At 38.7% G+C, this 72,089-nt stretch overlaps 2 protein-coding genes and 1 long non-coding RNA gene across 4 annotated transcripts in view; 2 read left to right on the forward strand and 1 right to left on the reverse strand.

Annotated features, from left to right (window-relative positions):
• Window positions 1-20,042: 20,042 nt before the first annotated feature.
• Window positions 20,043-32,015, reverse strand: LOC137078347 (peptidase inhibitor 15). Of its 2 annotated transcripts, none has more exons than XM_067445541.1 (7): window positions 31,528-32,015; window positions 31,076-31,379; window positions 26,757-26,905; window positions 26,539-26,614; window positions 26,353-26,462; window positions 20,937-21,028; window positions 20,043-20,828 (listed from the first exon to the last, which is right to left on the reverse strand). In XM_067445541.1, exons 2-7 carry the CDS (start codon window positions 31,229-31,231, stop codon window positions 20,506-20,508), a joined length of 906 nt encoding a protein of 301 aa, XP_067301642.1. In that variant the 5' UTR covers window positions 31,232-31,379; window positions 31,528-32,015; the 3' UTR covers window positions 20,043-20,505. The 2 variants fall into 2 exon arrangements, with proteins under 2 accessions (XP_067301642.1, XP_067301643.1); XM_067445542.1 differs by having other exon boundaries at window positions 31,523-32,015.
• Window positions 20,646-31,193, forward strand: LOC137078348 (uncharacterized). The gene is made up of 3 exons (XR_010905290.1): window positions 20,646-20,765; window positions 30,750-30,951; window positions 31,059-31,193. It is a non-coding gene; the product is annotated as an uncharacterized lncRNA (long non-coding RNA).
• Window positions 32,016-59,826: 27,811 nt separating the features above from the next.
• LOC137078350 (specifically androgen-regulated gene protein) overlaps window positions 59,827-72,089 on the forward strand; it is a 13,931-nt gene continuing 1,668 nt past the window's right edge. The window contains exons 1-4 of the mRNA XM_067445547.1: window positions 59,827-59,907; window positions 69,300-69,467; window positions 70,693-70,879; window positions 70,958-72,089. The exon at window positions 70,958-72,089 is cut by the window's right edge and continues 1,668 nt beyond it. Of these exons, the coding sequence (XP_067301648.1) occupies window positions 69,363-69,467; window positions 70,693-70,879; window positions 70,958-72,089 (1,424 nt within the window). The 5' untranslated portion in view covers window positions 59,827-59,907; window positions 69,300-69,362. The remainder of the gene's footprint in view (window positions 59,908-69,299; window positions 69,468-70,692; window positions 70,880-70,957) is intronic.

The following is a 72,089-nucleotide window of genomic DNA, read 5'->3' on the forward strand; positions in this document are numbered from 1 at the left end:
CTGTCATCCATTAGTTTTATCTTTTCAGCTCTCCACTCTTCTCGCGCCCCTCAAAGCATCAGCTCTTTTGTGATTGTCACGGTGACTCAACATGAAACTGATGTCTGTCGTCCTAGAAGCTTATTAAAAGGGAAGGTGGACTGATGTTTATTCGGATGTTTTTTGTGCATTTCAAGCCACGTCGGTTTTTAAGCGAGATCAATGCTGGCCCCTTACTCTCTTCCAGACTCTATGTTCTTAATGTGTTGATGGAGTCTTTTGTGAAGGTGACATGAAAGGCTATACGAAAGTCTCTTTCGCTCCCAAATCATCCACCTTTCCCATCTCTTTCTCCCTGTATTTCTTAACTCACAATGCAAAGCAAAAGAGAGACTGAACACAAAGGCTCTCCCCGAGGTTTCCTGGCAGAATGTGTTGAACTCATTGAGATGAATTACATTCAGAGTCCGATTCTCCCGCTTCTTCGTGAGGCGTATAGAGAGCGAGAACTAATGATTCACGCGAACCTTCACAATCATGACTGAGCTCTAATTAATTTGACATTTAGCCAGATAATGAAGACCGTGGAGGATCTCAGAGATGAAGAACACAACGCTCATCAACATGAGGCATGTGGGGATTCATCTTATTCTGATGAAACTCATCTAATATGATCGTTTCATCTTCTGTTTTACTCACTCACAGAAATGTGTTCCTTTTAACTCAGACATTAGACTCATTTATTATTTAGCATTATCTTTAATAGTTATGCAATAAAGTTTTAATGTAGAAAACTATGAAGGCCTGTTTATGTCTCCAGACTAAAACAATAAACATAGTTGTGAAAGTTTAAATAAACTTTGTTGTGAATAAATAGGCCACTATTTTTATTAGTAGTAAGCAGCTGCTTATATACTCTGGCTGTTGCAAGATTATATGGGGTCACTCCTCCCTACATTATGTTTAGGAACTTATAGGCCTATATCTAAAGTGTGTCTAGAGGTATGATGATGTAAATAATATTCAAAGCCGTATTTTGGTTAATAACAAGAAGTTCAGTTTGAGTGACACAGAGGAGAGCCAGTGATGGTCATTTAGAGACGAGCAGGACACGATGTCCCAGGACAGTGTGTGTCGGCTGACAGATCTGACCCACTTCTAAAATCCCAGCTAGTCTGTCTCAGCTGGCACATGGCACAGCGCCGCCTGACCGCCAGACACCCACGTGAGCGGAGCGTCTTCGGCTGAAAGCTTTTAGAAAGCACACTTTATATATTCTCACGCCAGACTGTTACTGTAAGTCATGGCTGTGGGACATTACACTTCATGTAAGCATAAACTCAGCATTTAGACCTGAAAGAATTCCCAGTAATGCTGTACACACACACACACACACACACACACACACACACACACACACACACACACACACACACACACACACACACACACACACACACACACACACACGCGCGTCTGGTTCACTTTCTTTGTGGGGACTCTCCAAAGACGTAATGGTTTTTATACTGTACAAACTGTACATTCTATCCCCTTACACTTCCCCTGCCCCTAAACCTACCCATCACAGGAAACATTTTTACAGCATTTTAGCATTTTTACTTTCTCAAAAAAAACTCATCCTGTATGATTTATAAGACTTTTAAAAAGTGGAGACCGCTGGCTGGTGATCTCAGGTTTTACTATACTTACTATACTTACTTTTGGTCCCCACAATGTAATATAAACAAAGACACACATGTAACAGAGGCTAGCTAGTAGTAGTTGCTGTGCCAGTAAACCTCACTAGAGGTTGCAGCCTTTAGCCTCCTTGTTAGAGCGTCTGACTCTCATGCCGGTGGACCCGGGTTCGAGTCCCGGTCCGAACAGTAGGGGTTACACACACACACACACAGAGAGAGAGACTCATACACTAACACACACAAACACTTAAGTTACACACACACATACAAACAGACACACACACACGTTTGTTTTTGTGACATATTTGTGACATTTCATAGGTGTAATGGTTTTTGTACCGTACAAACCATATTTTCTATCCCCCTACACTGCCCCTGCCCCTAAACCTACCCATCACACACACACACACACACACACACACACACACACACACACACACACACACACACACACACACACACACACACACACACACACACACTGCCCCTACCCATCACACACACACACACACACACACACACACACACACACACACACACAGCCCCTGCCCCTAAACCTACCCATCACAGGACACATTCTGCATTTTTGCTTTCTAAAAAAAAACTCATTCTGTATGATTTATAAGCATTTTGAAAAGTGGGGACATGGGTAATGTCCTCATATTTCACCCTCTCCTGTAATACCCATGTCATGTCATTATAAACATTTGTGTCCTCATATATCACAAAAACATGCCCACACACACACACACACACACCTCATGTCTTTAGTGACCTGGGACATCATTCACTTCCCAAAACTCATTCTTTTTTTTTTTTACTTAGACATTAACCTTCTTAATATTCCTCAATTAATTCATTATAAACAATATAATGATAACAGTGATTGAATCTTTGATGACTGAATACGTGCACTTCACCTTTATTCCACAAGGTGGCAATATCTGATACACAATGATGACTGTGTATGATGACGTTTCACTCATAGTTACCGCAGGCAGAAAACAAAAGGACAGGAGAATAATCAGCAAAACTCCAAACGGCTCTGATTTACTGAATCAGTCAAATATTACTGTCACTGTCACCTGATGCAGGATCTGCTGAAGCGGTCAGAGATCAAAATACTGATTGTGAAGATGATAATAATAGTTTTGAGGATATGTTTGAGATGGTGAATAAGAGTCAGATGCTGAATGAGCTCTGATGAGGACAGTGATGATGGGATAAAACGTCTGCTCAAACTGAACCCTTCCAAGCTCCAAAAGGTCACAAAATATGCTTCATTTTATTCTTCTGTATTTGTTACTCTAATATCAGGAGAATTTATATTATCGCAAAAGGTAGAGATCCATCTGTGTTAGATAAAGATATGGATCACTAAATACACAAAAAATACACATGTGTGATTGGCCAAACATTCATGCATTTAAGTGTTAACCATTTTTAAAAAAAAACACCCATAAAATATTTTGGATCATCACATAATTATCTTTTGTATAAAATACACAGCAGTTTGTCCCAGTCCCACTAAAGGGGGTTGACTAAATATTCAAGGAACTTATGGAAATGAATGATCCGTGTCCTTACACCTCCTGGATGGGGTTAATCCCAATCTGAGTTGCTGTTTTCTGGGAATAGAACAGCTAATCTGTTCTTGGCTCAGAAGAAAGTGACGCAGCACAAAGTCAAAGGCTCACAAATACTTGACTACACAATATATACATGCAGCTGGAAATACCATGTGTCCTGCATGAAAAAGTCGCTCTATTTGGACATGATAATATACATCCAGCTGGATGTATATTATCCCGCTTATTACACAGCTACTTGTCTCAAATAAATTAGACATTATTGTTTTGAGTTTAAAGGGTTAGTTCACCCAAAAAGGAAAATTCTCTCAATAATTACTCCCCCTTATGTCGTTGGACACGCGTAAGACCTCCGTTCATCTTCAGACATGATGATATTAGTTTTGAAATCTGATGTCTCATAAAGGCCTTCATTGACACCAATGTCATTTCCTCTCTCAAGACCCATAAAGACACTAAAGACGTCGTTACAACGCCCATCTCACTACAGCAGCTCTACAATCATTTTATGAAGCCACGAGAATAGTTTTTGTGTGCAAAAAAACAACAACTAAATAACGACTTATATAGTGATGGGCCGATTTCAGAACAAAGATTCGAACTGTGTGTGTGTGTGTGTCCTTGTTTATATTACATTGTGGGGACCAAATGTCCCCATAAGGATAGTAAAACCTTAGATCACCAGCCACAGTTATGAATCAGCGTATTGATTCATGATTCGGATCGCCAATGTCACATGATTTCAGCAGTTTGACATGCGATCTGAATCATGAATCGATTCACTGATTCATAACGGTTCGAAACTTTGTTTTGAAATCGGCCCATCACTATATAAGTCGTTATTTAGGGGTTTTTTGGGCACAAAAACTATTCTATTATGGAAAACCAACTAGCCTAACAGGTGTTAAATGATATTACGGTAAGTAATTAATGAAAGAACTTTCTTAATTTTTGGGTGAACTAACCCTTTAAATGGACTGCATGGACTGCATTTATATAGCGCTTTTATCCAAAGCGCTTTACATTTTTGCCTCACATTCACCCATTCATACACCGACGGCGATGTCAGCCATGTAAGGCGCCATCCAGCTCGTCGGGAGCAGCTGGGGTTAGGTGTCTTGCTCATGGACACTTCGACACTTGGTCAGGTGGAACCGGGGATCGAACCACCAACCTTCTGGTTTGTAGACAACCTACATGAACCACTGAGCCACTGCCGCCCCGGCAGTAAATATTTTTTTCGCTCTTAAGCAAAGCTTTCGTGAACAAAAAAACAGTCCCAAACTGCTTTAAACCTTTATCTATTCCTGAAAAGATTTGTTTTGACCATATATGTTGAAATTAATGCTGAAAGGGATAATAAAGCGAATCGAAGCAATTGTGTAAGCGATACAACCAACCAGACCAACGAAGGTGAAGCAGAGCTCGTTGACAGATTAAACTTTCGCCCTATCCGGTCGGCAAAAATCAGAACACATCTTCCCTTTTTAAGAATGACTTCAGTGACGTTCTTTGTTCTTTTCTCAGAGAAAAGCTTAACTCCAAGTCTTCCAGAGTCGAAGCTGGTCAAAGCTGATTCGAAAGACCGCCGTTCGCCAGTTTCTGTGTTTACTAGAAGCACACAAACGCAACTCGGCGGTCGTCATTATGGCCCCGCCCGCCGACTCTATACACGATGTGATTGGCCCGGCAAGAGTTAGGCGATTACAGCTCAGAAGAGTATTGAGAGTTGCTAGACGACACTCGCGGCAAATTAGATTTGCTGCCGCTGGGGTGCGTCTAGATATCTAGGCTAAGAATCTATATCTGTGCTTAAATGTAGATTAAGGATCGAATGCAATGACATTCACTTAGGCATGGCTGAAAACTACTGCTTTAGACTACACACATGTGCTGATACTCGAAAACAACAGATGGAAATGAGGTCAACACAGCTGTATTTCCCCTCATGTGGGAGAAACGGACAAACAAACCGTGATAAAGGTGATTATATATGACTCTGATATATTTATATCTCATAAAACTGCCTTTGCATGCTGACTAATGTTTGTTTTTGCCTGGATTGATTCATGTAATTTACTTAATTCCTGTTTTTTATAGAGCATTTTAACCCAGAGGATTCTTACGTGGGTAAACAGAAGGTGGCACACACTGAAATATCTGATGTGGACAGATGATGCACGATGACAGAGCGCCTTCGAGGTGTTGCGGACGGATCATGTGGGAGTCGTTCCCACTCTGCGCAGGTTTTGGTGCCGGTGGCACGAACACACAGCGCCGTGAACCCACAGCCGCCCACCAAGAGTCATGGCAGAGGCCAGATCTCCATCTCTCAGTGTTCAGCGCTGCGAGGGACGAGTGAACGCGGTGACTAATGTTATAACCTCTGACGGCCAGCGATGCATTGTTGAGCACTGCAGTCGGCATGTGTTTCTTTTTGCTAACATGGACTGTTTGTTTCCAGAACTGCTGTAGTTAATGAGGAGGATATCTCGGGTGATTTTGGCATTTGTCATATCAAATGATACACTAATAAACACCGAATGACCATCACTGTTATCACCTGAAGCCTACTCAAACTGTCCTGGGACATCGTGTCCGGCTCGTCTCCAAATGACCATCACTGGCTCTCCTCTGTGTCACTCAAACTGAACTTCTTGTTATTAACCAAAATACTGTGCTGATATATTGCTTTAATATAGTACTTAATGCATTTAAAATATAAAGCATTGTAGGTCTGGTTACGTCTTCCTCGAGGGTTACAGCGTTAGTTCACCCAAAAATGAAATTGATGTCATTAATGACTCACCCTAATGTCGTTCCACACCCGTAAGACCTCCGTTCATCTTCAGAACACAGTTTAAGATATTTTAGATTTAGTCCGAGAGCTTTTCTGTTCCTTCAATGAAAGTGTATGCACACTATACTGTATAAAAACATCATCACAGTAGTCCATATGTGGCATCAGTTGGTTAGTTAGAATCTCTTGAAGCATCGGAAATACATTTTGGTCCAAAAATAACAAAAACTACGACTTTATTCAGCATTGTCTTCTCTTCCGGGTGTGTTTTCAATCCTAAAATAAAGATACGAATGGTTATGAATCAGCGAATTGATTCATGATTCGGATAGCGTGTCAAACTTCTAAACTGCTGAAATCACATGACACGGGCGATCCGATTCATGAATCAATAAGCTGATTCATTACCGTTTGAATCTATATTTGAGGATTGAAAATCAAACCCGGAAGAGAAGACATGGACAGTATAGTGTGCATACACTTAGATACGCTCTCGTATGAATCTAAAATATCTTCTCTAAAGGTCTTATGGGTGTGGAACGACATTAGGGTGAGTCATTAATGACATAATTCAAATTTTTGGGTGAACTAACCCTTTAAGTTGCATTATTGCCGCTTTGCTGTATTTCCCTCCACATTCTGCCCAACCTGACACACTAAACACTCAGTACATGATTCGTTGCCTTAGAATTATTGAAAGCAACGATCAGCAGGCCGCAATCATCATTCTTGGTGACACAAATAAGTAAAAGTCTGAAATCATTTGCAGCAGAAACAGATAGTGGCTGGAGCGATTAGAGGAAGGTTAGTCAAAGACTAAATCTTTACTAACATTTCATTCATGTATCAGCCACCAGGGCACCTGCCTCCTGCTGGCTCTTCTGACCATGGGACTATCTTGCTCAAGGCTGGAATTTGGCCTACCAAGCCTATCAAGCTAGCCTAGAAATCTAGACACACCCTAGCGGCAGCAAATCTAATCTGCCTGCGAGTGTCGTCTAGCAACTCTCAATAATTTCTGAGCTGTAATCGCCTAACTCTTGCCGGGCCAATCACATCGTGTATAGAGTCGGTGGGCGGGGCCATAATGACGACGGCCGAGTTGCGTTTGCGTGCTTCTAGTAAACACAGAAACTGGCAAACGGCGGTCTTTCGAATCAGCTTTGACCGCGACTCTGGAAGACTTGGAGTTCAGCTTTTCTCTGAGAAAAGTACAAAGAGCGGCACTGAAGTCATTCTTAAAAGGGAAGATGTGTTCTGAGTTTAGCCGATCGGATACAGCGAATGTTTAATCTGTCAACGAGCTCTGCTTGATGTGAGTCTGGCTTGTCAGGCTACTATCAAACATATTTTTTTGTCGAAAACACACTTTAGAAACAAATAGGCAACTAGGCCTTCTCATGAATACAACAGATTTTTCTCATATCCATATGGACCCTGAGACTAAGGTTAGTGCCTTCACTTCTACTATATGGTTTATTTTGGACAAAATAGTTCCATTTAAGAAAGTTTCTAACACAAACAATGATAAGCCTTGGATGACTGTACAGATTAAAGATCTGATAAAAGACAGACAGCGTGCATTTTGTTCTGGCAATAAAACCTCTTACAGGAACTTATTATAGCCAAAACAAAATTAAGGATGCGAAGTAGCAACACTATAAGGATGAGGTGGAGGACATGCGAGGCACTAAGCCTAAAGAGTGGTTTAAGTCTGTGAAGCGCTAATGGGGATGGAAGGAGATGAGATGATGTGGTGTCTCAGGATCATACAACATGAGTGTGACACCTCGGCTAAGCACTTCGCCTCTGTGTGGGATTATGCAAATCACACCTCTCTGTCTGGGGAAGAAGTTAACTGTAAATTGTCCAATTGCAGTATATCACCTCTGAGTATCGGACAGGTTAAGTCTAGACTCCGCAAAGTGAACGCAGCAAAGGCTACTGGTCCTGATGGCATCCCTCGGTGGGTTTTAAAGACCAGTCATGAGGAGCTGGCGCCCGTGATATCTTCAACTCAACCAATAGCCTGGCTGTGCCCTCCTACGTACTTATACTCTATTTTCATTTTCATTTTCAGTAGTCCGTCTGGGTTTGCAGTATATTCTCTGGTTTTCTCAGATCAAATTTGAACTGGTCCAATCAGCGAACAGAGGGAGTGGCTGAGAACGATGACGCTGATGTTGTGCGCTAGTTTGAGATGACATACATCACGACCAAACGTTAGCGATTAGTTATGGGAGATCCAGAGCGGCTCTGGACAGATCCATAACACTTTTAAACTTCAACAGAGTTCCTGCTTTCGTGGAAGTCAACGCTTGTCAATGGAGAGTGGCCAGACTCTCTGTACAAATGTAATGTATGAGAGTCTGGTAGGACCAGGCTACATAGTCAAGACTGTTCACAAAAAAGTAAAGCCTGTTTTTCCAGCAGATTTCATTACTCAGCTGTGTTGGAAAAGTGTCTAATACTCAGAGATGCCATTCTGGGGGATATACACTTGCTTATAACTGAACCGTCGCAACGTGGCTTTATGTCGAACAGATCTACTGACACTGCTCTGATTCAAATTTTGCAAAACTGGCATTAAGCAATCCTAAACTGGATATTCACGCTGTCTTTGTTGATTTTACCCGAGTGTTTGACACTATTGATCTCTGTAAATTGCTTCATGTTTTAGTTGACTTGAATGTCAGACGACCCCTTTGGCTCACTGTAAGGAGCTATCTGAGTAACAGAGCAAAAGGTGAAGTGGCCACTCAAACTCTTATTTAATTCCAGCTGGTGTTCCTCCTGCTTTTTGCCATCTGTAGAAACAGCTTGGATTCTCGTCTGCCTCCTTCGGTAATTCCTGTGAAATACGCCGATGATCTAACAATCAGCTAAAACAGTGGATATGGTCATCAGTGTTAGGAATGAGGAAAACATTCCCTGTCATGGGTGGGAGAAAAAAATGTGTGTGGGTCCTCTCTCAGATTTTTTTTTTTTACTGGAGTAGAGGCCATTTACATGATCTAATATAGCGCCTTGTTTGCTAAACGTCTGGTTGGGAAAGACAAAATGACACAATTAATCACTATTTCACTTAGAGTGGGGGTAAGATACATCGCATTCAGTTTTGACGAGCTTCGAATCTGCCTTTTGCCAAACTCCCTCTGCTCCCTTTTCCCAGCACATATCAGATCAGAAAGGCATTTATTTTCAATTAAAATTAAGAAAATATTCGAAAAGTGGAATTAAACCATCTTTGCGTTTAAAAATAAGTGTTTATCGTTTAGGGGTAGGTATACAGACATGCACTGATGAATTAGAGACGATAAAAGTAAGTGGGTCCAATATCATTGGTCCAAAAATGTGGGTGGGTCTTGTTACACCCAACACAAAATGGTTCCGACGTCCATGTTCCCTGTCCTTCTCCTGTTATATTTTAAGGACATGTAATTAGTAGAGTTTCCATCTTTAAACATGATTATGATAGTACGTCCTAGAAACTGGCTCATTCACCTGGCGCGATAATGGCAGACTTAACACGATGATGAAGAGAGAAGCGACTGGTTGATGCCCGTTGGACAGGCCTCTTGTGGTCTGATTGGTTGAAGGACTTATCACGTCTTGGAAGAGCCAGAACTTTTGAATAACTCTGACTGAATTAATCTGAAAGAAGAATGTCATATACACATAGGATAGTAAATGGGCTAATTTTCATTTTTGGGTAAAATATTCCTTTAAATTACTTTACAAATAGGTGCAATTATGTCTTTGATTATATGAAGTATTTTTCTGCTGTTTTTCTGTGTTTTTGGGCTGTACTACCTCACAGAAGTTAATTATATCACTATTATGTCAGAATTATATATATATATATATATATATATATATATATATATATATATATATATATATATATATATATATATATATATATATATATATATATATATATATATATATATATATATATATATATATATATATATATATATATATATATATTTAGCTTTAAACCGGGTAATGGTTGTTTATGAGTGTGTGTTGTTATGTTTCACACATTTCAGGGTTTTGTGTTGCAATATCCTACCATCAAACCTTAATAAACCTAAACCTATTTGATATTTTGAAATGTTTATAAGTAATTTAATATATATATATATATATATATATATATATATATATATATATATATATATATATATATATATATATAGAGAGAGAGAGAGAGAGAGAGAGAGAGAGAGAGAGAGAGAGAGAGAGAGAGAGAGAGAGAGAGAGAGAGAGAGAGAGAGTATATAATATATAGAGAGAGCTATAAAACAACATAACATTTATTTTTATTAAATTATATTAATTTTACATATATTAATACATATATTAATTTTTATTTAATTTGATATATGTTTAAATGTATCATATATATATATATATATATATATATATATATATATATATATATATATATATATATATATATATATATATATATATATATATATATATATATATATATATAATAAAACATAACACATATTAAGTAGCCTATATATAATATGAATCATTTTTGTATTTTTTAGATCAAAAAATATTAACTTGTCAATATTTTGAAAGAAGAAGATGATGAAACAAGTCAAAAATGTCGTGTTTCTGTTTTGAGCTTTGCCTTTTGGTTACAGAACAGGAGCACGACTCGCCCCTGAACGACCGAGAAACAGACGCACGCGCGCCCTCCAGCGGTGCACGCGGTAAAGAGGCGTCGTGTCCGCGGATGACCGACTGTAACGCGCAGGAAACCGCTTCAGGACAGCACGAGAGAGTTATGTATAGGCCCGTGTAGTGTCTCATTTCCTCCGCACTTCGCTCACAGCATCATAAATATGTCTCAGTGTTCATGGACGAAAGATCCGACCGTCTCAAAGCTGCTGCAATTAAACTATAAAACATTAATGAAATATGTACTCTATAAAATTATAGGTTGTTTTAACCAAATTTTCATTAAATATGGACAAACCCAAACGTTGGGTTAAAAATGTCATTTAAAACTGTAACCCAACTACAGGGTTTGTTCATATTTTACCCAAATTTGGATTGAAACAACCAATCTTTTTATAGTGTGCCATTTTCTCGAAGTTAATATTTCCTAGGATATGAATGATTTTTAAACTCAGCCTCTGTGCATAATTCTGACTAATATTTAAAATTACACCATTTAAATGTGTATAATCTTACAACATATCACTTTTATTGTTGTATGCAGGTTTTTACAGTATACAAATCATTATGTCTTTGAAAACAGGCGTGTGTGTGTGTGTGTGTGTGTGTGTGTGTGTGTGTGTGTGTGTGTGTGTGTGTGTGTGTGTGTGTGTGTGTGTGTGTGTGTGTGTGTGTGTGTGTGTGTGTGTGTGCATGTTTTTCTAGCCTATTGAGGACTTCAACCTGCATGCACAGACTCATGGGGACTCGTGTCACTGTGGAGACCTAAATTGATGGGTACAACAGCTTATAAATCATACAGAATGAGTTCTTTTGAAAATGTAAAAATGCAGAAAGTTTTGTGTGATGGGCAGGTTTAGGGACAGGGGTAGTTTAGGGGGATAGAAAATATGGTTTGTACAGTAAACCATTACGTCTATGGCGAGTCCCCAGAAAGATAGTGCGCCATAACCTTAGCAGTCGCTAAATACTTCATTTGCACATGCTGTGTGTGTTTTTGTTTTAATACATGAGTCAGAATTCTTTACAGCCATAAAATGATAATAAATCTCCAGGCCCTGCATTTTATTTGAGAAACAAACAACAATAAATAAAGAATCCCGTGGGGAGAGAGTGTTTGTCAGACTGTGAATGCTGAAGATCTCGAGGGGTGAAATATCCACACGGATATTAAATCAGGAGGTCTCGCCACACTCAAGAGCGATGTTAACAGCACTTCAGTGCAAAGCCATTCCACTGCACGCTCAACAGATGCACACAATTTACACCGTCATAAAAACTCCTGCTGTTTTATCCTCCGGACGCTTCTGCATAGATTGAACTTTAATCCCGCATCATAAACATGCCTTCAGACTCCAGTAGCCTAATGTGGCCGTTTCTTTACAGAGATCTTATTGGTTGAGAAAAGACTGTGTGCATCAAAGGTATTTATTGGCAAGGCAAGTTTATTTATATAGCACATTTGATACACAATGGCATTTCAAAGTGCTTTACATATAAATTAATTGAAATGGTAATAACATATGCATAAGAAATAAGAATACCATGTGTAAGAATTAAAACAAAGACAACGGAAAAAGTTGTAAAGAGAAATAAAAAAATAATAATAATAAAGTGGTGAGAAATAGATCTCTATCTGGCTGATTCTAAATTCAGTACTCCCATCTGAGATGGAGCAGGTTCGCAAGAGGGGCTCCTGTAGAGGTCATGACCTTTGCCCCGCAGAAAAAGAAAGATGACTGCAGAAGCAACCCGATCACACATAAATGCGTATAAATAGTACGAGTGTGCAATGACGTGGAATGTATACGCCAAAACTCATTTTGGCGTGCATATGATACGCTGTTTTTCGCGTGCATATGATACGCACTTTATGGCGTGTATATGACACACTCTCTTGGGTAGGTTTAGGGTAGTGGGGTGGGGGGTTCATATGTATAATACGCCATAAAGTACGTGAGTGAAAAGTCTATTAAGAATTGCCCCGCCTCAAACTTTTGCCCACCCACCTGTTTTTTTCTTTTCTTTGGCAAAATGTTCCTCAAACCAGTCAAGTAATAGCCGAACTAAGCCCCGCCAACAAAATCTTTAGGTCGGGCAGTTCGGTCTGGCCTCTCTCCATAGAGGAGTAATTATCTCCAAACAGAAACTGTTCGGACCAATGAAATCATCAGGGCGGGCTTTAGACGATGACGGACAGATGATCAACAGTAACGTAATCATCCCGTCATCAAAGGGGCTTGGATTATATTTACTCCAATCCTAAACGGAGAGCTTGTTTGTATCTGCATTCACCTTCACAATTTCTCTCAGAAATGATGATCATGATGGGTAAGTACTCTGTGTATCAATACATTCTTTTATTTTTTTACAACACCGGCAAAGATCGTTTATTCCAGCCTGATTTCAGTGTGCAGACAGGGTTGCCAAGTTTGTACAACAAAACCCGCCAACTACTAGCCCTAAACAATAGCTTCTCGGGGGGTTCTCCGGGGGAAAATGGTGTTTGGGGGGTAAAATGTGTGTTATTTTGGCACGGTTGCCTACTAAAATTCACACTCATGGGTCTATATATCACATAATAGTCGCTTCAACCCTTTCCTGTGGGGTTGTGCTACTTTCCTGTAGCTCAAACAGTAGAGCATGGTGCTAGCAATGCCAAGGTCATGGGTTCGATTCCCAGGGAAAGCAAGAATTGACAATAATCTAAAATGTGTACATTGAATGCAATGTAGGTCGTTTTGGATAAAAGCGTCTGCCAAATGCGTAAATGTAAATCAAATTCAACCCGCTGATATAGAAATCAACCGCTGGAAAAAACGCGGACTTGGCAACACAGTGCAGTTGAGCTCTGTTGACATTTGACAATGCGTCGCTCCGTTGCTCTGATTGGTTGTTGGTCTATCCAGTTGAGGTCTTTCCTGGTTCGGTTGAAACACGCCCCATAATCACAGCCCAATGGAGCAGTTTCAGACTCTTCTGACTAGAATTGAGTATGACCACGTCAGGCTAGTCAAGTAATGTTTACTTGGGTTTTCTGAGTTACAAATGCATTAGCATGCAAATAGTTCAGATTACTTTTTTTTTAAAAGTAAGTTCAACAAATTATTGGACATTAAGTAAAGTTAATTAAAAAGTCTAAGTAAGGACAACTATTGGATTTTACATACAGTGGAGTTTGGAGGCATCCCATAGAGAAGTGAGGAGTTCACCACTTCTAGGAGATCTGCTTCTAAACAGTTAAACACACTTTTGAAAACCGAAGTGGGGAGTGTGTCAAGGGTGCAGGTTGATGTTTTAAGGTGCTGCACCGTTTCTTCTAAAAATTTTACCATCAACTGTTTTGAAATCAGACATAGATGTTGATGGTTTTCTGATGTTGTGGTCTGATCTGTCTGACCCCACAGCAACTCAAGGATGTGCTGATCGCCTTTCTGATATTATTGCTTTTCACAAAGAAGAAGGAAGCAAACTCAAAGTATTTGCTGTCTGAAAGCCTTTTGATGGGAATGTGACTGGGGTGTTGTTAGTCTCTCTACAGTAGCAAAAAGAGTGTGTGCACACATGTGTTGTTTATGTTTCTGTTTATAATATTTGAGAAGAAAGTCTGTCTAGCTTTGCCTAGTTCCACGTTGAAAGCATGAAGGGTGTCTTTATAGATGTTATGTTGTACAACATGTTTTGTCTTCCACCACATTCAGATTTCCTGCATTGTCTTTTCATTATTTGCACTGCTGTTGAGTTTCTCCAAGGTGCTTTTTGTTTGTCTCTCTTCTTCCTGACTTTGAGAAAAGCATCAATTACACCTTTAACTTTTGAGTTAAAGGAGTCAAAGAGAAAATCAACAGAGCATGCAGATATGCTTGGTGTTTGAGATATAGCCTTCATAAACATCACATTAGTGTGATGTCTGTCTGTCAGCATTTTCACATAAAAATAAAAAATAAATCTGATTTATAAGATTTTCCTCAAGGATTTCAGATATTGGACACACACACACACACACACACACACGCACACACACACAAACATGCTCTCACACACACACACGCACGCACACACAGATTAACACATAATAGATGACTTCTTACAGACAAAGCGGCTAGAAGCGGAGACCCTGAAGCCGCGTGTCCTTCATATGCTCTTCATGTCTTTGTTCTCTGGCTGGCATGTTTTTATGTGAGTTACTAACGCCAGTGAAGTTTAATTCTTGTCACTGGTGATAATGATTCATAAAAAAACATTAATTAACACATCCCAGGTTCTGTTGTGCGTCACTAGAGGATACAAACCCATTAAAACTCTTCCCAAAGTCAGCCGAAGGCAAGATCACTCCAGACTCGAGGTTCTGAATAACAGCGTCAGATTGTCTTCAATGAAAGCCATTAGCACTGTGAACCTTCACAACAGCCTGAACTGAAGCGCTCAGAGATTAGCTTTAACTCTCATGCTCGTTGTCTCAGATTTGTATTGGTGTCGTTCAATGTCAGCGTTCTTGAGATTTTAAAGTTTTTTTTTGGGCAAAGAACATTTATTCCTGATTAAATTCAAAGCACTATAATTGATCATGTTCTTGTGCCTGGATTGAGGGAAGTTGGACAACAGGCTCATCTACAGGGTTTTTATACGGTTTAGGATAATTACAGCACACAGTAGCAGTGCTTTAGATGAGAGAACGTGTAGACATTGCCAAAAAAATTGAGATGCCTTTTTTTACAAGCACATTATGCTTGTAAATATATAAATAACTATATAAATATCATAACTTTAATGACATCCCATAATCCACAGGGTTTAAATGGAGTTGTCCCACCCTTTGCAGCTCTAACAGCTTCAGCTCTTCTGGGAAGGCTTTCCTCAAGGTTTAGGAGTGTGTTTTGAGGAGTGGGGATTTTGACCATTCTAGAAGCTCATTTGTGAGGTCAGGCACTGATGTTGGATGAGAAGGCCTGGCTCTCAGTCTCTGCTCTAATTCATCCCAAAGGTGATCTATCAGGTTGAGCTCAGGACTCTGTGAAGGCCAGTCAAGTTCCTCCACACCAAACTCACTCATCCATGTCTTTATAGACCCTGCTTTGTGCACTGGCGCACAGTCATGTTGGAACAGGAACGGGACATCCCTAAACTGTTCCCACAAAGTTAGGAGCATGAAATTGTCCCAAATGTCTTGATATGCTGAAGTATTAAGAGTTCTGTTCACTGGAACTAAGGAGTCAAGCCCAACCACTGAAGAAAAAACAAACAAACACCATAATCCCCCCCCCCCCTCCACTAAACTTTACACTTGACACAATGCAATCAGGCAAGTACCATTGTCCTGGCAATCACCAAACCCAGACTCGTCCATGGGATTGCCAGACAGAGAAGCGTGATTGGTACCTCAAGAGAACACGTCTCAACTGCTCTAGAGTCCAGTGGCGGCGTGGTGTTGGGAATTTTCAGTTATACTGTCATCAAAATCGTATAGCCATATTTTACAACTGAAAATACTGACTGAGTACACTGTTAATAAAAAAAAACATTAATAAGCATTTTGACTATCTTGTTTGTGAATAATGACACAAGGACTAGTCATTCTGATGGAATTAATATATCAGTTGATATAAATACTTACATTTGACAGATGAGATGAACTAAGGGTTTTGAGAAACTTGAAGGCTTTTGCAGGAAATCCATTGTGTGTTATTTTTTGTGTGTGTGTGTTTTTTTTGCACTTTGGTTTGCAAGCCTTAAGAATGATTTGAGAAATTACCAAAATGAATGAGAAAAACTGTAAATAAAACAGTACATTAATTACTTTAAGTACTTTACATTACAGTAATTACTTATTTAAGGAACTAATGCCTATGTTTTGAAGAGTAAGAATATTCAACAGAGAACCTGTATCATACAATATTGGCATGACATAAACTATTGATAACACTTGTATATCATCAACTGTATGAATGCACCAAAGCATTTGCAATTCATTCAAAATAATGAGAAATTGCTTTATAATGTGCACAAGTAATGTGGAGGTTGAAAAAAATAGTGATTATTCTTATGCGTATACTATAAATGTATGTAAACCTTTAGTATTCTGTTAATTACAGTATGAGAGCATACAGCAAATAAATCATTTTTGTTTTATGAAAACAGTGACCTTTTTATCATCTTTTGTTTAAATGTCCAGGATCATCTGAGCATTGGAGATAAGGATCACTCAACTGAATATTTCTCTTTCTGCTTGCTTTGATTTGGTCCTGCTTGATTTCCAGGTTTGAAGATATTCTCCGTCTTCGTATAATCCAGCAATAGAGCGATGTAATGCTGCTCAGATGTGTGGGTGTTCGTGTCTGATCGTGAAGCAGGCTTATCTTATGATGGATGTGAATGAGGTAAAGCTCTCTGGCCCAGTGGAACGCAATAATGCGGCAGGTTTAGGCCGAGACTTCATCTTGATGAGGTCCATTAATCTGGACATCAGGCTTGGAGAGACCCGTGGAGACGTCATACAGTCCCACGCCGTCAATGTGTGAGAGAAAGTCTAAGAATGAGTGGGAGAGTTTTCTGAAACTTACAAGGGAAATATATTAAGAAGAGCAGGAGAAGAAAAAGAAAGTTCATCCATAAAGAGTTGAAAGCCAGGAGCCAAATGAATCAGCTCCGAGATCAATTATACAAACTCTGATTGGAAACTAAAAGTTTAGGAAATTGCAGTTGCAAAAGAAAAACAAACAAACAAACATACACAGTAAAAAATAAAATTAAATGTTTCCAATTGAAACATTTATAGTGACTGATCACATCAATTTTTTTTTTAGTTGGCCGAATTGAAATTCTGTGAATTGATGCAATTTAATTAACAGAAATTAAATTCGGCCAACAGAAAAATTTTGATCTGATCAGCCACTAGAAATTTTTCAAATGGAGACCTGAATTTTTTTTAAAGTGTAGTTTTATAAATAAATAAATAAATAAGTTTAGATAAATATTTTTAAATGAGTAAATATAAAATAAATAATAATACAATACATGGAAATTTAAAATAATGTTAAGTAATAAATAGGTAATTGAATTAATTAAGTTTAGATTAATTATTTTAAATTAGGCCTACTAAATAAATAAATAAAAAGAAACAATAATACAATAAATTAAAATGAAGAAATGTTTAAATAATAAATAAATAATTTTAATAAAGCAATAAATAATTTGAGTAAATAAACAATTTTAGTAAAAATATTTTAAATAAACAATCAGTTTTACATGACAAATAAATAAAAAAACTAACAAAACAAATAAATCATTTTAAATTAGTAAACAAATTAAAAAATAACTAATAATTAAATTGAAATAATTTTAAATAATTAAATAATTGATAAATAATTGAATTCCTTTACTGTGTTAGTAAAAAATAAAACAGTTATTAAAAACCTCTACAAAACAGAAGGCAGGACATAAGCTCTGTTTGCTTTTGCAATTAAGCTTGTTTATGTCAGAAAGTCAAGGTGGCTTTGACTCACTCGAGTGAACCGAAGGAATCACACTCGGGACGAAGGAACACACACACACACACACACACACACACACACACACACACACACACACACACACACACACACACACACACACACACACACACACACACACGCACACACACACACGACACAACGATCAGAAAGTTCAAGTGATGTGTGCTGAATATCCCATCTGATAGCTCTAATCCCGTCGGTTATACCGCACTGTTAGATCTTGACATTTTCTTTGTTTCCTTTTCAATCTTAATCAGGTTCTGTATTTCACTTTGAGTGTTTGTCCCAGTGTTTTAAACCTCTTATACGCTGAATGAATAGAAATGAATAAGGCACTTGATTTGATCCGAAACACGTCAAAGCAGATGCAGGTCTTCAAATTTGCATTTAGTGTTTTTCTTATTATTTTTATTTGTTAGTGAGTAATTCTGTATCCCTAAGGCTGATCGTGTCTTTACTGTATATTTTATTTTATATTATAGGCTTGGCTTGGCTATTATATTATTTATTTAGTATGACAATCAAGAATGTTGTAGGCTACAATGCGGTGTAAAATAACAAGCATTACGTTGGTTGAGGTGCGATTCGTAACCTCACCGCTAGATGCCGCTAAAAAACACACACTGCACCTTTAAATGTATTTGTCATTGAAACAGGAAGTCGAGCTACGATATCAACACTTTTCCTTTTTTTTCTCTAAAGGTCTTTATTACAGTACATCACTCACATCCCAACAGAACATGTGTTGTGTAGACAAAAACAACAACAAAACAAATCTAAACAAAAGATTTGCCTCCACCAGTTCACCCACGGCTACCTTCAGGAACCCGAGGATGATGAAGACAAAAACAACAACCGTGAACCTGTGTTTGTTTTTGGGGTAGGCCTATATTTGTGACTATGTATGATGTATTCAAGTCAAGATATAGCACTGATAAAAAGGCACACCATTTACTGATGCTCGTCATTCTACTGAGCATTGGACAAAACATGGTTTACAATCTAAAGTGCGAGGCTATCTGGGTGTTTGCAGTCATGATGTGGATTTTAACTTTTGTTTATAGTAGCCTAGACTATCATATCACACAACCCCACACTAATAGACACGGACTGAAACCAACAAAACTCCTTTTTATTTCACTGGTCTTTGAAAAGCTAAGTATTCGCTTTCAATCCATTCAAACACAAAGATGTCAACACTTTGCGTTATTGCGCCACCTAGTGAAGTCTGCTGTGTCTAACATGGAGCATCATCATCATCTGGGAATTATCATTGATGATCAATAACTGTTATTAGCGGTCTTGAGACTGCATAGAAGTTCTCACGGATAAAATAAGGACAGTGGTCCACATTTGACCATCTATTAAGGAAAATGACCATCATAGGATAAATCATAACATGAGGGGATCAGTTTTTTCCATTCCAGTTTTTACCAGCTTTTGAAATGTACACAATATACAGTAAATCATGTTTAGCTTACATATAAAAAGATACAAAGTAGGCTACATACAGTGCATGCTATATTTATGAACTTTGCTACGAATATACATCTTGTGCTTGTGCGTTCTCAAATCGTTCATTAAAACGGATGCTGCTAATACTGTCAGTCTGTTGACATTGAGATGAACGGATGATAGAAGCTTGCTTCTGCCATGGGATTAAATTAAGTTTATATCTCACAGTTATAAGGGGAAAAGGCAGAATTGCAAGCTATAAACACTCAGTAACAAGAAAAAAATCCAGAATTGTGAGATAAAATATCTCAATGCCTTATTTATTTATGTTTTCCATGGCAGAAACAAGATTCCATAAAACCGGCTTGCATGAGATTATCTTAAACCATTTGAAAAAAAGGTTTCATTTCACTGTAAAAGCTGCGATAAATCAAGAGGTTTGGCTTGTTACTCAAACAGCGTCGTTTACTCGTTATGTCTCTGTTTTCTGTCATGTTTTGCAGTGGATATGAAGGCTCCTATTTGAAGCCTTTGGTGATTATGAGTCTGGAGTTTCATTGGCAGATATTGATGCATCTTTTCAGAAAACAAGACTCAATGTCTAATGTCATTTTGCTTTTCAAGTAAAGGTATGTTGATGTAAGAATACTGAAATATTTGTACTGGAAAACAAGACAAATACTGAGGAAGACGATGTTTTTTTGCGGTACACACATATCTTATGTGTTTTATGTGTCTCATCAGGTTATGACGGATCTCATAGACCCTCACAAGACAAGCGCAGTAAGGCCGATGAAGATCAGCAAATGGGACGTAAAGCTTTCCATCCTGGATCCATGGCTCGTCTTTGCTCTCTCCATGCCTGTCTCTTCATTTGTATCTTGCACGAGTGTGGGCTCTCCTGGGACACCGGTGGGCTCTCCAGGGACATCGATGGGCTCTCCAGGGACATCGATGGGCTCTCCAGGGACATCGGTGGGCTCTCCGGGGACGTCGGTGGGCTTCGCGGTCGCGTGTGGACGCTCAGGTGAGACGGTCGGATCTTCAGCGTCGTCCGGCTCCTCAGAAGCATGGAAGAGATCCTCACTCACTGTGAGGAAAGAGAGTTTAACATGGTTGTACAACAAAAACAGGCACACTTTAGTTTTTCAAGACCATTACGCCGTTTTATTTCATGTTCATAAAATTTTCACATTACCACAGATATTCTTCTCACACACTGGTAGGTTTTCTGGACAGTCTGAGCACGGATCTCCAGCCTTGTATGGATTCTCTCCCTCAAAATTTCCTCTGAAATAAAAGAACAATGAAGAAGGTTTTTTTTAATAGATATTTAATTTTATTATATGAAAGTTATTTTAGATCAGCGGTTCTAGATGGCTTAAGTATTAGACAAAACAAGCTTTATTATATAAGCGTAAACAGTTAAAAAATCAAGCCTCAATACATTCCCTCAACAACTGTCAACTTTATTTAAGAAATAAATAAAAAAGTGAAAATTCTAGTTTCTGGAAAAGTATGTATAAAATCTTAATTTCTGTAATACATCTTTCTAGTTGTGTCAAGCTCTAAAATATTTTATTGAGTAGAAATTGCATGAGTTAAAAATATTGTATGCCGTAATCACTGAAGATTTTTGAATTATACAGTATATCCCTCTGGACCTATTACGTCAAAAATTACAGAACATTTTTATGTTTTGATATTTCAAATTAGTTTTTACTTCATTGGAATGGGGTGACTTTTGTCGCATTAGCTATATAAACACAAAAAAATCATGGACATTTTTCTGATATTTTAAAAGGGTTGGGAAAAAAAGGCACACTTGGCTCCTTCACGGTCAATAATGACAGACATATATAGGAAATTAATGGAAAATACGGAAAAATATACGAAAACTCTGAGAATCTTTGGTGGTACAAACTACAAATCAGATACTGTGCAGAAAAAAGGGATGGCACAAAATAGACATATCCACCCACCCCCATATTGTTGTTGTTGTTTGTTAAGCTTTTATTTGTCCCGCAATGGGGAAATTGCATTTAGCAACAGCAGGGATACAGGGGTAGGTAAAATAACAGTATCACAAACACTAAACACATCAAATATCCTAAAATTAACTAAATTATGCCCATCGGTATTCCACGTTACAAGTTATTGCTCAGTGAAATATACATTACTTATATAAAAATATAAAACATTGCACAGTAAAAAAGAGTTTTATATTAGCAATGATCATTGTAGTCTGAAAAGACCTGCGTAATCTTTCCTTCACACACCGAGGACAGAGCAGTCTGTCACTGTATGACTATATGACTATAACACAGACACACACACACACACACACACACACACACACACACACACACATACACACACACACACACGTCTGGTTCACTATCTTTATGGGGACTCTCCATAGGCGTAATGGTTTTTATACTGTACAAACTGTACATTCTATCGCCCTACACTGCCCCTGCCCCTAAACCTACCCATCACAGGAAACATTCTGCATTTTCACATTTAAAAACATCATCATTTACATTGTGGGGACCGCTGGCTGGTCATCTCAAGTTTATATTATATTGTGGGGACATTTGGTCCCCAAAATGTAATATAAACTAGTACACATGCATGCACAAATGAACTGGCTGTAACAATATGGTAAAATTAAGCAAAAATACTCAAATAAGAGATTTAAATCAGATCAGACAAAGATTGATTAAACTGTGATAAAGCATACAAGCCACTTTATACAGAACTACACAGGAATCTAGGTTACACCACTGCATTACATACTTTTTCTGTTTACTCCCACCAGATGGCATTAATACACCTTCAAAAATTGGATTTTAAATGCCAGGTCTCTATTTTAAGGTGGAATACTGCCTTAATTTAAAAATATTTTAGAATAAATAAATAAAATAAAACAAAATTCAGTGGGGAAAAATAACTAATAAAAATTATATAAACATTGCATCGTACCAAAAAATCCCCTCAAAATTCTAAATAATAATCAAAAACAACTACTGAATAAAAAAAAAATATTACATTGTTTTCCTTAGAAAAAGCAATCAAGTGTGACCCACCCCTAAGTGGAACCAGAGGGATATATATGTATATATATATAGCCCCCTGGTCCCACACACACACACACACACACACACACACACACATACACAGTCTTGTTCAAAATAATAGCAGTACAATGTGACTAACCAGAATAATCAAGGTTTTTAGTATATTTTTTTTATTGCTACGTGGGAAACAAGTTACCAGTAGGTTCAGTAGATTCTCAGAAAACAAATGAGACCCAGCATTCATGATATGCACGCTCTTAAGGCTGTGCAATTGGGCAATTAGTTGAAAGGGGTGTGTTCAAAAAAATAGCAGTGTCTACCTTTGACTGTACAAACTCAAAACTATTTTGTACAAACATTTTTTTTTCTTTCTGGGATTTAGCAATCCTGTGAATCACTAAACTAATATTTAGTTGTATGACCACAGTTTTTTAAAACTGCTTGACATCTGTGTGGCATGGAGTCAACCAACTTGTGGCACCTCTCAGCTGTTATTCCACTCCATGATTCTTTAACAACATTCCACAATTCATTCACATTTCTTGGTTTTGCTTCAGAAACAGCATTTTTGATATCACCCCACAAGTTCTCAATTGGATTAAGGTCTGGAGATTGGGCTGGCCACTCCATAACATTAATTTTGTTGGTTTGGAACCAAGACTTTGCCTGTTTACTAGTGTGTTTTGGGTCATTGTCTTGTCGAAACAACCGTTTCAAGGGCATGTCCTCTTCAGCATAGGGCAACATGACCTCTTCAAGTATTTTAACATATGCAAACTGACAACCCGTTCTCACTCCCAAGGCGTCAAAATCCGAAGCATAGTCAAGTGCCTTCCGCGTCACAATTAAGACGCTAAAGGTGCCCCTGGGCGTCATTTTGCGACGCGCTGGGTGCTCCATTCATTACAATGATAAACCTTTGGCGTCATAAACAGACGCATTTAATTATTTGCGTTTATAAAAGCAGACATGATTTTATTAATATTTAAAGGCTACTTTCATATTTTGGAGCAACTAACTCCACTCCTACCCTAAACCTACCCATATCTAAACAATATAAAACACATAACAGGCAAATAAATGTACAGTCACAGGTATTTATTGCAAAAACTGACCAAAGCAGTATAAAAGTATTAACTCATGTTGCATTCCAAGTCTTCTGAAGTCATACGATATCTTCATGTGAAGAACAGAGTCGATCTTGATGTTTTAATCGCTGAAATGATGATCCCGCTGCCCCGTGAACGAACTCATTCATATCTCATTCAAATAATTCAAAAGACTCCTGAGCATGACGCAATTGGTCACAAGACATACGAGAGCCAATGCAATTTCACTATGAAATCTCACGTAACGGGCGCCAATATTTGAAATTTGATTGTGTTTGTTGATGATCTTCTGCGGATGGAGATGCTGATCGCTTTTGGGGATTTTCTTCATACAAATCAATCGTTTGGCCTCGGAAAACTTGGATTATTTAACTTTTTTGAATAACTCGTGGATGCAGTCGTATGTTATATATCCTGTGTTTTGTATCATGTTCAGACAAATGGGTAGGTTTAGGGATGGGATGGGGTTGGGTTACATGTTAAGCATGTCTAAATAGGGTAAATAAAATAAATGTAAATAAAATTATGCTTGCTGATTAAATTGAAAAACACACTCCAACATGTCATAATGGCAAAATTATAAACTAATACAATTTCACCATGACGATAACATTACTAATACCCAGCGCGTCTGTGTATGACGCCAAAGGTTTCTCACTGAAATGAATGGAACACCCAGCGCGCCGAAACATGACGCCTTGGGGCACCTTTAGCGTCTTTATTGTGACGCGGAAGGCACTTGACCATGCTTCGGTTTTTGACGCCTTGGGAGTGAGAATGGGTTGAAACTGATCCATGATCCCTGGTATGCGATAAATAGGCCCAACACCATAGTAGGAGAAACATGCCCATATCATGATGCTTGCACCTCCATGCTTCACTGTCTTCACTGTGTACTGTGGCTTGAATTCAGAGTTTGGGGGTCGTCTCACAAACTGGCTGTGGCCCTTGGACCCAAAAAGAACAATTTTACTCTCATCAGTCCACAAAATGTTCCTCCATTTCTCTTTAGGCCAGTTGATGTGTTCTTTGGCAAATTGTAACCTCTTCTGCACATGCCTTTTTTTTAACAGAGGGACTTTGCGGGGGATTCTTGAAAATAGATTAGCTTCACACAGACGTCTTCTAACTGTCACAGTACTTACAGGTAACTCCAGACTGTCTTTGATCATCCTGGAGGTGATCATTGGCTGAGCCTTTGCCATTCTGGTTATTCTTCTATCCATTTTGATGGTTGTCTTCCGTTTTCTTCCACGTCTCTCTGGTTTTGCTCTCCATTTTAAAGCATTGGAGATCATTTTAGCTGAACAGCCTATCATTTTTTGCACCTCTTTATAGGTTTTCCCCTCTCTAATCAACTTTTTAATCAAAGTACGCTGTTCTTCTGAACAATGTCTTGAACGACCCATTTTCCTCAGCTTTCAAATGCATGTTCAACAAGTGTTGGCTTCATCCTTAAATAGGGGCCACCTGATTCACACCTGTTTCTTCACAAAATTGATGACCTCAGTGATTGAATGCCACACTGCTATTTTTTTTAACACAACCCTTTCAACTAATTCAACTAATTGCGCAATTGCACAGCCTTAAGAGCGTGCATATCATGAATGCTGGGTCTCATTTGTTTTCTGAGAATCTACTGAACCTACTGGTAACTTGTTTGCCACGTAGCAATAAAAAATATACTAAAAACCTTGATTATTCTGGTTAGTCACATTGTACTGCTATTATTTTGAACAAGACTGTATATATATATATATATATATATATATATATATATATATATATATATATATATATATATATATATATATATATATATACAACCTTTATTCAAATAGTATTCAAAGATTTTGTAAGCATATTGTGTAATTATGATTGTTTTATTTGTGTTGACACAGTCAAACCAAATTGTGCTATTTTCATGATTTGTCATGAATCACATTTTTTATGTGGTTCAGATACAATAATATTTTGAGTTTCTAATTATTAAACCAATTACCTTCATTGTATTAATTAAACTATTTTATTTCAGTAAACTTCAGTTTAAGGCAACCAGGTTACTTACTTATTTTAATTAAACCGACAGTGTATATCTAAAAAATACAGATAAAGAAATAAATGATACAGAGCATTAACTATATTCACTATTTTGTCACTTCTTATTTTTGTCAGTTTCTGTAAAAAATAACGTTTGAAAACGAGCAGCTTTGATATTACAGCAGGAATATCTATGTGTGCCTTTGAAAATTAAATTACATTTACTTTTAGCAGACGATTTTATCCGAAGCGAATTGCAAATGAGTGGAAAAAGATGACTGCTTTAGATTAAGTTGCAACTTATACTGCAAAATATAGAATGATTTAGAACACACGTTCTAGAACACGAGGTCATGTTCCGTTTGGATTACTGAGACGCACTTACTGAGGGTAGTAATTGCAGACGAGAATAGTGGCCTTCTCGAAATCTAGACCCTCTAGAGTGTCACAGATATGACTAGCACAGCCAATCCTGTTGCTGTTTGCCCACACCATCTGCAACGGCAACAGAGAAGCATCGTCACATCTGCATATTCATACTGGGAAAACCAATCAAACGCACAGTGCTCACCTGAGTGTAATGGCCACACATTTTGTCTTCAGGACAGTACTTATTTTCATAGTCATAATCCACATTTTCTTCAAACCTGCGGTGCAAAGACACGAGTTACATTACTGCTCACTGATAATATTTCTGCGTCTCACAGATCATTGGTAATTATTCTTTCATTGATCAATCAATCATTCATTCGTTCTCATTTATGTTTTGTTAAGATATTTTGTTCATACCAGTCCAGCACTGCTTTGGTTGCATTAAATGATCCAGTGCTGACGAAGAGATTTTCCCCCAGTGTGAGGCTCTCAAGGTCAGGGTTGTGATCCCAGATGCATTTAGCCGCGTACGCTTCCGCCACGAGACGCAGTGTCTCGTCCCACGCCTTAAACGACAGAAACAGACTTGATGTTATTCGACTTTGAGGTTTGTTCAATTTGTGAAGGCAGAACAATTTATACACTTAAACGGGAACCTATTATGCCCCTTTTTACAAGATGTAAAATAAGTCTCAGGTGTCCTCAGGATGGTAAACCCAGCCTGATCTGCTGGCGATTTGATTTTGCCCTGCAGCTCAGGCTGGAAACCTGTAAAAAAAAAATTCTATCCTGCTTCCGTTACTGCGGGGACCAATCACAGACCGGCTCATCCACCTGGCGTTTGGTTGCAACCCAGGCTCATTGGAAATACGTGACTCTACCTACATTTTTGCAACACCCCAAATATGTACCTCCAGGTACGTTTACCTGCACTTTTGGGGTGAAACGTCCACCGGAGGCGCTAAGTGGTAATATTTTTTCTCCATTCCAGATGCGCAACATGACATCATGACTTTGCGTAAACATACAACCGCCAACCTGATCTCACAGAATGAATATTTATATCCTAATTTTATATTTTGGAGCAACTAACTCCACTCCTACCCTAAACCTACCAACTCTCAACAATATAAAACACGTAACAGGCAAATAAATGTACAGTCACGTGTATTTATTGCAAAAACTGACCAAAAAAACAGTATAAAAGTATTAACTCATGTTGCAGTCCAAGTCTTCTGAAGTCAGACGATATCTTCATGTGAAGAACAGAGTTGATCTTGATGTTTTAGTCGTTGAAATGATGATCGCGCTCCTTTGCGAACAGAACAGACACACACGCACTCGTTCATTCCAAGGGGGTAATCTAGCGCTCGGAAAGCGTTCCACCCATAGGGGCTGCCATTGCTAACCAAGCCATCACCTGCTGTTAGCATCCCATTGACTCCCATTCATTTTTGAGTCACTTTGACAGTGAATAACTTTACATCTGAGACGTTTAAAGACTCCATTTGTCCATTGTTTATTTCTAAAGAAACACGACAATATATAAAAGGCTCCGTTACCTTGTATCTTACACTATCGCCCCGCAGAAGCTGTTTTTGTAAAAATAGGCTAACGATTGCGTCATAACCAACGTGACTCTGTCGCACAGTTGAGAAATTACCGTATAGACCTGAGGAGACGCTCAGAAGCAATCTTTTACTGTCTATGAGGCAGTCGGGGGGACGTGGAGACATAAAGTCTGATAAAGTCAAGGGAGAAGAATGAGGAGAAGCCCATAGTGAGCCAAAAGCAACGGGAGAAAATATTTAAACAACGTGATTGAGCTTTCACTTTCCACAACTACTAGAAGACCTACAGCTGTCAGACAGGAGGCTCACGTCACATCTACGTCGTCAAGCTCAGTCCGAGCCTGAGCAGTTCACTCAGCCATCAGGAAGTGAGCGCTCCTATACTGACATCACTTTACGCCGTAGAAGTCAATGGGATAGCTCTGTCCATTTCTTTTACTGTCTATGGTTCATTCATATTTCTGATTCAAATGATACATACGGAAAGTGACGCGATCGGTCACGAGACACACGAGAGCCAATGGCATTTTACAATCAAAGCTGACGTAATGACGCAATTGGTCACGAGACACACGACAGCCAATGCTGTCAAAGCTGACCTGACGTTTCTTCCGGCGGCAATATTTGAAATGTATTGTAAGTCTTTGGAGGATGGACTCGATGTCACTGATCGCTTTTGGGGATTTTCTTCACACAAATCAATCGTTTGGCCTCGGAACACTTGGGATATTTGTACTTTCTGAATAAATTATGTATGCAGTTGTATCTGCCTGTTATATCCTGTTTTTTATAATACACAAATGGGTAGGTTTAGGGAAGAGTTTGAGTTACGGTTCAAAATGTGTCTGAATATGTGTGTGTCCACAAGGTAAATGGATTTATAAACATACTAAATAGTTTTTTTGAAAATGTAAAAATGCAGAATGTTTCTCGTGATGGGTAGGTTTAGGGGCTGTGTGTGTGTGTATGTGTGTGTGTGTGTGATGGGTAGGTTTAGGGGTAGGGGCAGTGTAGGGGGATAGAATGTAACGGCGTTGATAAACACGCTAAAAAACGATTATGCGTCTTGATAGCACGCCAAAATGGCATAGGAATTGGCGTGTCATGAGATCACTCTGGGAATGGAGACTTTCCCAGACTGATCTCATGTCTTACCACTTAGCGCCTCCGGTGGACGTTTCACCCAAAAAGTGCAGGTAAACGTACCTGGAGGTAGATATTTGGGGTGTTGCAAAAATGTAGACAGAGTCACGTATTTCCAATGAGCCTGGGTTGGTTTTATTGGCGGGTTTAACACGATGACGGTAGAGAAGCGACATCAAGCAGCTTTTTTTTACATTCAACATGGCGGCCACTAAAGCGCAGCAACTGGTTGATGGCGCTTCTGTTTAAAAAAGATTTCAAAGGCAAGTTTTTTTTTTGAAAACGGAAAAGAAACTTGTCCTGGAACAATTCATACAAAAGAAAGATGTGTTTGCCTTACTACCGACCGCTCTGCACAGTACGCCACCCGGATCGTTGGTCTGATTGGTTGAAGGACTGTCCAATTGCGTACAGAGTCATTTGAACTATGCCCGTTGATCACGCCTCATGTGCAGTAAAAATACAGAGCAGACTCCCCAGTCCAGTGTCAATCTTAAATAGAGCTTGGTTTGGTGATATCCAGACAAATCATTTATTATACCACGTTGTAAATGCGAATGTGCGGAAACTAACGCGAATGCCCTTTACCAAAAAATCTAAAACAATGTTGTCGGACAATTTTGAAGTTGGAGGAGAAAATGAGATTTTTTTCAACAAAAACAACTTTTGAGCAATCCTCCTTCTCAACGCTTGTAAACATTGGGTTGGTACTATCGCCTACGTCACGTTTGACCTTTCCACCATGATCACGTAATGCGTCACGCTGGTTTCACTCGTCTGGGATCGTGCAGAGCCCCTGAAACCCTTCCTGAAATGATTTGGACCTTCAACCACTGGTTGCCATTGAAGTCCATTATGTGGAGAAAAATCCTGGAACCCTTAACCAAAGAAATAAAGACATGAATGTCTTGGATGAGACGGGGGTGAGTAGATTATGAGTAAATTATAAGTGAACTAATCCTTTAAGACATAATCGACCATGTTCACTAGGATAAGGAGACTCGTCGAGACATCATTTTGTGTGAATCTGTCCATTCAAGTGCAAGAAAAAAGAATGAAGGAGGGCACAATTTAGTATTTGCGCACTGAGCTTGGTTTCCTTTTCTTTTTTAAATCTCCTGCATGTTGTTGTTTGCACAATCCGCTCTATTGTTGTGTAAATGTAATCGAGCAAAACATGTTTCACAAGATGCCCAGAGTCTTTTCCAATGAATCTTCCCATAATCATGCTCTGAATTTCATCCACAATAAAAACACAAGAGCGTAAGACAGGATGACCACATGGGGCTTTATTAAAACACACACTCAGCACAGTTCCTGCGGTCTCGTGTAACATTCACATTCCACAGCATGTTACATACACACACACACACGTTGCGCAACGGTATTTCGTGCATCCACTTACTCACACACACCCACACACACACTCATTCCAGTCAAAATCAACCCGATAAACAATTGTCTCATGCATTCACATGACACACACGCTGAGCAATGAAGGGGGTTGTTACGTACTAACACTGACGCTGAGTGATTTTTAAAAAATACTTAATTTGGGATAAGTTTTCATTTGGCAAACTACAATCATGATTACTGTATTACTTAGACTCCCTTGTGTTTTGAAGTTAATTGTGCTAATGAATAAGCACCATGACACAATTACCATGGATATTAATGTGATAATTGTTGTTTACAGCGGTAATGAGACTATTAAAGATGTGACTGAAGTGATTGATGGCAGATGATGAGACGCTTTGACCTCATAAGAGCATCCAGAGACTCAATGGCAAAACATCAACAGCCGCAGAGAGATGAGAGATCAAACTCAGACTTCACACACGTGTGAGGGGGAAAGCTGCTTTGTATGTATCATGTGCACTCCCATTTAAAAGTTTGGGGTAAGTAAGATTTGTTTTAAAGCTAGTACTTTTTAATCATTAACTCACAGTCTGATTATCACCAAAAGAACCAAAGCGAAATATATTGTGTACATGTGTGACTCCAGTCAGGTGCGTCTCTTACCACTTTCTGCATGAATGCGGCGCTGGGCTGAACCTGAGAGCGGAGCTCGTTGTGCATGTCCACGATGGTTGATTTCTGCTGCTCAGTCAGCTGACCGTCGGCTAAACTCAGAATCACCCAGAGCCCGGCGCCCCAGAGGGCCACGTCCCAGTACATGCTGCCTGTCCCACTGCTCTCTCCCTGAGGAGTCTAGATCAGCCGTCAGTAATCAGATTAAACCTCTTCTCTTTTTCTGAGTTGTCCTCTGCTGTCTTACAAGCTGTCCTCAACGCCTTCAGAGCATGTTAAAGTATCTCTCTCAGGGCTGTTAGTGTGTGTAAGTGAGAGAAAAAGTTATTACATGACCCAAGAATGAAACTCCCACCCTTTTTATCCTGTACTCAAGCCGCCCCTTGGTCTTATTACACATCTCACACGCACATAAACACACTCCACCGGTTCACTCACATTACCGTGCATACGTGACTCTGTCCGGCTGTCCAACAAGTCAGATAGGAGTCAATAGGTCTCCGAAGCGTTGAGAAATCACTGGGTTTTAGTCCCAGGGCATGTCATAGCAGCTCTGCTTGAGGAATGCCTGAGATAACAGGGATATGATTTGATTTGACCTGCCTGAAACGCTTCTGTACTCGTATTACTCAAGTCATTTCTGCTGTACCAGGTTCTGCTCTCTGGTGAGGATTCACCCTTATATTCGTGCATGGGTACCTCCCATCGAAAGGTTACACAAGCCCAGATCTCCTTTACTGTAAGTGACGCCGGTGAAATTCTTTCCTTCTTTAAAGCTGAGCTGTTAACTGAGAGGATTATTTGATTTCAAGGATAAGGTCTGAAATTGTCAAAATTTACAATACAGTTGAGCTGTTCCTTTTGCCCTTCAACATGACTAACAACATTTCAACATTATAGAGGAAAAAGTACATTAAAAGTAGTCGATATCGAAAAAGTCCCTTGGTCAAAAAGAGGAGGAGATAAAGTACTACAGAGGGAGTCATTTCAGATATAATAATAATAATAATAATTTTAAAAAATAAAATAATAATAATATATTTTATTTATAACGCACTTTATATTTAACAAAATCTCAAAGTGCTACAGAATTAAAAACAATCAACAACAATAAATAAATAAGTAAATGAATAAAATAAATAAACTGAAAAATTAAGAAATAAGTCAATTAAAAGCTCTGCTAAAAAGGTCGGTTTTAAGACCACGCTTAAAAGCATTTACAGTCTGTGGGGTCCGCAGGTATATATATATATATATATATATATATATATATATATATATATATATATATATATATATATATATGTATGTATATGCACTGAAAGCAACTGAATTTCCTGGTTTAAATGGAGAGTTACATTTTTTTATTTTAAAATTTGTATTTTATTTTATGGTTTCTGGATTGTTGTTTTTCTAGATGTATTATTTGATTGTATACACTGAATTACAATATTGTGTTGGTCCCTCTTTTGCTGCCAAAGCAAGACCCCTGAAGGTGTGCTGTAGTATCTGGCACCAAGATGTTAGCAGCAGATCCTTTAAGTCCTGTAAGTTGCGAGGTGGGACCTCCATGGATCGGACTTGTTTGTTCAGCACATCCCACAGATGCTCGATTGGATTGAGATCTGGGGAATTTGGAGGCCAAGTCAACACCTCAAACTCATAGTTGTGCTCTTCAAACCATTCCTGAACCATTTTTGCTTTGTGTGAGGAGCATTATCCTGCTGGAAGGGCCACAGCCACTAGGGAATACAGTTTCCTTGAAAGGCTGAACATGGTAGTGGTGGGAATCTTTAGTCACCTCACGATCTGATTCCAAAAGGATTCTTGATCTACATTTTTTTTCTTATTAATTACTTATTTTACAGACTTGAATATATTAAAATCTTTTTTTTTTAACTGCATATAAAATTTGAAGTACTTTTTAACATAATTAGAAAAAGAAAATTAAAACATTTGTACGTCAAGAATTTTAAACTAATATAGCTTCAAAACATAAAAGCAAGTAGTAAATAATAGATAGGATCAAAAAACCATATTACAAGCAATAAACAAAGAATGCTATCAGTATTTGAGATTACCTGAACGTTTCAAGAATCAAAGGGGTGTTAAAGGGGTGATGAATTGAGAAATACATTTTCCCTTGAGCTTTTTATATATAAAAGGTCATGATAATATAAGATTATCCTGTAAGTTTCAGAGCTTAAAACTTCCTTTTTACTCAAAGATAAGCCTTTATAGACACCAGGCTCAGAAAACGATTGTGAGCTTTATTCTTACGCCATCACGCGACGAAACACTGCCTCTACAGAATTCAGTCGCCCCGCCCACCGACTCACGGAGCTGATCGGCTCGATCACTGCATAAGCTTCCTTTGGATCATAATATTAGGAAAGTTCCAGCTCACGTGGGGAATAACGTGTGTGTGTTCGCTAGTCAAAAATGCTGGATTTGCAGACACAATGTTGTGCCTTATTGGATCCGACAGGAATGGTGCAACACACTTATGTGAGTAAAATGTCTTTTTTATATGTATTAATAGTAGTTACGGGGGCTGTGTGTTTTCCAGACCTACCAAAACGTATGCCCGTTGGCAGAAATTCTTTCTTAATCTGGTTGCGTACGTGCGTGTGTGTGCGCGCGTGTGCCTGCGGTTCACGCTTATATTGACCAATCCTGCGGGCAATGTAATATAGTAATAATATTCCAATCAATAGCAGGTGGATGAGAAATAAATCATTGTGTTTGTTTGATGAAGACGTTTACGAGCCCTGTGGTTGAGAGAATCATTGCAGTTGCCGTTTTAATAATCTCTCCCTCGTGTGAATGGGGCATAGATATGACAGCGGAGCTGAAGCTCATTAAATATGCAAATCTTCTCCAATCCTAGCCGTGGGCATTTACTTCCAAGTTTCCATTGCGGCACGCCCATCAAAACCCAGCATTCAGGAGAGAGCCTCAAAACCAGTGTAGAAAATAGCCTATTACTTATTAGTTATGATGTTTTTGAATGTAAAAACCACACGAACGTCATTAGTTGACCTCAGACAACAGTATAAAAAATCCTGTTCATGACCCCTGTTAAAATTGAAAGCAGCCTTCTGTCAAGGTAAGGCAAATTTATTTATATAGTACATTTCATACACAATGGTAATTCAAAGTGCTTTACATTGAAAATGTATTCAAATAGTAGTAGAATAATCACAGCATATGCATAAGAAATAAAAATAACAATCAAATTTAACTAAAGGCTAGAATACTATTCCTAACTAAATTCTGGGCTCCCCTTTCTGAACAGAAGAGTCAGAGGTTTTCGGTTCGTGAGACACAATAGTAGCAGCCCAACTTCCTAGTGACCCCTGCCCTTCTGTCAGTGAGTTTCATATTTTTTAATAAGTCCACTCACTGCATTCAAAAAGACATAAATGATGATTTCGTAGAGTATTTGTAAAGAAACTAGCCAGTGTAACATCAAACAAAACCCGCAACTCTCTCAGCGTATATCAAGCATTGAAGCCCGCGAATGTCCTGGCCCCTGTAGTTGGCTTCAACCTTTCCGAACTTTATGAAAGATTATTTTATGTGTTTGTGAGGAATTGGAAGCAAGCATAATGCGGGGGTTTCTAAAGCACACTCAGCATCATCACGCAAATCTGGTTAAAAACTAAGCTCAGAATCGAAATCTCAGAAAAGATTTTGAAATTCTCAGAATTGTTGGAAAGAGAATAGCGGTGCACATAAACACACTCCACCGGTTCACTCACATTACTGAGCGTACGTGACTCTGTCCGGCAGTCCAGCAAGTCCAACAAGCAGCACTAGAAAGGACTGGGTTTAAGTCCCAGGGCATGTCATAGCAGCTCTGATTGAATGCCTGAGATAACAGGGATAGGATTTGATTCGACCTGTTTGTGTTTTCCATGAGCCCACGACATTAGCGATGGAAGAGCTGCAGTTTTGGAGATGCTCTGACCCAGTCGTCTAGCCATCACAATTTGACCCTTGTCAAACTCGCTCAAATCCTTATGCTTGCCAATTTTTCCTGCTTCTAACACATCGACTTTGAGGACAAAATGTTCACTTGCTGCCTAATATAGACCACCCACTAACAGGTGCTGTGATGAAGAGATCATCAGGGTTATTCACATCACCTGTCAAGTGATCGCTGTACTTACAATTATAGGAGGTTTGTTTGTGAGTGAATTCAGACACTGAGTGCACCAGAATGTGCGAAACCTGCTGTTTAATAATCATCTGAAACAGCAAACTGGCATCTCCAGTAGTAATGAAAATATTTATATTGAAATCTGTAATAATTAGCATGAATAAACCTTGATTAAACAATTAAATAATCAAGTAAAAAGGAATTTATTCCTGTATGATGGAATTAATTTGGCACGTAACTCTCACTGCATTGTGGGATTGAATAAGTGCACTCATTAAATTAAACACCACTATGGCTGTCCCCTCCAATAGTGCTCTATTTAAAGAGATAGTTCATGCAAAAATGAAAATACTGTCATAATTTACTCCCCCGTCATGTTGTTCCAAAATTGACGCCACTCATTGACATCGATAGTTGTACTATAAGGTTTTTACTACTATTTTTGAAGGGGAAGGTTTGATATTTCTTGTGCTGAATGGTTTTTTTCTTTCTGCTGTAGGGCGTTTTTCAAGGCGTGGACCATTTTGCTGTTCAGATATTCATTTCCAGCAGCCAGATGTACAAGCATAGCAACACTAGTCCTCAAACACCATAACACTACACACGTGTGAGGCACACATCCAATGATGTATTGCAGCATTGTACAAAAATGCACCAAAATCCCCCATGTTTTGAACCTGTTTTGGTTTTTTTGAAAGTCTTTTTATGCTAAATGCAACATATATCTGCTTTGAAATGATATGTATTGTGAAAAGTGCTGAAAAAATAAATGTGAATGATATACATTTTATAAACACTGATCAGACACAACATTATGACCACTGACAGGTGAAGTGAACGCTCTCTTTATCACAGTGGGATATATCAACCCGATCTCATGGCAATTCATATGTATTTTACGAGGTGGGCAGGTGGCTAATTCGTTTGATTTCGTACAAATGACCTACTCCTAACTCCACCCTTAAACCTACCCATTACTGCAGTATAAAATGTAGGAAAAATGGGCAAGCGTAAGGATTTGACAGAGTTTGACAAATTGTGATGGCTAGACGACTGCAGCTCTTGTGGGCTGTTCCCGGTCTGCAGTGGTCAGTATCTATCAAAAGTGCTCCAAAGAAGGAATATTGGAGAACTGGCCACAGGGTCATTGATACGCATGGGAAGCAAAGGCTGGCCCGTGTGGTCCGATCAAACAGACGAGCTATTGGAGCTCAGATTGCTCAAGAAGTTAATGCTGGTTCTGATAGAAAGCTGTCAGAATACACAGAGCATCTCAGTTTGTTGTGTATGGGGCGGTATAGACACAGACCAGTCAGGGTGCCCATGCTGACCCCTGTCCACCGCCGAAAGCTCCAGCAGTAGCACGTGAACATCAGAACTGGACCACAGAGCAATGGAAGAAGGTGGCCTGGTCTGATGAATCACATTTTCTTTTACATCACGTGGATGGCCTGGTGTGTGTGCGTCGCTTACCTGAGGAGCACATGGCCCCAGGATGCACTATGGGAAGAAGTCAAGCCGGCGGAGGCAGTGTGATGCTTTGGTCAATGTTCTGCTGGGAGACCTTGGGTCCTCCATCCATGTGGATGTTACTTTGACACGCTCCACCTACCTAAGCATTGTTGCAGACCATACAGCCTTTCATGGAAACGGTATTCCCTGGTGGCTGTGGCTCTTCCAGCAGGATAATGCTCCTGACACAAAGGAAAATGGTTTGGGAATGGTTTGAGAAGTACAACAAAGAGTTTGAAGTGCCCCACCTCACTAGTGGAGGCTATGCCTCGATGGGTCAGAGCTGTTTTGGCAGCAAAAGGGGGACCAACACAATATTAGGAGTCTGATCGATGTATATTCATAGTACATACTCATACTTCTATGTATGCAATAATGGGTAATGTGTTTATTGGACAGAGATACTTAGAGATGAAAAAACAACACAGCTCATCTGACCCAATCAGACCACAGCTGAATCTCTGCTTTGTTTTTCCCAGATGTGTATCACTCATCCAAGTTTTCCAGTTTCAAGTGGATCTGAAGTGTTCAGATGCAAAAAACCCGAAGTCTGTCTTACATATTTTATTTTAAATTAGCATTTAAAAAAAAAAAAACAGGATCCAATGTTTATGTTCAGTAATTTCACTTTAACAGCAATGACAAGGTTAGATTTGCATCTTCCGATTGGTTTCTGTGGACTTTGAGTCTGAAAAAGGGAAGCGGCGAAGGTGCATGATTCATTACATAATTTTCCAACAATATGATTGGTTCTTCATAATTCATCAAACCCTTCTGTCACTAGGTAAATTAAGTAATTCCTTGAATACTTCACTTTGTTATTCAAAATCATGCGTTAATATATTTAGCAATCAGTCTGGTTTCATTTCCCCTTTTGTTCTATTCAGATATGATTCAGACACACACGCACACACACACACAATTTGGCCGAAGGTTTGCAGACATTTAGATCACTCATCAAGTCAGAATGATGTAAACGTCATTATGATTACATTATCCAAGAAGACATATAAAACTTTCCAGTGACCAATGACTTGGACAGTCCATATATATTTTTACCAGCCATGCGAAAACAGGCAGTTGTGACACCAACATTTTAGATACTAGTGAAAATTTACAATTGCTGCTATTGAGTCAGTAGCCTAGGGCTCTGGGAATGATAGCATCTGCTATGTTCTGTTGAATAGCATACATCTTAGTGACCCAGATTTAATAAAGTTTGACAACATTTATTTCAGAAGCATTTTGACTCTAGACCAGTGTTATTTATTTAAAATAATGTGATACTTTCTATAATAGCAATTCTATCAGCGACTAAGCCATGGCCAAACAATACAAAACTTGAAAATTATAATTTTAAAATTTAGAAAAACGATTGACACATTAAAGATATATAACGTTTTAATGTGCTTCAGATCAAGCTCGAGGTTTGCCTAATGGAAGAATCAGAAATCGGACATTAATTATATGTGATTTGTTTTGAACTGAACAATGTTAGGGCTAGACGTCTTTAAATCAAAGTGATTCACATGGGTGGAGAGCGTTTTACCCAGCATCCTTCACTCATGATGAATCACATATTACATTTAAAAGACTTCACAAATGACATTAGGTGATGTCATTCACATGTCAGATGACTTCAGAGGTCATTGCCTGCTATTAAAAATCACTGTAACATTATTTAACATATTCATGTTCAAGTTTTGTTGCAGAGCTGGTGCTTAGAAGCTCAATTGGGATTGTTATTGTGAATATGGGAAAGTTCTGATCGCTGCTCGCCCTGCCTTTGCTTTGAGTGTAGAAACATCCGAGAGCAGTTCCAGATGTGGTGGGAGGGGAGATGGATGTCTCTCTAGGGAACTTACGGCCGGGGCCGCCATGATTTCAGCAGCTGCCTGTCCCGTCCCTTCCCTGATGTCATGATTTAAATTTCTCTTGCAACCACAGAATTTTCTGAGACTGAGGCTGATTTTAATTGTTCAAAAAAATCGGATCAAAACATGTTCTTTAAGATGTAATATTTGTGTTGGTAATCGAGTGCAACAGTCAGGCTTCAGATGATGATATTTGCTTCAGTTTGCTTTGCATTATTTCAACATTTTGCCATAAAATTAAAATATATTCAGTCAAAAAATAGCTTGTTGGTCTAACTTAATAAAATTATTACACCTATTTCCACACAGTTGTACTGATTTATTTGAACTTAAACTGGGTTCATTGTTCATTGGGTTCAAGCCAGACCGGCATCAAGATGTTTGGTCTGGAAACTCACCATTGACAGCTCAATCTGTGGGGCGGGATAAACGGTTGTCTTTCAAACTCCCTCTGCACGCGATAGGATAGCGCCACAACCAACCAGAGCAACGAAGGTGAAGCGGAGCTCGTTGATAGATTTAACATTCACCGTATCCGGTCGGCTAAACTCTGAACACATCTTCCCTTTTTAAGAATGACTTCAGTGCCGTTCTTTGTTCTTTTCTCAGAGAAAAGCTTAACTCCAAGTCTTCCAGAGTCGCGGTCAAAGCTGATTCGAAAGACCGCCGTTCGCCAGTTTCTGTGTTTATTAGAAGCACGCAAACGCAACTCGGCCGTCGTCATTATGGCCCCGCCCACCGGCTCTATACACAATGTGATTGGCCCGGCAAGAGTTTGGTTTTTACAGCTCAGAAGGTATTGAGAGTTGCTAGACGATAATCACGGCAGATTAGATTTGCTGCCGCCATAGGGTGCGTCTAGATTTCTAGGCTAGGTTAATTGCACTGATGAGTAAAATTCATCCAAAGTGGATGGATACACAAATCCAAAGTCAGTCACAGCGTGAGAGCAGCTGGACCATCTCACGCACAGCGCTGACAAACTCTATTGGTGCTTTTGCCGCTCTATTGAAGTGATAACTAGCATCAGGCCTTTGCGTTTTCCATTTGAATTTGATACAAGCACAACACCATGTGTACGGTAAAGGCTCCTTAGCGAAACTATAGCTGAACCAGACCACTAGCTCTGGCCATGTTAACGGAAGTATTGAGGTAAACTAAAGGCTGCCTACATGACTGTAACCAGCTATGAGGTCACCGTGGTCCCAACCTCTAGCTCCGACCATGTGAAGGGAAGTGTTAAACTATAGGCTGCCTACACGACTGTAACCATGGCTGTAACCAGCTATGAGGTCGCCATGGTCCCAACCTCTAGCTCCGACCATGTGAACGGAAGTGTTGAGGTAAACTATAGGTTGCCTACACTACTTTAACCGTGGCCATAACAGGCTATGATGTCTTGAAATGAAATGAAAAGACTATCAGTCAGAGCTCAGCTTTAGGAGGGAAAGAGACAGGGCAAGAGAAGGAGACTGAGAGAAAAATAAAGAGTGATGAAATGATAAGTATGGTATGACAGGATATGAATGGATATTGTCCACTAACATGGTTTTAAAAACTATTTTTTATATATTTAGCCTTCAGCCATCTTAAAATGCACATGTTTGCTTTGACCTCAATATTCAGACAGTATATAATCATTGGTGTCTCTGTGCTTTGGCGATTTTGTTTTTTAAAATAACAAATGATTTCTGTGGTAGAAAACGTTGTGGCACCAAGATTGGCTACTATGGCGCTTGGGTTTGTTATAGCCCCAGGGCCCTACATGTTCTTAATCTGGGCCTGGTTGCAGTGGAGTTAAAAGGACAAATCAAGTCACAATACCAGTCAATATGGGAGCTATTTTGACTAGATGTGAGAAAAAACAGTATTTGGACCATCATACATTTTTGTTTTGTTGTTTCTTATGGTTTATGATACAGCAAATCTTTTGATTCTCCATTTTGACATTGACTCAGCAATAGGTCTTTATTTCTGTTGTAGTTGTGTCTTCAGCCATTTTGGTGTGTTTTGGGACTTCCCATTTTTATGTTTTGTTAGTGTAACAGTTTAGCACCCAAGGGGGAAGAATAGTTTGCAGTTTCGTCAGCAGAAGCCAGCTTCAAGCTTCAAGCTTCACAAGGAGTTGGTTGGCCGCTCTCCCTCTCTACCCATCTATTGTCTATTATACATTTTTCAAGACCTATCCATGTCATTACTGCAAGGTGGATGATTCTGATTGGCTCAGAGAAAATGAACAGTCGTGGTAAATTTTTACACATTGTCAGTTAAGCACATAGAGGTTTTGTTGACGCTCCCCCCCCCCCCCCCCCCCCCGGATTTAGGCTCATAGTGACCTTCCAGATATGAAGCAGGTGCCAGCTTGTCCAGAACAACAAGTCCACCCATCTCTTAGGATGCCCATTGTACACAATCTCAACACTGTTCTGCAACACAGAACATACACAGATACAAAGTCTCTCCAAGGTTTGAGCTGATTAAGCTCCAGTTCTGACCAGAAAGTTTCCTAAAACATACTGATAACATGTGCTTTCTCTTAGTGAGAGGTACAGACAGTAGTACAGGCAATGTTCATCTTGATTCTTTAGTGTTTCAGTAAAAGGAAATATGAAACTAAGAAAAAAAAAAGAAAAAAGAAAGAAAAATCCATATTTCATATCTGGAAGCTGGGCTAAGTTAGCAACCACTGTTACTGCACTCCTGGCATATGAGGGGTGTGTTGTACCTCCAAATTCCAAACACACGAAACCTCTTTGCTATCAAGTGTTTAGTGATGCATCACACATCAGAGGCCTCAGAGACCAAATAAACACTTTAGAAAACATGAAGAAACAATGGAAATATAACCATCAGTTGGTTAGTTAGACTCTTTTGAAGCATCAACAATACATTTTGGTCCAAAAATAACAAAAAAATACTTTAGACTTTATTCAGCATTGTCTACTCTTCCGTGTTCCACAAATAAAGAGTCAAACGGTCATGATTCAAGATTCGGATCCGCGTGTAAAACTGGCAAACTGTAGCCTAGAAATCTAGACGCACCCTAGCGGCAGCAAATTTAATCTGGCCGCGAGTGTCGTCTAGGAACTCTCAATACCCTTCTGAGCTGTATTCGCCTAACTCTTGCCGGGCCAATCACATTGTGTATAGAGTCGGCGGGCGGGGCCATAATGACGATGGCCGAGTTGCGTTTGCGTGCTTCTAGTAAACACAGAAACTGGCAAACGGCGGTCTTTCGAATCAGCTTTGACCGCGACTCTGGAAGACTTGGAGTTAAGCTTTTCTCTGAGAAAAGAACAAAGAACGGCACTGAAGTCATTCTTAAGAAGGGAAGATGTGTTCTGAGTTTTGCCGACCGGATACGGCGAATGTTTAATCTATCAACAAGCTCTGCTTCACCTTCGTTGCTCTGGTTGGTTGTAGCGCTATCCTATCGCGCGCAGAGGGAGTTTGAAGGACAACCGTTTATCCCACCCATCAGACTGAGCTGTCAATGGTGAGTTTCCAGACCAAACATCTTGATGTGGGTCTGGCTTGTCAGGCTAGGCAAACTGCTGAAATCACGTGACATTGGCGATATGAATCACGAAACAATCTGCTAATTCGCGACCGTTTGATTCTTTATTTGAGGTTTGAAAACAAACGCGGAAGACAATGCTGAATAAAGTCATATTTTTTACAGGTGTGGAACGACATTAGGGTGAGTCATTAATGAAAGAAATTTCATTTTTGGGGGAACTAACCCTTTAAGTAATAAATATATAATAATATAGGAGGATAAATATTAATTAAGGCTTTGGTTATGAATTTAATATATATATATACATATATATATATATATATATATATATATATATATATATATATATATATATATATATATATATATATATATATTTATGTATATATATATATACATACATATATATATATATACATACTTTTCTCATATATATATATATATATATATATATATATATATATATATATATATATATATATATATATATATATATATAAACGGCAGTGGATTTCAGAATCCACATTTCAGTTTGAATTCACATTGTGAAAAATAAGTTTGCGTTCCATATTGTGTTGCTCAGCAATTTTTGTATCATCATCAGAGATGTAGATGGACGAAAACAAAACCATTAAAATATCAAATGAATAAGTATTGTGATTCTTGCCACAGTGACACTTTTATCCCCAAAATATTGCTTTGTCACAATAATCAATATGTTTTACCACGTTGCATTGCACTTGATGAGCATCGAGAGGAGAAGCAGCGATTGACTGGTAGACAACTACTCTGTAAGTGTTTGTAACTTTTCTCATTTGATTGTTTGTTCATTTGTTGTTAGATAATTGTGTCTGTGTAGTGCATTGGTGTGTATTAGTAGTTCTGGGGCCTTTACCATGAAGCCAGTTTAGCTGGTTAGCCAGATTTGTTTAAGCTTATTGTGCCGATTCTGGGTTTTAGGTACCATTACAGTGGTCTGGCTTTTAGCTGTGTTCATCGCCCAACTGTGTTCATCGTTCATGTGACCAACAAAGCCTGAATACATTGGTTTGGTTTTGTCAACTCAAAACTAATCCTCTAACCCTGAGTTTGTTAAACTACCATGGTACAAGCCCCTGGTGTATTCTCGCGGTGTGTGTGGAGGAGTTAGCCTTTTGTCATTGCCACGTGTGTGAACGCATTTGTTGGGGGCGTGGCCAGTGCGGTATATAGTCTCGTGTGTTTGTAGCATTGACTAAGAGAAAACTACTCTGTAAGTGTTTGCAACTTTTCTCATTCAATTATTTGTTCATTTGTTGTTCGATAAGTGTTTCCCCAAAGTCCTCCCCAAGTTCAATGTTCGGCCAGGAGTCGAGTTATCAATCAAAAGTATACATTTATTAAAGTAACAGCGAGTAAAAAAGGTTTCTGAGCTCAGGATCCAGACCAGCAAAGACCAGCATCAGGAAAGTCCTGATGGCTTCACTATGGCTGCTCTTGAATGAATTTCACAACTTTATCATGCATATTTTATATTCTTGTTCTTCATCCCCTTCTTCTTCTGTACTTTCTCCTCCAATTGGGGTGTCCCGCGTCATCAGTCTCCTGGCAGCATTTCTATGAACATAGGTTAACACACACACACAAACACACAAAGAAAGTACAGCTCTGGTATCTTTTCCATCTTAGAGATCCCCTACCCCCTCTGTCTAACCCTCTCTTGGCCTCGTACCACGTCGTACCACCTATCCTTATCCTTAGTTTTGTTTCACACTCTTTATAGCGTCCTGCAAAAATCTCAACACATTTCCTAATCTTCTGTACATTTGCAAGTTAAATCATCATAAGCAAATTCAAGAACAATTCAATTCATAATGAACATCACTCAATCATTAATACTTCATGGTGAAAAACACAATTAATACTGTATACTTTATACTGTGAATCATAATATGCCACATGACTAATACTTCATATCATAATATGCCACTACATGAAAATAATGAACATATCCTTGAAATAAATGAAAATATCCTTCAATTCCCTCTCTTGATCTCTTATCAAAGAGATCACATCATCTCCACTTCTCACTCTCCATATCATCACATTCCACCTCTGCTCCCAGGAGTGGCATTGCATAGGCTGGAGGTCGGTCATCCTTCCTTTCAATTGCAGCCACAATCATCCTGTTACAAAGAGACCTTATGCATGGTATACAACAACATCCGCATGTTACAATTATTCCCAAAAATATTCCCAGGGAAGAAATTACTGAAATGATTACCCCCTTCCAATTTCCAAACATGTTAGTCATCCATTTGTCCACTGGGTTATCTATACCAGAGTGTTTCTTAATTTCACTTGACAAAGCCCTCAATCCTGCTAAGGCCTTAGTCACACTACCATCAGGAGCAGTATTGTTTGGAATGAAGGTTCAGCACATCTCTCCTATCATAAAGCACACTCCTCCCTTTTCTGCTAGTAACAAATCCAAGGCCATACGATTCTGCATTGCAATTAATGAGGTCGGAGCTAGTTGTTCTGCCAGTCCTTCCACCGCATCCCCTCCATATTTTAGTCTAATTAGTATCTTATTCATCTTTTTCTTATCCCGTCCATTGTCATATCCTCTAAACAGAGAGAGTCTAAATAAGATATTATTAAGTTTCCAGTGTGAGCTTAGTACCTTCTTTACAAACCCTGGTTTGGTGAACCAACTCATGTCATGCCATGTATGGCACCATGGCTCAGATGGGCCATAGGCAACCATATACATCGTACCCCCTCCAAGCTATCGGAGTTTCTCCACAATCAATAACTTCACATAAGTCAAATTCCCACATGGCATCTTTCCCTTCCATTTTTTCTAGCACTAGCTTTACTCCCCCTGGATGATTCACTTCCTAAGTCACCTTAACTCTTTTTTGCTTACCGTCCTCCTTTTCATAGTATTTTTCTATGATACCAAATATGGTCCCTACTAATATTATGGCCAAAAGTTACCATTCCCAGCACTTTCCAATTTTCCCACAGCCTCATTGTCGTTGTTGGTTGAGGATGAGTCTTTGAAACTCCGAAACACTCTGGTCACTGTTGACACAAAATTATAATAAACAAAACAATTAGTAATATCCTTAAGCAATATAAAACAATGAGTAAAAATACTGAATAATTTTTTATGAATAAAAATGTTAAAAAATGTTAACGATCACAAAATGAACCCAAAAATGTCTCCTTTTTTCTCTTCTTCCCTTCTACTTCAATAGGCTATACACCGTGAACTTTATCTCTGTCCCTTCAAACACTTCCCCCAATATCTTGATAACTTCTTTAAATTCCAATTTGCCTAATCCACAGCCTAACCGTGGTGCTGACACACTTTTCACTCCGTTCTCCACGCACCACTCTCTCATCTCAATTAGGCTCTCTGTGAGTGTACTGTACGAGGGCAAGTCAGTACAACAGAACTTAGTCACTAAGTGGAAAACAATCCTGTCTCCCTCTCTTGTTACTGCACACTGTCCAGGTTGTTTTCTCTGCTGTTTTATTTTGAACACCCCGTATCTCTCACGAATTTGTTTTGCTATCCCTGCCCCCAATGCACAGTCTGCACTTATACAATGAGCAATTGGCTCTGTTTCAGGTGTTTCAAAAATGTCTCCTGTTTTGAATTGTATGTTAGAGTGAGTTGGTGTAATGTTCAATTGAGTTACTGTGTCTGTCAGTTGTGGTGCCAAACTCGTGTCCTCAGAATTCCTAGGAGTTTGTACTCCACCATTCATCTGTTTGTCCCCCTGTTGGACCTGCGCAGCCGCAACCTGGTCTCAGTCAATGACCTCCTGGGAGGATCACACACAACACAAGAAGAAATATGATACCAAGTGTCACCACGGCCCTCCAACTGGACACAATGGGATGTCCTGGCTATAACACGCAGTGGGGCAGACCACCGCGGGGCAGACCACTTCCTCCGAAATTGTCTCAGGCTGACCCACTTCGAGCTGCAGGGCGGTGTGTCAGGGAGCTTGTCAGAAATCTGAGGGGGAAAAAACACTTATCAAAGAAGTTAGTTTGTCAAAAAATGGTTTGGCAGCCAGTGTTAGTGTATCTTCACACGGAAGTCCTGCTGCTGGACCTCGAAATTGTCGGCCAGTCAATAACTCGTATGGGGGGAACCCTGTACATCTGTTAACAGGGGAACGAATAGTTATTAGTGCAATTGATAAGTCATTTAGCCAGTTCAGGCCTGTGGATGCAGATATTTTCTTGTATGGTATTGACCATTCACAGCCTTAACTACAGCATACCCTGCACATAAAGACCCTGAGATATGTCTGTAACAGCAGCCGTCAGTAAATAGCTCCATCAGCCCTTCTCCAGGCAACTTGTCTGCCTTTAAGTCTGGTCTAATTTTTGAAACCACTTCAGTAATTGGTGAGCAGTCATGTGACTCCCCTTCACACATCAACTCTGCCATATTCACTCCCTCATGTGTATAGCTGATGTTAGTGGCTGTCAAAATTTTCATCATACATCTTTGTCTCAATGGTGAGAAAGTGAATAATGCAGAGCTGATGAACGACACCACAGAATGACTGGTCAAACCTAGAACATGGTGGATGTCTCTGTTCTACCGGATCAAGCAGCACACTTATGTATTTCAAAACCCTCCTGCTACCCTGTGCTTTCTGGAATAAGACACTACATGCACTTTGACCCGATTCTGACATGTCTAGGTACAACTTCTTTGAGTAATCAGCACTCTGTAGATTTGCTGCCATGGATAGCTGATAGCTGATCATAGATAGATTCTATGAATTTTTCCCCTTCTGTAGTCCATTTCAATCATGCCTTTGGATTTCTCATCTCCTCATCATTAATCATATGCCTTAAGGCGGGCGTACACTGTGCGAATTTGGACACTCGGAAGCAGGGGCGTAGCACCAAATTTTGGGCCCTGGGTACAAACCATCTTGCTGGGCCCCTGTACCATGTATGTGTATGTATAGAAAACTGACTTCTAAGGCCCCCCCCCCCCCCCCCCCCCTGCCTCGGGCCCTGGTTACTCAGTACCCTTTATCCCCCCAGTCCCACGCCCCTGCTCGGAAGGTCGGGAGATATTGCAGACGCTACGAGTAATTTAATTTGATCATCGCATCAAATCAGCTGGTACATGGCACGACTGTTTGCACCGCGAGCCGGCCGCGATCACACGAGTTTTCGTGTACACAGACACCGGAGCTTTCAATGTTGTTGCTATAGCTTCAGATACAAAAAATAAAGAAAAAATGTGTGTACGCCCGCCTTTAGCGGTTCAGTCAGGAGTGTATACATAGTGCCTCCTTTGGGTGATTCAAAATTTCTTTTCTTTGATTTGCCGACAGTCCACTACCCCCAGCCACAATTGTTCATCCCAGGAAGGTAACCTGCCGTCTGCACACCTGTAGCTTATCCTTACTGACCTTAAAGCAAGAGTCCAACAGTTGTTTTAATATCAATTTTTTGATATTAAACCTTGGCCATGTCTCTGCCCAGATAGCAGACAAACAGCGAATCAGCGTTGAATCAATGTTAATGCATCAACTAAAATATCATTGAATCAATGTTGAGATTTATCATTGATTTTTCATCAGGTTTGCACTTTGCACCCTGAAATAATGTTATTTCAACGATGAAAAATAGATCATGATGGGCTTAAAATCAATAGTTTTTCAACTTAAATTAAACCACTTATTTAAGTGACTCAATGATGAATCAATGTGAATGCATCAATCAAAATATTATTGAATCAATATTGAAATATAACATTGATTTTTCATCAGGTTTGCACCGTGAAATAATGTTATTTCAACAATGAAAAATAGATCAATCTTGCTTTATGTACAGCAGGATTCTATGCCAGTTAATTTGTCTCTTTATTTTATTCATTTTAATCAGAGACCATGTGTGGCTGCAATCGATATGATTTTGCATCAAAAAGTCACTCAAAGTAAACAGCATCCGTCAGTTTATATGCAAATGTATTTATTTATGCCCCCACATTTACAACAGGAAATCTCACATTGACTTAAAACAATTACATCTGAATTTATGACACAAATGAGAAGAGCCTGGAAAAACATGACAACTAGCATCTGCAAAATGGAGGTAAATACAAATGTAAACTTGCCAATAAATACAGAAATGACACAGTACTACTAAAAGAAAGAAGGTGGAAGAAAGAATGAAATACTCCATACTCAGGGGGTTCCACCATGAGCAATGCCCCGAAGCCTTTTAGGATGTAATGGAGCCAGTTCTGCACCGTCCCAGCAAAGATAAACTCTGATGCCTCCTTTTTATCAGCATTCACGGCACCTAAAACAACAAGAAGTTAGTAAATATTTGGAAATGTGATTAATTATACATTACAAATATAGCCTACTACAAAATGAAGTGAAACTTGAAATTTTATCAAAATCTTTAAAACACGCTAACATTAAATTCAGGACTATTAATGCATTTAAGTATAGACTTTAAAGGACCTGCAGACACACAATGAATGAATGAAAAAGCAAAGTGAATATACCCGGTGTTTTATCTAATAATATTATTGTATTTAATAGTCAATGAATGAAAAGCACCGTTTCCACAAATGCACATTTTACTCGTTGCACGCACAGATTAATCATCTTAATACTAAAATCATCTCATAAAATAGATGAACACCTCACAACAAACTGGCCATTGGTTGTGTAACTTACGAGGGCGTTCATGTGACTATTATTAACATTGCAGTTCACTCTGACTCGCTCAGGAGAAGCACACAAGTTGTAAAACATAAAGATGAATAAAAACACTAAATTAAAATTGAGATGACTTTTATAAATATATTTTTGTAGGCCACTTACCTCTAAAAAACACGGTCGTTGTCCTGTGTCTCTTTTTCGCGATTGAAGTATGTTCAGCTGCGCTTGCTTTCATCTGATTGGTGGATGTCTTAAAGGTGCATTACCGCCACCAACTGGATTGGATTGTGGCGCATTCGATAGGGACACATATTCTAAATTCTTTATTAACTCTGTATTCTTTAGATAAATAATGAAATGCATGTACATTCTACATGATTTAAATAATAATAATAGCCTACATTTTTATGTATTTAAAACTGATAGACTAAATTTATGGTAGAAGTTCTTTGTTTGTTTTTTATTGATTTTTTTGTTTTTGTTTTTTAATTTTTTATTATAATAACATGAAACACAGAATGACAACATTACATGTCAGTAAGCAGGAAAATAATGTCTTTTAAAAAGATTCATAGTTTTTACAGCTTTCTTATTGGAAGAGTCAGAAATCAAAAACAAATACAATTTTACACGCTTCCATCCTTCTCTCCGCTCTCCGAGGCAGATATTTCGAAACTCATCCTTTCCAATCACCCTACTACCTGTCCACTTAAATCACTCCTGCACTCACTCACATTGTCAACACTTCTCTTCACACAGGAACTTTTCCCACAACATTTAAGCAGGCTCGGGTAACCCCACTGCTTAAGAAACCCTCTCTGAATCCAGCACTTTTAGAAAACTACAGACCGATATCCCTTTTGCCTTTCATTGCAAAGACCCTTGAGCGAGTTGTGTTCAATCAACTCTCTGTGTTTCTTGAACAGAACAACCTCCTGGATAACAACCAATCCGGCTTCAAAAGCGGCCATTCGACTGAGACTGCCTTGCTCTCGGTAACTGAGGCACTGAGACTAGCAAAAGCAGCTTCCAAATCCTCAGTGCTCATCCTGCTGGATCTGTCTGCTGCTTTTGACACAGTTAACCACCAGATCCTCCTGTCAACACTTAAGAAGACGGGGATCTCAGGATCTGCTCTCCAGTGGTTCAGGTCTTACCTCTCTGGTAGGTCCTACAGTGTGCCATGGAGAGGTGAAGTGTCTAAGTCACATCATCTAGCTACTGGGGTTCCCCAGGGCTCAGTGCGTGGACCACTTCTCTTCTCCATCTACATGTCATCATTAGGTTCTGTCATTCAGAAACACGGCTTCTCCTATCACTGCTATGCTGATGACACTCAACTCTACTTCTCATTTCAACCAGATGATCCTACAGTCAGTGTTCGTATCGCTGCCTGTCTGACAGACATTTCTGACTGGATAAAGGAGCATCACTTTCATCTCAATCTTGCGAAGACAGAATTACTTGTTGTCTCAACCAACCCAGCACTTCATCAAAATTTCTGCATTCAGCTTGGTTCATCAACCATAACTCCATCAAGGACAGCCAGGAACCTTGGAGTTGTGATTGATGACCAGCTAAACTTCACTGACCACATTACTGCAACAGCCCGGTCCTGCAGATTTGCTTTATACAACATTAGAAAGATTAGACCCTTCCTATCAGAACAGGCTGCACAACTCCTGGCTCAAGCTCTTGTTCTCTCCAGACTGGACTATTGTAATGCTCTTCTGGCTGGGCTTCCAGGCTCGAACAACACTGGTGTGTTTATGTTTCTCGCTGCCTCGCTAGCATTGCTGAGAAAGGCCTGGTAAGACCTGGCTCTGTGCTGGCTCTCTAGCCCGTGGAAAGGCAAACCGGTTCATAAAGGCTCGTCAGTTGAACCAACTCAGAACTGGTGCTAGCACTGGCTCTGAACTATCACCCGGTTCATGGTGGAGAAGGGGTAAGTGACTGCTCATGATACAGAGATCAACGCCATTTGCCATTTCAAAGTGTTTCGAAACTGATGATGTAACGAAGCCTCGTTTACTGAAATCACTTGACTTTGGCAGTTTAATACGCACTATGAACCAATTGATTTGAAACAGAAGATTCGTAAACTGTAAAATTCCTAAAATTGCCACCACTAGTATCAAGTTTAGTTTTCCACCTCTACGTTTTTTTAAATCTGTTTTCATACCAAGAAGCTGACATTGGGCTCTCTACGCTCGCCTCTGTGGAATCACTAGATTTGCAGAGACATTCTTCATGCTGCTTTTAGTTTTGTTCTTTCATTTCTTCTCCTCTAGATGTCCCTATTGGCTTAGCAGAATAAAGGAAAGAGTTCCAAACCGAGATCCTTCCCTTTAATGTCAGTGGCTCAGGTAATGCATGCCTGGGAACATGATCTAAAATCTGTTGTCCACTTGATTATTCAAGTCATACTAGGGGTTAATGTTTAAATGAGCTTAGGATGCATGACTAAACTGCATCTAACTATTAACTCTCACAAATTAGAAACCCACCCTGATACTACAGCTAATATATTTGTGACTGTGTTTGTTCTTCTGTTTTAGGTTATTGATTTATAAAGCACATTTTAAATACAACAGATGTTGAAACCAAAGTGCTGTACAAGAAATATATGGCAGAATTTAAACATATGAAAAAGAAGGGGAAAAAAACACCCTCACTTAAAACATAAAGAGCACAAAGGTCTTCAAACATGATATAAACATTGAACTGGAATTGGATGATCTAATGTGGAGAGGAAGATTATCCCAAAGCCTAGGAGCAGCCAAGAGAAAGCTCAGTCACCTTTAGCCTAAAACCGTGAATGAGGAACTGAGTGTAGGAACTGACTGGATGATTGAAGGGATCCTGGAACAGAGTACAGGGTGAGGAGATCACAGATATACTGCAGGAGCAAGTCTACACAAAGCTTTAAAAAGTAAAAGTTTTAAATCAACATAAATGGTAACCGGTGAAGAGAAGTGCGCACACTTGATTGTTGCAATAGATCTTAACTGAAAGAAAACTGCGTTTCACCACAGCACTAATCAAGGTTTTTGACAGAGTCGTGCACATTAGAAGAGAGAGACGGGACCAATCTGACTGAGAGAGCCGGAAACTAAAAGGCTGCTTAGGGCCCCTGTGGCCACCAGAGGGATCCCAAGAGCACATCAAATGACAGCTTGCTTTTTTTCTGATGTATTATGTCAGACTGTGGGCCCTATTTTAATGATCTTAAATGCCAGAGGCGGACAGTATTGAAGTATTTTTACTTTCCAAGTAATTTTGTTTTTGAAGTATATGCACTTTATCAGTGTTCTTCTTTGGAAAACTTTTACTTCAAAACATTCCACAGCATAATATTGTACTTTTTACAGCAATACATTTCATATTGAATATCATTTAATAGTTATAAAAAATGTAGTACTGTATACTTTTTCTCAAGTAAAAGTATTCAAAGTTTTAGTAGAAAGTACCAAATTTTTAATTAAATATTAAAGGGAAGAAAACAACAACTTTTATTTATGAAATGTAGTGCAGTAAAAAGTATGACATTATATATTATGCTTTGGAATGCAGTGAAGTAAAAGGTTACTAAAGAAAAACACTCATAAAGTATATACTTAAAAATTGACTTGAGTAGAAAGTAAAAATCCTCCACTGCTGTCCTCCACTGTTGAGCGCATGGTCAAGGATCATGCTGCAGGTGCTCTTATGGTGTATCCGTATCCACTTTTGCTAGTTTAATGATGGAAAAAAATAGTCCGTGCGCCAGGTGCATGGTCCAAAAGTCTCTTAATGAGTCATGGGAGTGTTTTGGACGTAACGTGCAATATATCAATCTCCCAGGTTTTTGTTGGTCAATGGTGCAGTCGTTTTTCAGTTCCTCAAAATAGCAATGCGCCAACAATGAACAAACCTGGTTTTCAGAACAGCACGCCCATGGATGGGCCAACAGATAGGCGCGGGTGAATTTTATATTTAAACTTGGTGCTGGACGTGGAACTGATAACTGCTTCGGGCTGAAATTAGCAAAAAACACTTGCGTTGCACATGGCGTCGCATTGCACTGGGTGTATTATAGGGCCCTTAGACTGTGATTATTAAAGCTGATTAAAGATGCAGCAGCACTGCAGCAACACTGTTATGAATGTCACAAAAATGACATATAGTGCAGAGAAAAGAAAAAAGAAGAAAACTTTATCTTGCTGGTTATGTTAAGAAAATGAATGTAAAAGAAACTAGACTATGTTGCGAGCTAACGTTATCTGGCTAGTTAATTAACACATGCACTGTAGTAAATGTCTGTAGTTTTCACAGCATTATTAATGTAAAATAATCAAATGCATTACTGCAGAACCTGTGTACAGCAAGTTGCTCTGCTAAGCATCACGGTCAAATATCAATGGCGGGTAAATTCTTCAGTAAATATATATTTTACTGTGAAACACAGTACAGTCTTTTTGAGTGTGTTTTTTTTTGTGTTTTTGTTTTTTCAGCAGCAGTAACAGACATGATTTCACACTTCAGAATTACTATCATTTCTTCAGGACACATAACTTGCTCCATATTTTGCAGTTACGTTTTTTTTTACCACAGTTTTCTTTTGTAACATTATGTGTGTTGAGACTAAATGTGGCTCCTTCACAATCACGTCCCCGGTCTCAATCGCTCCTCCCATGTCCCTCGCTCGTTCACCTCGCCACACTAAACTTGCAGCATTATTTTTTACCTCAGCTCTCAAGAAGCTATAATTTTTAAATATGTTTTAAATATTAAACATAAGTTTTAAATATAGATATTTTTCTGACACAAACCCATTGATTCGCTTTAGAAGGCCTTTATTAACCCCCTGGAGCCATGTGGAGTACTTTTATAAAGGATGGATACACTTTTTGTTTTGAGCTTCAAATTTTGGGCTGCCATCCACTGCCATTATAAAGCTTGGAAAAGCCAGAATATGAATATATATATATATAATTTTCTCTGTTAAGTGCTTTCTTCCAGAAACAACAGACCATATGAGATTCCAAATCACAGTACGGCATTCGCGACTCTGTTTTCCAAGATGGCTACTGGCTGCATAAGCGTAATGTACTGTCTTTATAAAGTATCTTCTTATTAAACTGTTTGCATGTAGGGACCCTCATTATACCGTGTTAGTGTGAGGCTATTTTTAGCCTTGTTAGCGATTTATTAATTTAATACTTATTCTATGCCCCATACACTAGCGTTATAAACTATGGTAATCTGTTTTTAGAGATAAAACTCTTTACATTTAATTTTCATGAAAACACATCCCAGAGAAGGATCTACTCAGTGTCGGTAACCATCTGTTAATTACCCTTGTAGGTTCATTTTTTTCACCAAAGTTGTCCTTTAATAGCTTTATATAAATTATCCTACTCCTAACTACTCCTACTAAGAGAAACAATGTGAAGTTGAGCGTTTAGTCACTGGTTTGATTTACTGACACACACAGTAGACAAAGAACATCTGACTGTACATGAATCCTATCAGAAATCACTGATCACAGATCAGGCATTAGAATGAGAACGGGTACTTGAGATGTGGCATTACTGTCGAGTCCATGTCGTAAAAGTCTGTTTTCAAAACCTGTGCTGAAATTGCTGAAAATTTTACTTCTCAGTTGACCCCTTTAAGTGAATAGATTGATGAAATGCTAAAAACATGTGTAATTTTAGCAGATGGGTGGGATTAAGACACAGTTGGTTAAAGTGGATGGAGGGAAGTTAATTCGGGTTAATCCTTGGCTTGAAACTGTAAAAGAAAGAGTGCTAGGTGTTAATCATGTTGGGGCCGCTCTGTCAAGACAAAAACACATTGTCAAAAAGAGAGAAAGATCCATAAGCACTGTACGGATCCCACAAATCATCGGTCTGTGCTTTCTTTTCTCACGGGCAGCTCAATCCAAAAAATTACAATTATTAAACATGATCTATTTTCCGGTTTGTGATTCACATATATTTTGTATCACAGGACCATTAATGCAAGTCATGTTAGCACTTTGATTTGACGTCATTAATAATATTTTCCGACTGGGATTCCAGTTCTTGCATTATTTTTCAATAGTACAAAAGAACCTCTATAGGGAGCCTCCCTTATAATTGCCTGATCTTGTCCTTTGCTTTGTATCTGTGATGAAAGCGAGAGTGAGGCCATCTAAAGGATATCTTTGATTTCATTAACTGTGAACAATAACATGACCAGTGCAGTCAGAGCATTAATAATACATGCTCTTTTATGGTTATTCCAGAACCTTAACTTTAACAAATAACAGTTTTGTCTGATTCTCAGGCAGGTTTACATTGATTGCATACCATACACCTGATCACGTAACCGAGTTAATGAATGACCAGGTGGAATGCCATTTTTAAACAAAAGCCATGAGCTGATTCCTCAAAGTTAAAATGACTTATTTTTGCTTTGGGTAATAGGGAAGACTACAAAACATCTGATCTATTTCTCCTCAAAGAAAAGAGCATTTGTTTAGTCCCTAGAAATTCATCTTATTCCACACTAACAGCATGAATCACAAGTCTGACACTTGAGAGTTTGAGAAGTCATGAAATTAATGGCCTGGAATTATGGCGTATGTTTAGAGGTTGTGTAAGTGAAATGCTCTAATGAGTTATAAAAAACAACGTGCATTTCATTTCCTTGGGTTGAAACTTGCATTAATATACATCTCTTCAGCAGTAGTTATTAATGATGGTTATGCAATGGTCTTCTCATCTATGGTTAATTCATATTATACCATGGTCTGTCTGAATACTCTATTCTGATGGGCTGGTGTGCAATAAAACCGTTTAAAGGTTCCAAGTCAGTTGAATCACTGTTCTGTGTTAATGTTTTCATTGAAGCACACACTCACAGGCCTACGTCACTCACACACAGAGAGCGGAGACTGCTGCTCAGACACACAAACATTCAGGAGCACAGATGTGTCATTAACTCTGCCTGCGATTTTTATAATTAAAAAAAATTAAATAGCTTCGCTACTGAATCGCTACATTATATTTCTTAGCAATGATGGGGTTACGTCGCTATTTCGAATAGAAATAGAATAGAAAAAACTGTATTAATCCCCAAAGGGAAATTGCGGTGTTGCAGCAGCAAGACTGACACAAAATACAGACCAGACATATTACACAAACTGACATATAATGTAATATGCAAATTTCTTTAAAAATAAATAAAAAAATTCAATAAGATAATAAATACAACAGTTTGCAAGGTTCAGTTTAGTATCATATCAATGTGTAATATTACAATGATATGATGTCCTTTATCACGTGTCATTCAGTGTCCTCAATCTCCCAGAGAAGAGTTGTCGTGTATTGTTATGGCAGTGGGTAGGAATGGCTTCCTATAACGGTCCTTGCTACAGCGGAGTTGTAGGAGTCTCCAGCTGAATACACTCTTCTGCCCGACCAGCATGTTGTGCAGTGGATGTGAAGTGTTGTCCATGATGTTAAAAGTTTATGTAACATTCTTCTCTCCACAACCAACTCCAGGGGTTCCAGAGCAGAACCAAGCACAGCAGCAGCCTACTTTATTAGTTTGTTTAATCTCTTACTGTCACTGGCTCTGATGCTGCTGCCCCAGCAGATGGCTGCAAAGAAAATTGCACTTTCGTCAGCTGACTGTTAAACATATACATCATCCTGTTGCATACATTAAAAGACCTAAGCTTCCTCCTGAAGTAGAGTCTACTCTGTCCCTTCTTGAAGATTGCTTCAGTGTTGCACTTCCAATCTAGTTTGTTGTCAAGGTACACACACCCAAATATTTAAAATTCTCAACCTCCTCTCCCAGCAGGTGAATGGTGTTTAATGTCGTTGTCCTGGTCCTCCTAAAGTCCACCACCATCTCCTTCGTCTTCATATTTTGAGTAATAAATGCACATATTCGTTATTAAGAGAGATGCTGAACTGACACAGGTCAGTTCTCTCTCTCTCTCTCTCTCTCTCTCTCTCTCTCTCTCTCTCTCTCTCTCTCTCTCTCTCTCTCTCATAATTCAAATAAAGGCTATAATTAATTCATTTAAATAAATGTAATATTATGCAATATCACAGCTAGCTACCCGTAGATTATCCCTTAATGTACTATTTATTTAATTTGGGTATTTTTTCATATCACGTATTTCAGTAATCATCATAAATTAGTAACATTTGAAAGCGCACAAACTCAAAATTAATGTGAAAACCATTTTTGAAATTTTGATTTGTGTTACCATGGAAATGGTACTTATTGAACAGTATTCAACGGAAACGGTAAATTATTCATACCTGACACCTTCCCTATAGTGGGCGGTGTCAGCTATCATTGCTATATGTGTGTGTATACTGTGTATAATTATTATGTAAATATAAACACACACACACACACACACACACACACACACACACACACACACACACACACACACACATACAGTGTTTAAGCATATATAATATAAATTATACATTATATATATCTAATTGCATTTATGAGAACTGAAATCTTTGACTGAAATCATGTGGCAGTTGCTTCAATAAATGAATATTTCACAGTTACTGGGATTTTCATGCACAACCATTTCTAGGTTTTACAAAGAATGGTGTGAAAAGGGGGCGAAAATGCCTTGTTGATGCTAGAGGTCAGAGGAGAATGGGCCGACTGATTCAAGCTGATAGAAGAGCAACTTTGACTGAAATAACCACTCGTTACAACCGGGGTATGCAGCAAAGCATTAGTGAAGCCACAACACACACAACCTTGAGGCGGATGGGCTACAACAGCAGAAGACCCCACCGGGTACCACTCATCTCCACTACAAATAGGAAAAAGAGGCTACAATTTGCACAAGCTCACCAAAATTGGACAGTTGAAGACTGGAAAAATGTTGCCTGGTCTAATGAGTCTCGATTTCTGTTGAGACATTCAGATGGTAGAGTCAGAATTTGGCGTAAACAGAATGAGAGCATGGATCCATCATGCCTTGTTACCACTGTGCAGGCTGGTGGTGGTGGTGTAATGGTGTGGGGGATGTTTTCATGGCACACTTTAGGCTCCTTAGTGCCAAATGGGCATTGTTTAAATGTCAAAACCTACCTGAGCATTTTAGTACAATTTATTATACTTTAAATGATTATGTATTTCTGTGATGCAAAGCTGAATTTTCAGGATTGTTCCTCCAGTCTTCAGTGATCATGATCCTTCAGAAATCATTCTGGACTGGACTGGTAAATGGACTGCATTTATATAGCGCTTTTATCCAAAGCACTTTACATTTTTGCCTCACATTCACACACCGACGGCGGTGTCTGCCATGCAAGGTACCATCCAGCTCGTCGGGAGCAGCTGGGGTTAGGTGTCTTGCTCATGGACACTTTGACACTTGGTCAGGTGGAACCGGGGATTGAACCACCAACCTTCTGGTTTGTAGACAACCTACATGAACCACTGAACCAGTGGCTGCCATTCTGATATGAGGATTAATTTTCAAAGTTGGAAACAGTTCTGCTGCTAAATATTTTTTCGTAACCTGTGATACTTTTTTATAATACTTTTATAAAAAAAAAAAGTAAAAAAAAAAAAAAGAAGCGAATGTTTAAAAATAAAGACATTTTGTAACAACAATATACACTACTGGTCAGTCATTTGGGGGTCAGTGATTTTTTTCTTTCTTTTTTTGAAATAAATCTCTTATTTTATTCAGCAAGGATGTGTTAAATTGATAAAAATTTATAGTAAAGGAGATTTATATTATTTGAAAATAATAATAAACTTTTATTTTGAATAAATGCAGTTCTTTCAAACCTTTTATTCATCAAATATATTAGGCAGCAGAACTGTTTCCAACACTGGAATTTCTGAAGGATCATGATCACTGAAGACTGGAGGAACGATCCTGAAAATTCAGCTTTGATCACAGAAATAAATGAGCATTTAAAGTATAATAAATTGAAAACCAAATATTTTAAATTGTAATAATATATCACAATATTTAAAAACAAATCTGTATTTTTTATCAAATGATTGCAGGCTTGATGAGCAGACGAAACCTCTTTCAAAAACATTACAAATAGTAATGTGTCCAAACTTTTGGCCTGTATATATATGAATGTGTGTGTATTCAAATATACATAATAAGCACACACACATACCTATGTAAACACAAACTTTTATTATTGTGTGATTAGCCTACTATTAATTGATTTGACAGCACAATCAAAATCTTTTCTAATCTCGACAAAACACATATCCTCAGAAAGGTCCGAGTCTCAATGTTCTATATTTGGTGACTAATTTGTGATAGAAGGGATATTTGGACAGAAATATATTCATTTGTCACAGGAAAATGCATTTTAAAAAAAATCAATGGAATATGTGACAATCGGGAGGCTATTTTAAACAAAGTCTTAAAGTCTCATAGGAACTTTCATTTTTGTGATATCAAATTTGAAACATAACTTGGTTAGACACATGGCTTTGATTTTAACGTAATTTTAGAGTAAAAATAGTTTTGTAAAATATCTATATTTTATATAAAATAAAAATGTAAACTTCCTTTTTTTTCATACTTTCAAGATTTCACTCCCGGAATAATCTGCTGAATATCTTCTTTATAGACCAAACATAATTCTATATCTTAAAGCATTCTTGAATTATAACCATCTTTGGATAGTGCATGTCTATTCTTGAAAACAGTAAAGGGGTTAATATATTCATTAGTTGAAAAACAAAACAAACAAACAAACAACCATGAAACGTGACGAGGTTATGTGGCAATAATGCATGGGTATGAATATGACATTCTGCGTATTGTTTTAGCCTACATAATATTTTTAGATGATAAACAGCGGTGTTTACTGTAAACGGTTGATTACAGTGTGACTCAGGCGTTCAGCCAATCAGCGGCGGTTTTGTGTGTGACGCATGCTCAGATTAGCTCTGCGCTGTTAAAGACTCGCGCTCTGACTGTTTCAAGTTTAGAACAGCTGAGAGAGTCAGGCAGGTGAACGACTGCAATTCCTGGCGGACAGGTAAGACTTTAACTGCCCTTTTGATAGATTTTTGACGGCTTTTCAGACTCTTATATTGACAGCGTGTTGCATATGCTTTAATAATAAAATAAACAGGCTAAAAACTTAACTATCGTCGCGTAAATGTACAGGTGACAGGTAGCTACTAGTGCGTCAATAGCAGTTTTTTTATGTCCACTATCATGGCAGTAGGAGTTTGTGTGGCAGACTCAAATACCTGTTAATGTAGGCTACACTTTTACGACGCTTAATGTATTTTGCATATAGGGCTTATTTTATAGGCACTATGTGTTTGTTTGTGAAAGACATTTCCTAATTAAATGTAGTTAAAATTGTGTTTAAAAAGATCATAAACTGTTCATTTGTTTTTGTTTTTTATTTAAATCCAGACACTCTATTAATGATTTAAAAGTCATTTAATCTATATTTACCTTTTCATGGCTAAACAGTAAGGTTTATTGTTTATAATATATATATATATATATATATATATATATATATATATATATATATATATATATATATATATATATATATATATATATATATATATATATATATATTCTTTTTCCAGTAGCCTAAACCATACACACACACACACACACACACACACACACACACACACACACACAATTAATATTTACTATTAAATTGCCACTAAATAATTTTATTTTTTATTTGCAATGAGGAACCGGAAATTATACTGCTATAATAAACTCTGCTATAATAAGCTCAAAACTTTTGCTGGGAACATATTGCATATTGTGTAAACTTTTTGTGCAATACTTCCAGGATTATCATGAGCCTTTCTTGTAAAAGCCTATTTGTTTAATTTATCTGATGAAACTGAAAGCATGTTTCTTGTGGTTTTATTTAGGCTAGTGTTCAGTGCACTTGACAGCTAAACCGCCGAGGGCTGATCATAAATCTTTCCATGGTGTAGTGTTGTTAAACGGGGTGGTGTGTATGAATTATGGGCACAGTATATCTAATTATGCAAAGAGAGAGGTCTGCTGCTTTCATGTGTTCTTTGCAGGTGGATTCGGACTCTGTGTGTTGATTTTAGGTAAATGATTGGCCAGGGCCGACAGATAACTGGTCTTCAGGTCATAGGCCTCAAATATTTCCCTTTTTTTCAGTTTTTGTCACATTAATCTTGTTTAACTTTGTATGATCAGTCTGAGGCAATTGTCAATTAAACAGTTACACATCATTATGCTAAAATATACAACCACAGATTGCTGTGATCGGCCAACCAGAATCGATGCACTTCAATTCTTAAAATGCTTATGCGCTTAATTGATAATTTTATTATATTTTATTAATTATCGGATAAGAAGACATGCACATAAACTACCATGGAAACATATTTAACGACTAAATCCCTCAATGCACAACAACAAGCTCATGTGACGTTGCCTCAAGAGAGGTTGTGATTGGATAACTGGACTAACCAGCGGACCAATCACATCGCAGCATCTCGAATGTTGGTTTGGTCCTTCTGAAATGCCTGAGGCAAAGTCTGTTATTAAAATAGTTTGGTTTAATTCCCTCCCGGAAGAGTCTCACGCGGTTGCGTTCAAAAACAGAAGATATTGTAACATGAATGTGCTTATTGCGTTTGTCTGCCGCTCTGAGATGCAAAAGTCATTTATGATGTTGGAAAAAATAGCCATAGTGGCTTCCCCAGATTTCAGGAACATTCAATTTATTACAGATATTTTGCAACATTTTCCAAGGAAGTGCTGATTTTGTTTAGCCTGACGCGGTCATACTCGATTCTAGTCAGAATAGGAGTCTGAAACTGCTCCATTGGGCTGTGATTATGGGGCGTGTTTAAACCGAACCAGGAAAGACCTCAGTTGGATAGACCAACACGTTACGTGACACATTACGTTAAGGCTGCAACATACTCCGCAAGAACAGAGAAAAAAGTTCTCGCTCCCAGGGCTGCGGCAGTTCTCGCAGCTTGTTCTCGGCACATCACCTGAGCAGAACTTTTTTCTTCCGGGTGTCCGAGAACTATTGTGCAATTGGTCATACATTTAAAGTGGGTGTGGTTAATGCGGAGAAACGCAGATGATCAGCGCCTGCTTTTTTCGTGAAGTATGGAATGTACTGGCCAGAACGAACTTTGTTCTTGTTCTTGGCAGCTCGAGAAATTGAACACATTTCTTTGTTCCTGCAGAGTATGTTCCAAGCTTTAGTTGTCAAATGTCAACAGAGCTCAACTGCACTGTGTTGCCAAGTCTGCGTTTTTTTTTTTCGCGGGTTGTTTTCTATGTCCGCGGGTTGAAGCGACCATTATGTGAAATATAGACCCATGAGTGCGAATTTTAGCAGGCATACTTGCCAAAATAACACACATTTACCCCGTTATTGTTTTGGGCTAGTAGTTGGCGGGTTTTGAAATAAACGATCTTTGCCAGTGTTGTAAAAAAAGAAAACAATTTAAGGATACACAGTTACTTACCAACATGATCATTATTTGTGAGACAAAATGTTGAAGGTGAATGCAGATACAAACAAGCTCTCCATTTAGGTTTTGAACAAATATAATCCAAGCCCCTTTGATGACGTGATGATTACGTTACTGTTGATCATCTGTCCATCATCGTCTAAAGCCCGCCCTGATGATTTCATTGGTCCGAACAGTTTCTGTTTGGGGATAATTACTCCTCTATGGAGCAAGGCCAGACCGAACTGCCCAACCTCAAATGTTGTGGGCGGGGCTGAGTTCGGCTGGCATCCAGGCTAGATTTTGTTCAATAGAACGCTGCAAATCTTTTATGTGATTTTCCAATTTTGCGCCTTTAGATGGAAAGCTAATGACCTTTAATCAGTGTCAACATAGCTATTGATCTTTAATCAGTTTCACATTCTCTCGTCCACATTATATGTATGCTGAAATTGCAATTGGCTGTGAAACCTTCAACTAAATAAAAAAATGCTGATATTAGGTGGTTCTACTTACTCACTAATGTCCTTGTTCCTGCTCTCATACTATTTTAAGCTGCCACTCCCTCAAATAAACATGAACATATTCGTTTTATGAAAACAATGGTGTGTGTTGACTTAAGGGCGAACCTGACGATACGCCGCAGAACCTGGTTATGCTATTTGTAAGGGTTCATTGAGGTCAGATGTCTCATTATATATCATTTCACTTGATTGCATTCTAGTCAAACATTCCTTAACCCGTTTAGGTAATCAGGTAAAGTGATTTTAGTAATACGTGAATAAATCTTGCGAACAGCTGGAATTTACAGCAGCTCCAATCAGGCGCAGTTGCATTCCAGGGCGAACGCAGCTTTTCTAGGTGTCGGCCAAACCCATCATCGCCTTCTCCGTTCTGTTGTTTCTCTCACGGAGTCACGGAGAAGGTGTGTGTGTTCTCGCAATTACCTCACCTCAGCGGCCTGAAATATGCTGAACAACTTGAAAACGTTGGCGGTAACAATGGCTGGCATTCACACTTGTTCACGTTTCTCGAGGCACTGCTGTCCTTTTGTGTTTTTCTGTCTTTCGTTTGCTCTGGAGTCTCTCTGCAAGGTAATTTAGCAAGGAAAGTGTAGAAAAATGAAATGTGGGCTCTGTTCCCAATCGTAGTGATCTATCGGTCTGTCCATTCACATACAGTAGAATGCATCTATGACATTTCTGACATCTACATGATGTACACTGCTGTTGAAAAATTTGGGGTCAGTAAGAAATGAATACTTGTAATCAGGCATTAAACTGATCAAAAGTGACAGTAAATGCATTTTATAAATATTTCTGTTTCAAATAAATGCCGTTCCTTTAAAGTTTCTATTCATCAGATAATCTTGAAATGCAATTCATCAGGGTTCCCATAAAAGTACTGAGCAGCAAAAATGTGTTCAACCCTGATAATAATCAGTGAGAGCATCAAATCAGCATAACAGAATGATCTCTGAAGGATTCGGAAAATTCAGCTTTGATCACAGGAATACTTTTTAACATGCATTCAAATAGTAAGCAGTTTTTTTTTTAAATTGTAATAATATTTCACAATATTACTGTTTTTTACAGTATTTTTAATTAAATAAATGCGACCTTGGTGAGTGAAAGAGACTTTTTACCAAAAATCTTACCAACCCCAAACTTTGTCTTTGTAAGCATGCAGGCAAATGTATTTGAATGTTGTAACGTTATTCTTTTAAAAAAACATGCATCATCCTGAAAAAGATTTTGACTTGAAGTTTGAGAACTAGCATGTTTGCCAAACTAGCACTGCATTTTGTGTGTGTGTGTGTGTGTGTGTGTGTGTGTGTGTGTGTGTGTGTGTGTGTGTGTGTGTGTGTGTGTGTGTGTGTGTGTGTGTGTGTGTGTGTGTGTGTGTGTGTGTGTGTGTGTGTGTGTGTGTGTGTGTGTGTGTGTAGAAAGCAATCCCAGAATTACCTCAGTGAAAAAGTTTAATTTTAGATATACTTAAAATTCATTCATTACTCAAAACATAAAAATGCATAAACACAAATATTATGTAAAGTGGTTTCACTGCCTTAGAATTTGTGTAAAATGTATCTTAAAATGCATCATAATTTTAGCTGTCTATACCTTTTGGAAAAACCTCTTCTTTTGATTATGGCTTATCATACTTGCAGGCAGCTCTATGGTTTTGTGGTGTATGAATGTCTCCCAAAGACCTTGTTAAGATGGAGACAGGAGTTTCGCTGCAGGTTAACGTGCTTCATTGACTGCTAAAATCAAATGCTTTGAAGTGATAATATTTTTAACTTCCCATCTGCAATATGGGCGCATTGTGTTCTCTGGGCGTTCACTGTTTCATTCAGTGTGGTTTTATTTTGATGTGATCATCTGAACAGGTGTGTCAGACATGCTTATTATTTCATGTGACAGTGAGATTTTGTACAGGGTGGATGCAGTTTACACCCAGGTATTTAGTGAACATCTTGCTATCTGTGCTTGGAGATTAATAATCGATTCACAGCTTGTGCAAATAATGCAAAACATGCAAATCACTGTCAGCATGTGTGCCAGCTCTGTGTAACAAAACTATCCTAATGGCGCAAAAGTTGCCTAATGACCATATCCCAAATATCCAAACTTAAAATGCAAATTGAAAACCACTATATTGTAGTGATCATAAACACAGCCCAAAGTTAAACTACAGTGTTTTTGGCATAAATGTATCTGTCAAAATTTAGTCAAGATATACTAATGCAAACTGTACAAGATCTGAGCAGGACTCGAACCGGCTTTCTAGTGTCTATCCGCAGACTGTATAGCATCAATCGCTAATGCGCCTTTTTAGGCCAGGGGAGTGAGGTTTACTCACACTGCTCTTACTAGCTAGCCTCCGTTACACTCACCCCACTAAACCTCATTCCCATCCAGGCCACGGTACCAATGTAACTCCTCCAGTTACTCGTGCCTCTCTGAGCAGGGTTTAAAATGGCATTTTCCAGCTTTGGGTTTGCTAAAAAGGATGCTAAAGACTGCAGCCGTTAGCATCAGTTGCTAGCACATGTCTTGAGATCAGTGGCCGGTTGAACCAACTGTGCGCAAGTTACAACTTAGCCGAGTTTTGATGTAAATGGGCACTGTTACAACTTACGCACTACTAAATATTTTTGCGTTGCACCATTAAACTTAGTTTAAATGTAACTATACGTTCTAACTAAATATTTACGGAAGCATCTGTTAATAACGGTCGGAATAAGATGTCAGCCAGATTAGATCACATCGATGAGCTCGTAATTGATCACGAAGAGCCGCAAGTTCGTCAACAAGTTTTACGAGACGTTGTGTTGCCACATGAATAACTACGTGTGCATGCCAAGAATAAAACGCACAAAATACCACGAAATGCCATTGGCAGTTTCCATGAACTACCTGGCTGCATTGATAGGACACAAATCAGGATAAAAGCACCCACAATTATTGAAATATCAATAATATTATCTATTATAGATGAGAATGTGAATAGGAAGTGCTTCATCCTATGTGGTGTCGTTCATCCCACGACAGCCATATCCTGCTGGGTGATTCTGCCTATCCACTTAAAAAGTGGCTGATGACACCATACTTAAACCCTTCCACTCAGGCAGAGGAAAAATTCAATTCTGCACATACCAAAACACGGGTAACAGTGGAAAGAAGTATCGGTGTATTAAAAATGAGGTGGTGATGTCTTCATAGTGGTATGGAACAACAGATTTTAATTTTTTGGATTATTTTATTATTTTATTAGTTTTCAAATGTACTCGTTAGGAATTGCAATGGAGCCAGAGAGAGCAGCAAATGTGATTGGAGCATGCAGTGTATTGCATAATTTGGCCATGCTGTGGAAAATGCCAGGTGATGATCTGGAAGATGAAAAGATTGAGGAGGTCCCACATGAACAGCGCTGCGGAAAATTTCAAGAGGGTGTAACTGTCAGGCGTTTCATCACACAGAATAATTTCACTTAAAGTACACTATAACACATAATTGTCCTTTATATATATCGTAAATATTAAGTCCATACACAGTTTTTGTAAGCTGTATTATTTTCATAGACTATTATTAATTAATAAAACATTAACCTTCATTCATTGAAGTAGATTCCTCATCTCACCTCATTCTCCATCAACACAATTTTTAATCTAATATCTCTCAGTTGGGAATTCAATGACAATTACATATATTAGAATAGAGAATATATATATATAGAATTCAATATATTTCTTGTAAAATATTTCTTGTCAAATTTATTCTGCACACACATTCAATAACAATATTTTGTATTAAAGTACAAGAATAATACACACGAAAACATAAATGTTTTGGTGCAAACAAGTTATTAAATATACTAATAATGAACAATAGCTAGGTCTCAACATTTACACACTTTAACCATTAGCCTTAAACAATTGGCAATTAAACTATCAATATGACTACATTTCAACCAGAGGTGGTCATGTTAAAGGAGTGGCCAAGAGGCTTTAACTCCTCTTGCAATTTAATGATTTCTAGGTTTAGTTTCACATTTTCTAGTTCAAGCTTTTTCCGTTCACTTTTTATTTTCAAGATCTCCTCTTCTACTTTCGCACATTCAAGTTTGATAAGCTTACAGAGGCTATGTCTTCATCCTGCTCATTTGGACGTTTCCTTTTCTTTGTATTTTCGACTAGTGGTTCTTTGTCTTGTGTGTTCTCTGGACGGTCTGTACGAAGGAGAGGCAGATGATGATGCTGCTGATGCTGGCGCCACAATGTTTTCAGCGCAAGTTTCTGTTGCGAGTTGGCTATCGCAAGTTCACTGACTTGATGCAACACCTGCCGATGAATAAACAAGAACTTGCTATAGTAACTTTACAGAATAGTGTCCTAATTCTCTTTCCATTAAAGTATGAATCCCGCCACAGATTGTATAATAATAATAATGTTGCTCTGACTTTTTTTTCTCGCAACTGCGAGTAAGAAAATACTGATTCTTTTTTCCCGGTCTGTGGCTTTCATATTTGCTCATATGACTAGCACAAATTATGTATTTTTAGGAAACATTATAAGAATAAAATAATAATAAGAAACTATGAATACTTTGAGCTATGTTGTCTGTGGCTTCTCTTCCACTTTCATCTCCAGTGATTCCGCACACAGTGGGTGAGTTGTCACCAATTATTTCCAGGATAACGGTTGAATATGGGCTAGGCTCAGGTCTTGGACCACCTCCATTGGGCACATGTTTTGTGCAGGGAGAATCCTCGATTTCATGTATCTTAAGGTTGCTCCACTTCTTCCTAACTTCCTTTATATCCCTCTGCTTACAGCCTTTTGCATTTATTTTGTTTATGTCCTGCCAAATCTCCCCTTTTTTTCAGTTTGTGACAGATGAGTTTAATTTGCTTTAAGGGACTGTTTTGTTTTCTTTGTATCTGTTGTGGCCACCACCGCAACATAAAAGAGGGACAACACAAAAGGCTTCGCAATAGGGGTTTTATTTTTAAACACGTAATCTTAACACAAAGTGGGGGACACAAAAGGCACACAATCAGAACCATAACCGGGGAGAAACAGAGCGCAACCAGCCCGCCGCACCAGTCTCCTAGACGTAGCAGAGGTTCCATAGATATGCAGGCTCATCCGATCCACAGGTGTAAGGCATCTGTACGTAACAAGACAGAAATAACATTTCCACCCACTAGAGGGCAGACAAAGCATTAGGACAGAAATAACGGCATATGTAACAGTATCCATCAATTAAAATAATAATTTATTCGTGATATGTGTGGGACAGATATTTTCAATTAAAAGTGTAATGTTTTGAGTTCGATAACGTTTGCTTTAACGTCTTTTTTAACTTTCATTTTAGACCAGCAGCTCACCCCCCTAAACCTCACTCCCATCTGGGTCACCGCACCAATGTAACCCTCCAGTTCTACTCGCACCGCTCTGAGCAGGATTCGAACCAGCCTTCTAGCATGAAAGGCAGACACGTTAACAAGGACGCTAAAGAGCGCAGCCTTTAACATCAGTCGCTACTCGTTAGCCCACCTCTCGAGGCCAGGAGAGTGAGGTTTACTCGCACAGCTCTTACTAGTTAGCCTCTAAAACCATGAGCAAAACTATGCAAGATTAAATCAAAATCACAACCCAGACTATGTTAAGAGTTTGTTTGTGAGTCTGTGACAGTTTAATTGTAACAGTGTATATCACTATTCATCTGTACAGTGTGACGCCAACAAGAGTTACACCAGTCATTTTTACCAAGATGATCCTGATATAGGGACATTCCCTAACAGAAATATGTTGTGGCGGTAAAGATGGGGAATACCATTATACTTTGAAATAAACCATGGCACTGCACTGAAGAAAATTTGGTGTAGATTTACTTTAGCTAGGAAATTTCACAAATAATTACAAATATTTGGCAAATAACACATTGAATTAAACATGAAATTCTGAAGTACAAAAAAACTGACACGCTGTGTCTGAAATCGCATACTGTACTACATTTTGGTTTGGAAAAAAAGTTGATTCTACATAGTATGAATGTGTGTAGTATAAATATAATCCAGACGTATTACTTCCACCATATTGTCTCAATGTGACCTACCAAGTCAGTTTCGTCACAAATCCTCTCCCGTAGCCTCATGGGATAGTGAAGTGTCCGGCCATCTGGATCCTTTTTGTCTACTGTTTTATTCTAAATGTTTTTTTTTCAAAAACTATGTATTTGGACATGCTACTCAGTTGCCACACTGTATACCTACTCTGGTGACATTTTTCCGCATACTAGGGAATTATTCAAATTCGACATACTCCAATAATCTAAACTTGAAAAATGTAAAATATCTATTTATATCTATTTATTTTATTCTATTATTATTGCGGTATCTGATTATTTTTTGTTTATATTTTTTATAGATTGGTCCTCTATTTTCCATCCTTAAAGACCAACGTCAGTACTTGACTCGCACTTTTTGTGCGATGCCAAAAAGTGACACCTGGTCAGGGGGCATTGTCATTGAATCTGTGTCTGGTATGGACAGTGCAGGAAGCTGTGATAGTGTGCTCAGCATCAACTCTGGATTTGTGAGTATCAAGAATTTTGTTTATATTTTCTAAAACATCTTAAAGGGACAGTTAAACCAAAGAATGACACTTACTGACTCATTGATTCTTACACCACCTTCTAAAGTCATAGGGCTGGAGCCTATCCCAGTTTCTACTCACTGACTCACCATCATTTAATTCCAAACCTGCTTTTGCAGTTATTTTTTCCATGGATTTTTTTGCATAGATTTTTCCTCATACAATAGTAGCCATATCTGTTTAGCTCCAAAAAGAACAAAAGCACGATAAAGTTAACATAAAAGTACTCTATAGTGGCTTCCACACCAGGTAGTTCTAGGAACTTACCACCAGGGTGACTCCCCGAAAACTAAACGATCCCCTAAGGCCATTTTCCTGGTTGCATTCACACCACCACTAGGAATTCGTAAGCCGTGACTTTTATTTTTACGCCATGCCAGACCTGAGCACACATCTCAAACATTCTTAATTTTTAAACTAGTTTATGATATGTTTAACAGTCCTGTCTACTACATAATTTGATAGAACAGTTATACAAAGAAAGTAGACAGTATATCAAAAAGTATTAGCATTTGCCGTGTGGTCAATGTCCAGTGTCGCTAGCTGTGCAGAATTAAATAATCCTGTTTCACTTGGTCCCCTCAAAGTTGCATTGGATTTTCTATTCCGTTAAGAGGTCCATCTATCACTGTTTTCCATGTTCATAGAGGTCATTTCTGGAGTAAATTTTAAGGTTATAATATGTGTGTGTAGACGGCTTTTTAACAAAAAAAGTTTTGAGTGTGTTCGACCAATCAACGTACGCTTACATCACTGGTAGTTCCTATTGTGCTGGGTAAGACCGTACTCTAAAGTAGGAGCTAAATTAGTTCCCCCAAAAGGAGTTCCTAGATCTAAAAGACTTCCAAAATCTGGGTAGTTCTGCCAATAGTTCTAGGAACTATGAAAAGTTTCTTCTGGTGTGAAAGCCCTTATATGATACAAGGGCAAATAAAATAAAATTATGGGGGTGAACCATTCATTTAATATTTGATTTTTAACTTAAGGAACTCTGCTTTTTGTGATTGTCTCTGCTCTTTGTAAATGTTGCCGTTTGAAAAATAGATTTTTTTCCTTCAACACAGCTCAGAAGAAAGATTGAATAGTCATTTTTAATCATTTGAATGCATCATTGTTGAATAAAAGCATTGCTGTATTAAAAAGCACACTTTTCTTTGTGCGATAGAGTGATGACAGTTTGGAGCACCTTTCTGCTGAGGAGAGAGCATGCCTCATGTTTCTAAAGGAAACCATTGAGTCTCTGGAGGTAGAGGAGGACAGCGGTTTATCTAACGACGAGTCTGATGGTCTGTCTAATTGCCTGGAAGGAAAAACTGCTCCTAACACATCCCTCTACCAGAACAATACTGAGGGTGAGCATTGACACTAGAAATATCTAGAGAATATGGCCTGTTTTGATAAGGGCTTATACAGAACATTTTATTTTTCAGAGCTATTAGCCCATGAAGATCCAAAAAAAGTTATCGGAAAAGATTGTAAACCTTCCCAAAAGTATCTTGTGCCAACTCCATTACTCCTTGCCAGTGGGAATGCCAGGATAATCAGCAAACCAATGGAATCATCTCACATAGAAGTACCTGTGGCCTTTATTGATGCACCTGATGGGTTTAGATCAAGCCCTGACCCTCAAAAACCCATTCAGACAATTTCTGCAAAAGCTTTTTTGGAAGTAGCAACTGCTAAATCAAGAATTGGACAATCAAGTGATGTAGCGGACTTGCCACCTTCTTTCATACCTGAACCTCCAGGTAGAAAAAGTTTGCCTAGTGACTCTAAAGCCAAAGATGGCATTCATAAGAGTTTGGATGTGAAGACTCAGCCGAAGCAGAAGAAAGTTTCCTCAGAGGTGCCGCTGCAATTCATTCCTCCACCCTCAGACTTCATGGATGAACCAATGAAGAATATAAGCCTTGCTTATTCACCAATACCTCCACCTGCTTACGATGAGCCACCAGAATGGATTCCTGAACCCCCCAAAATGGAGCCGCATGTGTCTGGTGGATCCATAAAGTCAACTGAAGTGACCAAATCGAGTGTAGGCCCAGAAACATCAAGAGGGCCATTAACCCACAATGAGATTGAAAACCTGCACAAGAAGTCCCCCATGGAGAAAGCACCTCACTTGACACCATTAACAATTGCACAGCATCCTGTGGCGGACAAACCGATGACACCTTCGCCATCTTCAGAACATGTTCCTGCTGTGCCAAAAGAGTACAGTGACCCCAAAAGCCCACCAGCTGTGGCGCCCAAACCCAAGAAACTCCCATCTAATATCATCTTCAAAAGCCACAAAGACACTGGGAGCTCACATCCGTTAATTCTGCAGAGTGAGCGCACTCAGATGGATCCTCAGAAGGTCCGAATGGAGGCTTTGAAAAAATTGGGCTTGCTGAATAAAGAGGTTAAAACAGTCTCTCCCTGTCAATCGCCTAAAGTCAAAGCTAAAGCTCATCCAGATTCTCTCTGTAACCCAACAGCACACGTAGAACCCGTGCACGAGCTATCTAGAGTATCAGAAAGTCCTGTACCAGGGGATGTACAACTGCATGCAGACACTTT

The sequence above is a fragment of the Pseudorasbora parva genome, chromosome 6, assembly GCF_024679245.1.
Source record: "Pseudorasbora parva isolate DD20220531a chromosome 6, ASM2467924v1, whole genome shotgun sequence".
Lineage (NCBI taxonomy): Eukaryota > Metazoa > Chordata > Actinopteri > Cypriniformes > Gobionidae > Pseudorasbora > Pseudorasbora parva.

Coding starts and splice junctions, on each gene's coding strand:
- LOC137078347 (XM_067445541.1), bottom strand. CDS start 31,231: ATGTACTGGGACGTGGCCCTCTGGGGCGCCGGGCTCTGGGTGATTCTG. Junction 21,029..26,352: donor GTCTGCAATTACTACCCTCA/GTAAGTGCGTCT, acceptor CTTTTATTTCAG/AGGAAATTTTGAGGGAGAGA. Junction 20,829..20,936: donor GTGTGAGAAGAATATCTGTG/GTAATGTGAAAA, acceptor CTTTCCTCACAG/TGAGTGAGGATCTCTTCCAT.